Here is a 72,089-nt window from a genome sequence, read left to right as displayed (position 1 = left end):
TTGTTTTGGAGAGGAGACGACCTCTAAGGTAATTTGGCTCCCGGTAGGACTCTGTCAGGGCTCTGAAGTGAACCCAGAACAACTCTCATCAGCCGTTAGCTGTAAACACTAGCAGGACTAAAGTTACGGTGCGGCTGTGTTAAAACTATAACTTAGCACAACATCACTGTGCTGTAATAACATTATGCTTTATAAAATGTCACATAATTAACAAAATAGCTATATATTGTCAGTACAGTGATTGTTACCTGACAGCTGACCTGCCTCTCATTCTCCGGCGCTGGCAGTAACTCAGCCTTCCGAATGAATGAAAGACTGAGGAGGAGCCATGTGAGCGGTGAACGAGTTGTTCATTCCTGCTCCACAGTAGGAGCTGTCACGTGACAAATGAACGACTCAGACCTAGAGACCCACAGTTGAGAGTCGTGAACTAATCAGTTCTGTTTCCTGTGCTGACGAAGCCCATGCAGCTGCCGTGTGACGAGTTAACGTAAGAGTCCAAGATCCTTCACGCATGCGTGAAAATGAACGAATCACTGAGACTACCGGTTCCTCCCGAGTAATACACACGATTAGGTCTTATGAACGAAACGTTCTTTGAACAACACAACACTACTCTCTCCGCCGACAGAGATTAGCAGGCAGGCCAGAACGGGAACAGGTAAGCGTGAGATAGTGCCCAGAGAACCTGAGGAAGCTTGTGAGACGCATGCAAGAAAATGCCCCGGTACGCCAAAGAATAAAATGTCGAGGTGCCGGTAGTGCGTACCGGTTCGTCAAGCACTACTGGCACTCAAGAAATTCATTTTTTATATTTACATTAGGACTCATTTGAATATCTTCAGTGACTAGGAATGTTTATGCATACATGCTGTGGCATTAAAGGCAATGGGACACACAACAAGGCCAATTTTAAGAGGGCTAAAGCAACCCAAAAATGGTACTAAGCCTCTCCAAATAATAATAAATTTTTTTACAATGCAGACATGTACTCAACAAAGAGAAGCAAGAATATTGATGAAAATGATAGAATTATACAAACATAATTTGTATTTATTGGCTTAAAATAATTCTTCTGGTTGTTTCCACTGCTTCACCATTTAAAACCCTTCTGTTGTCGGGCACTAGGACCCTGAAGGAGGCTGCTTTTGATTGCTTCTCTGCTGAGCTGTTGAGCAACTTTACTACACACTCACACACACACACACACACACACACACACACACACAGATGAATGGTGTAGTTAGATTGATTCAACGGAGGGAAATTGTAAGTTGTCAATGAAAGTTACTTGCTTAACTTTAGCTACGTTTGCTTGAGGTAAAGGTTGGCTATGGAAAACACTAGTCTAGCTTGCGTGAACGCCATTAATATACCCTATAGTATTTTAAAACATATTTTCTTCAATTCATTGACCAGATGGATATTGATATTTTAGGAGAGAGAGAGAGAAGCAGGAGATTGGCTGGGGAGCTGGTTCTGAGGTCAGTAGTGGTAAAGGTAAGGTAAGGTAAAGGTTATTTATTGTCACATACAGATACATGTTGCGAAATTCATTCTCTGCATTTAACCCATCCCTTAAGGGAGCAACAATGGTCTACAGGTCGGTAATGTGGTGTACAGTTCAGTAGTGGTGTACAGGTCAGTAGCGGTCTACAGGTCAGTAGTGGTCTACAGGTCAGTAGTGGTCTACAGGTCTAAGGAAATGTGGGCTGTTTTGTTTTCTTCTAAGAACAGGCAATTGTTGGCAGGTCCAGGCACCAAGGGATAGCCTAAACTAAATTATTATTTCATCATATTATATATATTTATTATATATGCTATATTTTGACCAGCTAAACTTTATGCATATTGGCTGTAATAAATTAAATAAATATGTTGATGTTGCCTAAATGTGGGCTTGGCTATACATGAGCATGTATACACAGATATAAACACATAATAAAATGAAAGCAATCATACATACAAACATGCATGCACATGCTGTCACTCCATTCCTCCATCAGGTTATTAAATTCAGACAGTAGCCACTTTAAAGAGGATCCTTATCACCAGCTTACATGATAAAGTATTATTTGTATGGATGTCAAACTACAGTGCAAATATTTTGCAAGCGCAAGTTACGCATACCCTGGGGTCTTTGAATCTTAGTGATGTCCCTGACACACAATCAGTCCTGACACGATATTTGCATATGTTGATCTACCCAAGTGTATAGTGTGTTTTAACCAGGGCCGTATTAACCTACAATGCCTTTGGGTATCCTGGGGCAAAAATCTGCCTAATTATTATTTTTTTTTGGTAACTAGATTAAGCTCCATGCAAGAACAATATTTATTAACATAATAAAGGTCCAAGTGAAGACACATTTTCATCAAGAGACCATGAACCTTTATTGACTGAATAACAAGACAATGAAGAAGAGAATGATTGCTGTCAGTAGGCTGGTCAATCCCACCAGGGTGTTTGACAAAATTACATAATCATTATTTTTACTTTTTTTATTTTTATAAACTTAATGACTATACCCCATAGTTTTATTTAAGGGCAGTAAGTGATTTTTAAGTTAGCAAAGGTTTTAAATCACTGACCCTATAGTCATAGGAACTATGTACAGTTACTTAAGTAGCCTATTATACTCGCAATTTGTAGGAAGCGTACTTGTACTTTAGTTGAGTACTTCCATTTTATGCAACCTCCCACTGATCTTCATTAACAAAGTAATATTGTTCTTTGTATTCCTCTAGCTACATATATTTGACAGCTGTAGTTTGTTACTTTGAAGACCTTTTACAGTATAAACATTTAAGTTTATATGATGCCCTTATTTTGACCAGCTACAACATTAAAGTGCTGCTTACATGGTAGTACGTCATCAATCCAATAAAACACTTTGGTAGGGATCTTTCAGAGACATAATGAGTACTTACTTTTATTTATTTTTGATTTAGGTACATTTAGCTGCAAATACAATTGTACTTCTACCTAAAGTAAATTATAAATTTGGGACTTTTACTTGTAATGGAAGTACTTCCATCATTGGGCAGTGAGCTGTTTGTCCACTATACCTGTATGTTTATGGTGGTATTTCTGTAATTTATATTTATTAGCTAGGTCCAAGTTGCTTTTGTTATGTCACAGCCCACTGTTATTATAATCCCACACAGCACCCACATTTAGCCTACACTCTGTGGGTCAGTATGAAGCTGGAATTGTTTTCCAGCTGTCTAGCGGTAACAAGATAGCAACTATAAAGTTCATTAATACGTTATATCTAACGCCGAAACTAAATTGAGCTAATTTGCGGTGAGCCTTGATCTTTGATGCTGGCAAATAATCTTCCCCCTTCCACCTCCACCCCACCACCCTAATTCGTACGGCGGACTTTCCACGTCACTTTTTCCGTACAAAAGTTCACTTTACTCAGGTGATGTCATCTGACACTGATCCTTCCTGATCCACAGAAGGCTTTATGTATCTTGTGTCACATTTTTAGCTCTACCAAGATCAGAAAACAGACATTGATTTGTAAAATTGGCAAACCTCCTGTTTGAGAATATTTGCTGGGATTGGAGTTGACACAACATGAGATTCTCTCAAGGTGTTTTCTGTTCATGTTCAATTTCATCTTTGGTCACAAGGTCCTACTTATAGATACTGTCCTAAAGTTTTAGTTGTAATTAAGCAATCAACATTCATTAATTCAACAACAAGCTGTGTCTAAAGCACAAGCACATGCCTGTGCTAATATAAGTGAAATTGCTGAAGGAGATATTTCATTCTATTTATTCTATTTCACACGTCCAAATTAGTGCATTCTTGTTGCATTGTACCTCTGTCTCTGTCACGAACCACAGGTTTCATTGTGAGTTAGCAGAGTGTATACTTCCGCAGTAGTCAGCCTCTGGGGTTTTGTCTTTGTTTTTTCTGTCTGTTTTAATAAGCTGTACCTCTACTTAACTTTATACCTATAATGAATGAGCGGTAACCAAAGAGAAAAATTAAATAAATAATATATATATATAGTGTAATTTTGAGATACTTGCACTTTACTTTAGGTACTGCATTTTATGCTACCATTTACTTATTCTCCACTACATTTTGGAGGCAATTATTGTTCTTTTTACTTCACCACAGATTTAGGTTATTAATGCAAAATATAAATCAACTAATAAGTTATGGTATATTATAGGTTAAGCTGCGCTGCAGTAGGTATATAAAGAAAATAATCCAACATTAAAATTGACACATTACACATTATTGCATCACTAATAATTAATTCAGTAATTCTGGATCATTAGTACTTTTACTTTTGGTACTTTAAGTATATTGACGTTAATACTTTTTTACTTTCAAGATTTTGAATGCTGAACTTTTGTGTGACAAAGTAAAATATGTGAATACTTCTTCCACCACTCATCGGAGGACACAATAACAAATGCAGGATATTACACACCTCAGACACAGATAAATCAGGCCTTAGTCTCAACTAAGGTGGACGTATAATCACTCAACATTTAGATGAGAATTTATTAGCGTATTGAAGTGATCTGTCAGGAAGGCGTTTCTTTTACAAATTAACAGTCTTTATGATCTTTTATCGTGTGAAAATTATTTCACCTGTAATGTGGTAAATTATGTGCGTTGACCTATGTGGTTGAGAAATTAACCTATTTTTATTAGAGTATATCTGATTTTGAAGTGTGTGCGCCTCACTGTGGCTTACAGGTTAAGGTGTTGACCGTGGACTTCCCCATGTCAAGTCCCTGGTTGGAACCAGCCCTCATTTGCTTTCCTCTCACACATACGTGATATATATAGTGAATGCAGCTGTTTCAGATCACAAACATATACTTCTCACTCTTTATTCTGCATCCCTAAGCTTTACCCCCAAATCCTCACATGGTTAAATTCAAGATAAAAAAAAAGGTATTAGGTATTAATAGTGTCAATATAGTTGAAAATTCCCTTAAATTGTCATAAATTTCCTTTGAGATTCATGCATAAATGCAGCTTTGTTGTCCACCACATGCTAACGCCACAAAAAGTGCTGTGGAAATATATAAATACATACAGTAATTAATCAACCATTGTCATTACATTAACTCCCAAGTCACAGAGCAGAACAGAGATGTGTTGTGGCCATGCAGTCTTTCATATGGCCCATTGAGTTTCAACCTTAACCTGCTCCATGCACAAGGTACTTTCAAGTTTGAGACTGACAGATTTAACCAGGCTTTGTAACTACTTATAGGCCTTATTTTGCCAACATTTTTACACACATTATTTACATTAAAGATAATTTCATTTATCCTGTTTCATCATTTTAAACCATATCCGTTAGAAAACCACTTCGACCAGCAGCAAGTAGAGGAGCTTAAAACCACAGTGCATCTGCACACTGCACAAACACACACACACATACATAAAGTGACTTATGTATAGATTTTATCTACTTTCAATTTCAGAGAATCAGCCTTCCCCCTACAACATCCTCTGTTACCTACCCCTTACTCTTCTTTCCACAATCAGTCTTTTTGCTGAGAAGTGTTGACCACATAACCGCAGTTAGTTTGCACGCTGCAGTTTCAGGTTAGGTCTTCTTTTTGTCATGGAACCTTCTACCTGTGCTCATAGCCACCCACGCCCCCACGCCCCCCACACGTACCACTACCAGCATAATAAAAGTGAGGGACTGTTACTGAAGTGGACAGAAAGAAGACGAACACCTTAAAGACAACAAGACTGACAAGCAGGCAAGAAAGACAACAGAAGCAATCAAGATGATGACGATGATGAAGAACCCCATCATTCTGGTGACCTGTGTCTTGCTTTTGTCATCTCTCGCTGTCCTGGCATCTCAAAGTAAGCTGTCTGCATTCTACTTTTTGTCTACATGAAGAGAAAATCTATCTATCCATAGGTTTCTGTAGTCATTTCATAATATCCCTCTTGGGGACTAATACGTATTATCTGATCTGAAGGTCTAAATAATTAATGATACGTGTCCATAATTTCAAAATAGATAGGGTTGAATACAAATACCACTAAAAAAATACAACTCATTAAAGGCTGAGTCAGCGTAATACGCTTAATACTGTCTCATATACATACTTATACTCAGTGTTGGGAGGGTAAAGTCTCAGAAATAAAATTATTATTAACAGTCACTGATGAAAATATGAAACATTTGCAGTAGAATTATTTATATATATATATATATATATATATATATATATATATATATATATAAATAATTATATATATAGTTATGTAGCAAAATATTGAATCATGACAGAGTCAAACCCAACTGCAACCTTAATAATAAGGAAATAAATGTGAAAATACAAAGAGGAATAAATAAAAGAATAAAGAAGTAAATAAGAAATGTGCAACTACAAAGATAAATAACAAAATATAAAATGATTATTTTAAGCATTTTCGTTTATTTTCACATTTATTTGGTCATTTATTTCTGTCTTTTCTTTCTTTATCACTTTATTTTTCCTTATTATTTTCCCTTTTGCTTTCCCTATACCCTGGATTCATTGCGTCTACTTTCAAAGGTGACAAAGTGACGCGACAACAGACATTTTTATGTTGATGTTATGGTTTTGTGTTGAATTCCACTTATTTATTTTTATGTCTGAAACATTTCTGTTTCTTTCTGGGATTCCCAGGCAGCTTTGGTCCAGATGACTGCTGCTTTCAGTTCTTCTCCACAAGGTTGCCTAAGAACAGGGTGATGACCTACCAATATACAGACGAGAGGTGCACAAATAAAGCTGTGCTGTGAGTGTCTTTTCACCTGTTATTATACTTTAACCGTTCAGAATTAACTTTGTTACACAAAACAAAATGATTATTCATACACACTGCCAAGAACAAATACACAGGATGATTGAGGTATACACATGCTGCTAAACTGACAAACCTAGATTAAGTTAAGCATACCTAAACATAATGTACTGTTATTATGTTCGTTATGTAGGCCTGTACGTAAGAATGTAGATTTATATACACAACATATGGTAATTCATTCATATTCATTAATTCATTAACTAGAGATGTTAATATATATGTATTGTAAACAGACTTTTAATGTTTATATTTTATTGAAAAACATTAGAAAATTTACACTGAAAACAGCATCAAAAATCTTTGTCTCTGTTTTAGTTTTACAATGAGGAATCGTGCCAAAATTTGTGTCAACCCATCTGAGCAGTGGGTCAAGAGCATCATCGAAACCAAACAGTGGATCCACATCAAAACTGGGAACAGCTCTGCGTCCGAACCATCCGAGTGATCCAGCGTATGTTTCATCACTACATCCTAAAGCTCACTGAGCCAAGCAGCAGTGGTGGTGTAGTGGTAACCTACTGTACCTCTGAGAAAGAATATTTTTCAATTAGCTCAAAATATAAATGCAAAACAATGCCTCAAATTACTTCTTTTTTATTATCTGTCTTTTTGTTTTGTTTGATATTATCTTCCTCTTTTGTTTTAATGTGGTTTCAAGCTCGTTTCAAGTGATGCCCTGAAAGATTAGATAAGCTATTTTACAGTAAATCATGTGCTTAAAATGTTTTCTGATATATTATTAAAAAAATCATACATGATATTTTGTTTTTGTTGTGATTTACCATGAAAGCCAGACTTTGATCAGAAAGAATTAAATTCCACATTGCTGTCCTCATTCAATTCATACCCATCAGATATTTGTCAAACAGTGTTGATGTGGTTTCTGGCAGAGAAAGCCACAGGAAATTCAGATCTGCACCACAAAGACTTGATAGTTCAGCACCAACAATCAAATTTAACTCTTTAGACAAACGTGAATAAATCAGGCTCTTTTTCTCAATTTGCTAAAAAATAAACACTTTCTTTTAATTTTGTGTAAATTAGCAAAGCTGTCAACTGCCCTTAATTTGCCTCTCACAGTGGTTTCCAAGGCCAGGTTTTTATTGCTCTTGGTCATGTACTGCAGCAAAAGGAGGAATTGTTTAATCTCATTTGTGATTGCACTCCTGAGAACAGTGGCTTAGTGAGATAGTGTCTGAAGTGCTTCAATTCTATCAAAACCACAGTGTAGTCAGTTATGGAGTTTTCCGGGAAAAAGGGCAGAGACTGGCACGGAGGCAGCGCACAGCGCCGCAGGAAGCACTCATCTAGCTTACTGGCAGCCTGTGTGTCTGGCACAGCCTGCGGCCAATCAAGCTGGAGCATGCCCACTGCCCGTGTCACCACCTCCAAGAGCTCGTCATAGCTTGGCGCTGACAGCTCCCGGAAGTCTTCCTCCTCCATAATGCTGAGCACATCCAGCTCTGACAACTGAAAACCCTCTCAGATGGCTGCTGTCTGGGGTCAATGCTGAAATGAGACACACTTGAGGGAAAATATATAACGAACAAGACCAGACTGTAGGTGGCAAGTTTAACTCCCAGTGCTCTTACTTTGTTAGATGTCCTGGAGATTTGTAGATAAACCGACACGAAAACAAACAGGCGGGAGATGGGGCTGTGCCAAGAGGTCACAGCGAAAAGGCCGAAAAGACTTTACTATATTACTATGCTATATTAATAGTGAACGTGTTTCGCCTATGGCCGTAATGCATTGTAAAAGTCATTTCAGTGTGCAGTGGCTTGTTTTCAGTGTTGGGAAGGTTACTTTGGAAATGTAATATGTTACCGATTACAAGTTACCCTATTTAAAATGTAGTATTACCATTTGAATTACTTTATCACAGTAATGATACATACCACATTTAATTTTGATTACTTTTTGTTTATTGTTATGTTTATTGTTTTCATAAGTTAACCATTTTCAAAAGACAGCTTGAGAAGCAACTTAACAGGCAAATGAGTGGCGCTGCAAATTTAACAATCAACCAAGAACCAGTCAAAATCATCAGAATAGCATTAAACTTTACTAAACAGCTGTGGCAGGAAATGGCAAAGGTAGACACTGTGCAAAAAAAAAACAAACAAACAACAAAATTAATATAACAAAATATGTATCCTAGCTTTTTACAGAAAATATTCTGATGTAACCCCTAATGTAGTCATTAACAATTTCATAAGTAACTGTAATTTAACTATACATTTTTTCCCAGTAACTGTAACAGATTACAGCCACATATATAATCTAATTAAACTGTAATTAGTTACTCCCCAACACTTTTTGTTTTTTCATTGCTAAATCTTGCAACCTACCAGCATCTGACTGTTGTACATGAGGAATTTCTTGTTTTATGGGAGAATAAAATAGTTTTGAACCATTAGCCTAGCCATTGTGTTGTGAATGTGTTCACTTTTTAAGGTCTGGTAGGACCCCTCTAATCACAGCCTGCAGCCATTTTTTTAATCAGATATTTCTGGCTTTACAGGGGAGTGAAAATTATCAATGTAATGGAAGTTTGTAGAGATTCAGAGCTCATAGTTATCCCGGTAGTTTGGAATGATAGAAAAGTTACTCACACATTTTCATATATTAATGATGAAGTCATCCAGGTCTTCGTTATCCAACAAAGGTTGAGGTCAAGGGCAACTGGACTTGGTATAAGATACTAGAAGACGTTTTTGTTTTGTCCCTCATCCAAGAGACTTCTTCAAGAAGACTTCTTGAAGAAGTCTCTTGGCCCTTGACCTCAACCTTCGTTGGATGAATAAAGTCAATAATTATTTTAATAACTAATATAAGAACTTGTGTATTTTTTGTAATATATATTACAGTAGCATATATATAGTCTTCATATAGTTCTAATTAGATTTCTAATAATATATAGTTTTCATATTATATGAGCTATGATTTGGCAAGGGACTTCTGAAAGAAAAACATCCTCCGACCAGCAGGGGGCAGTAAAACCCGCATGAGAGGGGCCTTAGGAAATTGATCTTGAAAGGTGCTGCAGTTAAACTCTATTGGATCTCTGAGGAGCCTTGAGTTAGGTTACACTTTCACGGCTGACATCTATTCATGTAAGTTATTAATTGGATGCTGCAGCTGATTGGACTAATCTGATATATCACTACAAGTTTCACGGCAGAGTAAAGACAGAATACATTCAAGTGCATACCTCCCGAGTTTTATGTTTCATTTAGTTTGTGATTCACAGTCTAGTTAAAAAGCTGTGTTCATTGTAGGTTTGTGTAACACAAGGAACACAAATAACTTTCTTTATTAATTAGAGATATTTTTCTTTTTTATGATCTTATTCCCCCCGTTAACATTTGTTATGGATACAATTAAAGTCAGTGAGATTCGAAGAGTCTTTCCGTCAGCAAGAAACCCTTTTTACATAATTTATCTTTATTTCCATTCGGTCACATGTGAGGCTGATCATTCCTGATCATCAGGTTTGATAGGAGTTACATCATTTCGAATTGCCCTGAAATATTTAGCCTAATGAATAATTTACAATGTTCATAAGACACCATGATCATATTCTGGGTTATTCTAATGAATTCACAGATCATATTATCGATTGGCCAAAATACAGGTGCAAATAATGAGTAAATAATACAAGAATTCTGGCAGTGATCCTACAATGTACATTTACCTTTTTTTGTGTAATATGTAGTAGTAAATAGTAGCTAAACTATCATGAATGGACTGATTGGAGTTCAGTTTTTTATGAGCAAAAGAATACATAAAAAGGATGGTAATTTATTCTAATGCTGCTGACATGCTGCAACAATGGATTAATGCTAAAAAATATAAATCATTTAAAAAACTTAAACACTACCCAAATTCAGCACTATAAATAGCATCTAATTTGGTTAAAGCAGGAAAGTCAGTAAATCAGTCTGCACTGATCTATGAATGAATGTGAGTAATTCTACTGCTGTCAACAACTGCTTTATAGCTTCTCCTTCAGTTCATGAAATCCTTGCAGCATCTGAAGGGAGCAGGACTGATATGTTGATAAATGTAATCTGAGAAGTGAAAACTTCTACATATTACACAAAATATAAGCAATATATTCTTGCATAATGACACGGGCTGCAGAATGAACTTTTAATCTCCTTCTCTCTGTCTGGAGAAAACACCTTGGAAGTGTTAGGTGTTGCGCAGGTGTGTGACATCAGCTTCACTGAATCCTGCACTGACACGACACACTAGATGCGACAGCATCACACTTGTAAACTCACATCTTATATTGACACCGTATACAAACTGCTGATTGTGAGTTTGTCACAGTAGGTATTTACAGAAGTAAGTTAGTTAAACCCTTTACTCCGTGGTGTCTCCATCTCCCACTTGATGTCATTCACATTCAATCACAATTCAAAAACAAGAAACACTTTACATACAAACACATTATTGACACATTACTCACAGTAGGCTATGTTACATCTAAATGAAGTTTATGCACTGCTGTATTGAAAAAGCCATACAGAAGAGTATGCTAGCTAGTGAAGATACAGCAGAAATGAATACATGGAGTGTAAACAGCGGGTTTCAGAATCGGTTCTGTTCGGTCTCTGACCGGTTATAGAGATTGAGTGTTCTGTTCTTTTTGGAAAAGCTAGGATTAATCAGTTCTGTGTTGGATTCTCATTTGTTTGGACTTTGCTTGCACTAGATTTTGTGAGTCTGATTATCCTGCTTTTGTTAATTAAACTGCACGAACTGAATCTTTGGGTCCAAAACCTGTCTGTCACTCGGCCAATCCTGACAACTGGATAACAGCAAGCATGAGCTGTGAGCAAGAAATGCCTTAAGGGACACCTGCTGCTAGCACCAGCAGCACGCCATCCACCGCTCTCGAGGGGGCTGCTTGCGGCCATTGCGAGGCCCTGCCCCTGAGGGTGCTGAGGTCCCGTGCGGCTCTCTTTTCCGGAGACGGCCGGATGCGTTCTTCCCGTGGCTCGGGCCCGGCAGTTGCTGAGGCGGCTCGGCAGCTTCGGTCATGGGGCTCCCAGCGCGACATTTCCGAAGGCATCGGGACTGCCGAGGCTTTTTCCTGTTCCTCGTCTGCTGGCTCCGACTCCCCTCTTCAGGAGCCCGCTTTTCGGCTTCTCCCGCTCGAGGTGTGAGCCCAGAGGGGCTGCAGCTGTCCGGCTCTGAGGAGCTGGATGTGCTCAGCATTATGGAGGAGGAAGACTTCCGGGAGCTGTCAGCGCCAAGCTATGACGAGCTCTTGGAGGTGGTGACACGGGCAGTGGGCATGCTCCAGCTTGATTGGCCGCAGGCTGTGCCAGACACACAGGCTGCCAGTAAGCTAGATGAGTGCTTCCTGCGGCGCTGTGCGCTGCCTCCGTGCCACTCTCTGCCCTTTTTCCCGGATTTGCACGACGAGTTGTGCAAATCCTGGGGCAAGCCCTTCTCAGTGGTGTGAGTCTGGGGCATTTGGGGCCACTACATTCCTAGGGGTGGTGTGGGACTCAACGACGATGCGGGCCCACCTATTGCCTGCACGCGTCGGGTCCATTTTGTCCTCAGTGACCAGAGTGAAGCTAGGCCGCACCATCACTGTGAAACACTTTCAGAGGGTGTTGGGTCTCATGGCGGCAGCGTCCAGCGTAATCCCGTCTGGCCTGCTGCACATGAGAGCCCTGCAGTGGCAGTTAAAATCCAAGGGATTCTCCCAGAGGGGAAATCCGCTCCGTCTGATACGGGTTACGAGCAGGTGCCTTTGTTCCCTGTCAGTATAGAGGAAGCCTTGGTTCCTGTCTCAGGGTCCCATGTTGGGAGCGTCATGTCACCGGACAATTATTTCGACAGACGCCTCACTCGCGGGGTGGGGCGCGGTCATGGACGGCCGCTTTGCGAGAGGCTCCTGGCAGGAGCATCATTTCTCTTGGCACATAAATTGCCTGGAAATGTTGGCGGTTTTCAGAGCTCTGAGGAGTTTTCTGCCCGCTCTCCGCGGTCGCCACGTCCTTGTCAGGACCGACAACACGGCGGTGGTGGCCTATTTGAATCACCAGGGGGGTCTGCGCTCGCGCCCGTTATGCAAACTGGCACATCAGATCCTCCTGTGGTCCCAGCAGAGACTGCTGTCCCTCAGAGCGATGTACGTCCCTGGGACCCAGAATCAGGGAGCAGACTTGCTGTCGAGACAGGGGCTGATGCCCGGGGAATGGAGACTCCACCCCGGAGTTATTATGCGAAAGGTTCGGCACCATAGACGTGGACTTGTTTGCGTCTCGAGAGACTACGTACTGTCCCCTGTGGTTCTCCCTCTCGCCCCCAGCCCCGCTAGGGCTGGATGCCATGGTGCAGACGTGGCCAAGGCCGCGTCCGTATGCCTTTCCCCCAATTGCTCTGCTCCCGGGGGTTCTGGAGCGGGTCCGTCAGGACGGTGTCAGCCTACTGCTAGTAGCCCCGAGTGTGGTTCTCGGACATAATATCGCTCCTCGAGGGCCCGTCATGGCAGGTCCCCCTGAGGAGGGACCTGCTGTCTCAGGCGGAGGGCCACGTCTTTCACCCTTACCCCGCCCTGTGGAGACTGTGGGTCTGGCCCCTGAAGGGGCCCAGTTCCTTGAGGTGGGCCTGACAGCCGGAACAGTCGAGACGCTGCTCAGCTCCAGAGTCCCGTCCACGAGAAGGACGTACGGCCTGAAGTGGAATGTGTTTGCCACCTGGTGTAGAGAACGGGCGGTGGACCCAGTTACTTGCCCGGTGACTATGGTACTGGAGTTCCTCCAGGACCATTTCTCTGCTGGCCTTTCCCCATCCACACTCAAGGTGTATGTGGCTGCCATGTATATCCACGCCCCTCTGAGGGATGGGCCCCTGGGGAGGCTTTCACTGGTCGTGCGCTACCTCCGTGGAGCCCGGAGGATGAGACCCGTGACTCGTTCCAGGGTTCCCACTTGGGACCTGGCAGTGGTTCTCGAAGCGCTGGCTGAGGCCCCCTTCATAGTGGGTATTCTCGTTCCCATAGTGTCATCACTCCCTCGAAGGGGAACGTCTCGGGTTACGTATGTAACCCTTGTTCCCCGAAAAGGGGAATGAGACACTGCGTTGGTCCGCCACACCTCACCCCGCCTGGAGTGCCTTGCTTCATAGCAAAGAGCTAATGTGTCTGGTGTGCCAGCGTGCTTATATACGCCTCCAGTTACGCCGTCACACGCTACCGTTCTAGCAACGCCAATAGGATTGGAGTAGTTTCATTCATGATTTCAGCCTTGCCACGCCCAGAGGCGTTCCCATAGTCTTGTTCCCCTTCTCGGGGAACAAGATTTACATACGTAACCCGAGACGTTCTTCTTACTAGCCCAATGATAACAAAATAAGTTTTCTTATCTTAGTCAACCAGTTAAATTTTGCAAAATTCAGATGTCTAGTGGATGATAGCTAGCTGCTTTTTAAAAAAAGCCGCACTTTGACAGGAAGTGCTTTTTAATTAAAATTTGCCTGATTACATTAATTTGAATTCACTCAATATTCTCTCTATTTGGGATTAGATAAATATAATGCTTGTGTTTTATTTAACTACAATGGGTGGATTTTATTACAAACGTTTTTTATTTGAAATTTAATTAAATATTTGCCTCAAAATCAAAAACACAATCATATTGAATATATTTGAACTAATACATTAATTCAAATCAACATGACCACAGAATCATTTTTTACAGTGTATATTTATGTATACAATTTAATATTTATTAGACAAATGATCTACACACTCGTGTTTTGTGTTTAAAATGTCTATGTGCATACATGAAACAATTTGTCAACAATGTCAATGTGTCAATTGCTGAGAAGTGTTGACCACATAACCGACCGCAGTTAGATTGCATGCTGCAGTTTCAGGTTATGGTCTTTATTTTGTCATGGAACCTGCTACCCATGCTCAAAGCCACCCCCTCCCCCATTCCCCCCCCCACATGCATGACAAGCAGCATAATAAAAGTGAGGGACTGTTAGTGAAGTGGGCAGAAAGAAGACGAACACCTTTAAGACAACAAGATAGACAAGCAGGCCAGAAAGACAACAGACGCAATCAAGATGATGATGATGATGATGAAGAACCCCATCATTCTGGTGACCTGTGTCTTGCTTTCCTCATCGCTCGCTGTCCCGGAAATTCTTTGTAAGCAGGCTGCTTTCTGCTTCTTTTTTTTCAGAAAGGACCAATCTATCCATAGATTTCCGTAATAATTTCTTAATATCCCTCTTGAGGACAGAAGAGTTATCTAAAAGGTTAAAATTATCAAAAATACAGTTCCAAAATTTTAAAAGAGATGGGATTGAAAATGCCTGCGATGGATTGACGACCTGTCCAGGGTGTACCCTGCCTTTCCCCGATGTCAGCTGGGATTGGCTCCAGCCCCCTGCAACCCTGTACGCAGGATAAGCAGTTGACGATGGATGAATGGGATTGAAAATAACATTGTTAAAAAAAAAAAAGTCATTAAAGTGTTGGGGTGGAAGAGTCTAAAAGCTTATGCACACTGATTTCAAAATGATGAAAATATGAAACATTTGCATTTCTGTATTTAAATACTGGTAAGTTAAGAGCATTTAAATCATTTGATTTATTTGTTATTTAGCAAAATTTTGAATGAGATCTGAGTCAAAACGCAGCTGTCTTCAACAGGTTATTTGTATGTTCTCTAAAGGTGCAAAGGAAATCTGAAAATGTACCCCAAAAAAGTATGTTGATGTAACAGTTTTGTTTTGAATGCCACTTAGCCTTTCTTTTTGTCCATAAAGTCCCTGTTTTTTTCTTGGATTCCCATGTACCCTTGGTCCAGATGACTGCTGTTTACGGTTCTTCTCCACAAGGTTGCCTAAGAACAGTGTGGTGAGCTACAAATATACAGAGAAGGGGTGTCTACATAAAGCCGTGCTGTAAGTGTCTTTTCTGTGACGTTAAACTTCTGCCAAAGTTCAGAATTAACTTTATTTCACAAAACAAAATAATTATTCATACACACTGCCTTGAACAAATACACAGTAAGATTCACGTATACACATGCTGCTAAACTGACATAACAAACCTACACAAGGCAAATCTAAACATACTGTATAGTTATTATGTACAGGCCTGTACGTAAGAATGTAGATTTATATACACAATTATCATAATGTATAGTATCTAAGATGATAATATAAATGTATTGGAATGTTTATATTTTAATGAAAAACATTAGAAAATTGACACTGAAAACAGAATCAACCGTCTTTGTCTCTGTTTTAGTTTTACGATGAGGAATGGTGCCAAAATCTGTGTCAACCCATCTGAGAAGTGGGTCAAGAACATCATCAAGACCAAACACTGGATCCAAAAAGTGAACAGCTCTGGATCCAAACAGTCCGACCTACCCAATGTATGTTTTATCACTACACTCTGAAGCTCACTTAGCCAGGCAGAAGTGGAAGTGTAGTGGTTACCTGCTGTACCATTTTTTATGTTTTTCAGTTAGCTTAAAAATAAATGCAAAATAATGCCTCAAATTGTTTCTTTTTCCTGCTCTTTTGTCTGTTTTAATGTGGTTTCAAGCTGGTTTCAAGTGATGTCCTGGAAGATTAGATATAAGCAGTTTTACAGTAAATCATGTACTTAAAATGTTTTCTGATCCAAAACTTTGATCAGAAAGAATTAAATTCCACATGCCACATTCCTCATTCAATTCATACACATCATATATTTGTCAAACGGTCTTGATGTGGTTTCTGGCAGAGATAGCCACAGGAAATTCAGATCTGCACAACAAAGACTTGAAAGTTCAGCACCAACAATCAACTTTAACTCTTTAGTCAAGCGTGAGTAAGGTTGGGAATTTGCTAAAAAAAAAAAATATTTTAATTCTGTATAAATTAGTGATGACCCCAACTTCCACTGCCCTTAATTTGCCTCTATGACCAGCAGATGTCGCTCCAAAGATGTTTTTCACAGTGGTTTCCAAAGCCAGGTTTATATTGCTCTTGGTCGTGTACTGCAGCAAAAAAGAGGAATTGTTTAATCTCATTTGTGATTGCACTCCTGAGAACAGTGGCTCAGTGAGATAGTGTCTGAAGTGCTTCAAAACCACTCAGTTATGGAGTTATACCCAGTCAAATCTGACAACTGAAAACCCTCTCAGATGGCTGTTGTCTGGGGTCAGTGCTGAAATGAGACACACTTGAGGGAAAATATATGACGAAAACGACCAGACTGTAGGTGGCAAGTTTAACTCCTAGTGCTCTTACTTTGTTAGATGTCCTGGAGATTTCTAGATAAACCGACCCGAAAATCTCCTCCTGTCCCAGAAGGATGTCTCAAATGACGTCAATGGGGTGACATCATCATCCAGCTTTTCTTTAAATAGTTTCAGACCCAGATTTGTATTTTGATGTCCTGCCACCCTCCACATGCTACTTTGTGTGTGTGTGTGTGTGTGTGTGTGTGTGTGTTCGTACATAAACAGTCTTGTGAGCACAATTACTCAATGAAAGCTCATGACAAAGGCTTTATACTTACACCACAGATGACCCATTAGAGGAGATAGTCTGATTAGATTTTGGAGGCCCTTGCTCCATAGATTTGCAAATTAATGAGGAAAATCAATCAGGCGGGAGATGGGGCAGCTCGTGATGATCATCAACAATCATGTTAATGAATAAAAATGATTAAAAGCCACCATGTCTTACTCTCATCACATTTCCAACACTTTGGATTTGCTGTTGGTTCAGTGAAAATACTCAATCATGAGACCACGAAGCGAGTCTTGGGGGTGTCCTATTAAATTTGCATATAAGTCTGTCAGTGTGACCTACCTGTAGCAGAAAGAACAAGAACAAGCAGCCTGCGGTTTTAAAGTCACCAAGAAGTATTCAGATTCTTTACTTAGGTAAGAGTAGCAAAACATTTGTGTAAAAATACTTGATTACAAGTGCAACTCCTTCATTAAAATATTGCTTACGTAAAAGTAAAAGTAAAAGTACAGAAGTATTATCAGCATTTTAATGTTGTAGTCGGTTAATGTGAAGATACTACTTTAGAAACAGTGAGGTAGTTTAGTCCAGTGGCTTCCAACCTAGCGGTCAGGCCCCAACCAAGAGTCACAAGATAAATCTGAGGGGTCATGACATAATTAACGAGGAAGAAAAAGAAGAAAAGAAAAAGTTTTTGCTAATCTTTTCTTTTTTTGTGAAACAATGGGTAATTTTACCTGTTTTGAGCCTCAAACAATAATTTTGAGGTAATGATCTGATTTAATGTAAATGAAATGATTTATTCTAAATGCACACAATGCATTTTCTTCAGGTTTATCATATGTTTTTAATTATAAATTAATCTTAATTTGCAAAGTCTCCTAACAGCTGTTAGATCTAATCGAGTGTGTGTGGGATGTCCATGGAGGCCAAAGCTCACAACTTACAGAACTGAAAGGATCTACTGCTAACGTCTTGGTGCCAGATAACACAGCACACCTTCAGAGATCTAGTGGAGTTCATAACTCAGCGGGTCATGGCTGTTTCGGCGGAAAAAGGGGGACCTACACAAAATTAGGCAGGTGGTGATAATGCTATGGCTGATTAATGTATATAAACACATGTAATGATGAATCAATAAAATAGCAAGTCAGTGATCTTGCACAAATCAAGCTCCACTGTTGGTGAGCATGAAGAACATTTCTGTCTTTACTGCATGTTCCTGCTGCTTTAACCTAATTACTGTATGAAAGAATGTTTGTTCATAAAAAGCGGAACAAAAACACAGTCCGCTGTGATACACCGGTGTTGGGACGTCATGTGGTGTTACAGAAGACTGAGAGAAATGAAGAAAAGGGAGAACAGCAAAAAAGAAAAAGGTCTGTGAGCAGTACACTGGGATGTCATCAGGAACATACACAAACACATGACCACACATATGTATATAAATAACCGGTGTGTGGTGTCAGCTTTTCCTGACAGATGGGATCAACATAAATTACACCCTGAGAGAACGAGAGTGTGAGTGAGTGAGTGTGTGTGTATGTGTGTGTGTGTGTATGTGTGTGTGTGTGTGTGTGTGTGTTTGTGTATGTGTGGGCAGGTATTACTAATGTTGTTGAGACATAAATCCGTTTGCACAGTCACATTATGGGACTCACATACCTTATGGGGACAAAATGCAGGTCCCTGTAATGTAAATCATTACATTTTAAGGTAACTTGGTTTAAAGTGGTCATATTATGCTCGTTTTCAGGTTCATAATTTTATTTAAGTGTTGGACCAGAATACGTTTTACAGGTAGAATTAATTTTCATAAAAACACCATATTTTTGTCATACTGCACATTACTACAGCACCTCTTTTCACCCTGCGTTTTGACTGCTCCATTTAACTGCTGAGTGAAGCATCTCACCTCTATTTGTCCTCTAATTAAGGACTACTAGACAATCAGAAGGAGTAGGGCGGGTCCTGACAAGACCCCCAGCTTCACAACCTACTGGTTGTACTGGAGCAAAAGTTTCAGAGTGGTAAGTCAATTATTTGTTACTAACTGATCTTTCATAAGTAAAGTTTTAACGGTGCACTGTCTCTACATCACATTCACAACTTCATGTCCATTGACTGCCTGGAGAGAATCTAATGTTCAGTAGGGAGGGTGGGGGAGAGGGGAGACAGCGGGTGGACATCTTGTCACTGTGTGTGACAATTTGTGCTTTTTCACTTTGCAAACCTATTATGTGCACACAAAAAGATAGATAGATCAAACAACAAAGGAAAGGGGAAAAGCCAAAAAGCATAATATGAGCTCTTTAAGGTTTAGTTAAGAGTCCATTTCCAGGGAATGAATGTAAGTCAATGTAATGTCCCGGAAAGCGATGGAAACATGACTGTGTGTGCATGTAATCTGACTTAAGCTACATTTGGGGACACATATCAGACTAAAGACCAGCTGATTGGAAAAGGTTTGTCCAATTGACCCTTCGCTAAGCCACACCCTGAATACACAGCTGGCCAAACACAGCGTAGTATAGGATTTTACAGTAAATCATGTACTTAAAATGTTTTCTGATCCAAAACTTTGATCAGAAAGAATTAAATTCAACATTCCACATTCCTCATTCAATTCATACACATCATATATTTGTCAAACGGTCTTGATGTGGTGAGATGAGATAGCCACAGGAAATTCAGATCTGCACAACAAAGACTTGAAAGTTCAGCACCAACAATCAACTTTAACTCTTTAGTCAAGCGTGAGTAAGGCAGTAAGACAACTGAAAACCCTCTCAGATGGCTGTTGTCTGGGGTCAATGCTGAAATGAGACACACTTGAGGGAAAATACCCTGAATACGCAGCTGGCCAAACACAGCGCAGTATAGGACTCGTTCTAACTGAGGTCAGACACTTTCATAGCTGCGACATTGACTCGTATGCAAAAGGCGTAGTTTTCAAGCTTTTTTTGCCGTATTTTTCCAATATATGGTCAAATGCTGTTCCAGGGGCACTTGTAATAGTTACAGTCTCTACCCAGAGAGGTTGAAAGCACGAATTATTCTCTTTCTAAAACCTAAAATAAATCCAGAAAAATACAGGCTGTGGATTGTTCCTAATGTAATGTTGGGTAGCTAACGCTAGCTAACTTACTGCTGAATCCTACTGTTCTGCTTTTTAATGATTGCAATAATGAATAGAGACCTACCCAGCTGTACAGGAACAGTATTGATTCTTAATGTCGTTCCTCTTTCTCAATAGTGAGGTAATACGGTGGTTCACTTGTACTCTGGGATCGGTAGGCTTTAGCTTCTGTCTTTTTTTTCATGTCAGTTTGAGTCAGTTTGACAGCCTGAATACAACCTTCAAATGCCCAATGCAACTGCAAAACTGTCTGTTTCTTTTTGTGATCGCTTTTTCCAAAAATTAGACAATATTTTTCCAGGGAGTGAAGTAAAAGATTATGGCAGCACCATCCGACAGGTCCAACAGTTTGTCAGGGCGTGGCTTAGCATAGGGTAAATTAGGAAAAAGCAGATTTCTGGGCCAGTGTGTAAGGGTAGGGTTAGCAAGTAGTGGTTATAGATAAAAGTAGTCTCCAGGAAATTAATATAATTTTGTTTTACTACAGTGGGGGAAAAAATTATTTGATTCCCTTCTGATTTTGTACGTTTGCCCACTGACAAAGAAATTATCAGTCTATAATTTTAGTGCTAGGTTTATTTGAACAGTGAGAGACAGAATAACAACAAAAAAAATCCAGATAAATGCCTGTTAAAAATGTTATAAATTGATTTGCATTTTAATGAGATACTGCGCTCTGGCTGGCTTTGTTTTCCCGGCTTTGACACCGCAGATAGTCTGCCTTGGTAACGTAATCCCAAAGGGGACTGTAATACTGTTTGCCCCGATCATAACACTCCCTCACATGGAACCAACAAGCCAACCAGCTAATGTTAGCTTACCATAGAGAAACACCATAGCACAATCCCGCAGTAAAATCCTTGTTGAAACTTGCATTAAAATGCAAATATCCAAAGATAGTAAGGAGGATAGTAAAATGTAAACATTTAACATTAGCAAGGCAAATGACAGCTTTATAATCAGTTAAGGTTAGCTAACTAAGTTGGCTAGCCAGCCACATGCAAATCAGGCAAACGTTGTGCTCCCTTAAGGCATTTATTCTGACAGCGTGATTTATAATCGCGTTGATGTTTTTTGTTTCGGACATCTCTTCACATTTCAAGCAGCTATTCCAATTGTTGTGACTGAGGTTACTCCTTCAAAAGTTAGCTGGCTCCGGTAAAGTTATGTTGGGCCAGTTATAGTTAGCTAAAGTTAGCTGTGCCTCCTCAGAAAAGTGGATCAGCGCACCCGGCATTCACACACACACACACACACACACACACACACACACACACACACACACACTACTTCTTCCATTTCATATTGTTTGAATTGTGTTAATTTTTAACTACTGTTTTAAAAATAACCTTGGTTTGTTATCAATTAATTTTTAATTGAAATTAAAATTCTAATGCAAACTAAGACATCAACTATTTATTGTGTAAAACGCTGATGATGGTTGGGGAAATGAAGACAATGAAGATGACATTATCTTCAAAGTAAATTTCTTAAGAGCAAAACACTGTGGTAAAGGGCCATTGCGATAAAAGACATCTTAATTTTGAGGCTTACTAATTTCAACATTAGTAACTTTCAAACATGAATAAAACTTTTAAAGCTATTAAAACAATCAACATGTAGTAAGAAACACAACAAGAAAGTTGAATGAACACATTTAGTTTGTAGATACTGCACTTTGCCTTTGCAATACTGTTTTAGCTAGTTAAGGTCATCCAAAGGCAGAGTGCAGTATCTGCTTTTTGAGGGTCAAAGTGCACATCAGTGGTCCTGGTTTTTATCTATAAAAAAGGTCTTTCTAATGCATTGAATGCGTTACCACTGACCTAACCACAACATGTTTGACTGGCTAGTCTCAAAACTTTAAAGGCATTTTTCTCAGTTTCAGCGTAGTTACTGCACTTAGCTTTTGTAGGGCAGAATAAGACAAGCAGGAAGAAGAAGGAGAACAAGCAAAAGAGTTTCACACAGTCAAATGTGCAAAAATATTTTTAGCAACAAAAGTGTCACATGTGGCAAGACCTGACTCACACATGCATGTTTGTATTTCTATACTTGTGAGGACCCTCATTGACTCCCAAGGTCTAAAACTCAAATTGGTTCTCACAAAGCCACAAGCGCACAAACACACGCACACAAACACACGCACACAAACACACGCACACATGCACACGTGCACACATGCACACGCACACATGCACACACTTCTGTCTCTGCTGCAGATATACAAAACAAAACACAGGCAATGCCAGCCAACAGACAACAATCAAACACAAACAACTGGCAGACTCCAGAGCAACAGTTACATTTCATATCACACCCTGTTGAATATTGGCTGATGACTGGCACACACACACACATTAGAAGATTATTATGATGTCATTATGTGCAGACGGGGAAATTAGACCTAAATTGCCTGTCTAACACAGACTTCTGAATCACTGGTGTAACTCTCAAAACCAAAATGTCACTTTAAGGCAGCTGCCATCTAACTTTTCCTGTCACGTTGTCATGGTAATAAGCGCGTTGCACTGCATGCCTTTGGCTGAACAATCTAATGATGACTGAGTTCAGCGGCCCAGATTTCTCAGAGCCGTGTGCTTTCAGACACATGATAATGCCGCTTTGCATGACAAAAAAAGTAAAGCCCCCTTCTAGAGCGGCTGTCTTGTGTGTTTCAAAGAAGATTAAAAGGAAATTAAAAAGTGGGAATTGAACAGAAATTAAGAGAGAGAGGAGGACGGGAGCGATGAGAAAGAGAAGGGACCAAAAACCTAGAGATCAATATCTTCCATATAATTACCTACAGCTTCCTGGGTTGCTAGGAGACCAAACATGGATGAGAGAGACACACACGCACATAAAGACTGAGAATAATCTCAAGGTTGCACTGATTTTCACTGTGTTTTTGCCACTTGTTTTTAAATAGAGGTCCGGTCAACAGGGACAAGGTGAGGAAGAAGAGGAGGTGAAAATGTTAGATAGGGGGGATTTAATGAAAGGCAGAGATGGAGTTAGGGGAGGAAGGAGGAGGTTTGTGAGGAGACAGAAAGATATTATGGATAATCTTTAGGGGATTGGGTTGCATGAATAACTACTGAGATATTTACACTGTCTCCTCTGTCTGTCGCCCATCGTCCTGACCACCCTGCAGTCCTTTTTATCCTTTCCAATCCCACGTCCACTTTGTCCTGGCTTCAATCTACGTCTCCCTCCTGCCTGTCCATATAACTGTCTTTCTATCCCCATATTGTTTATTTCCATCTTTTCTCCCTCATTTCCATCCTTTCACATATCTTTCTTTATCCTCCGATATTTGTGTGTTAATAGCTGTAAATCTGGCTATATATTCACAGGGATGAGCAAAAATTAGGTTTGAAAACACGCTTTACACGATTACATTAAAATTAGTATTAGTATTATAATGACCTATTATTACAGACATTTCCAAATGCTTATTTTCCCTAGGCCACCTTCTCTCTCTGCTCACTTAAATCTCTTGTGACTGTATGAATTAATTAAACACTACTGCTATTAGCGTTAAGCTATAGCAAACGTTTTCAATGGTCCTCTTTATGTTCATCCTATTCAAAAATCATTTAAATGAGAGTTGGACACATTTAGAGAATAAAGGCTTGTTGAGAGTGATCTCATCGGTGCACTGTTCCTTTAAATGGAGGGAGACGATGGAGAGTGGTGGGAGGGAGATGCAAGGAGAGAGAGAAGAGAGAAAGGGAGAGAGAGAGAAGGAGATGTAGTAGAAAAAGGGGGGGGTTGTTGTGTGCACTTAGTCTCCGAGAGGTGTGTGGGTTGAGCATGATTTGACTGAAAGAAAGAAAAGAAAGACAGAAATAAAGACTTGAGAGGAAATTACTGAAAAGAGCTGCACATCTTACGAGGATTTTTTTCCTGAAGATATTCAAACAATTTGAAGGAGAAACTGCCATTGATTCAACCCTCCTTGTTGGACATGGAAACAAATGGCAGATATCATTGACCTCTGATGAGACAATGCGGTCACTTTTGAGGACTTAAAGGGATATTAAATGAGCATAAGTCAACAGTCTTGAAGAGATCTCTCCAAGAAAAATTCACTTTACTTCACACTTGTTGGGACTTTTTAAGGCATTTCAGAATCTATCAGAGAAATTTTTACATGATACATGATAACTGCCCTCCAGGGAAGACTGAATACTGCTGAAAGGCTTTTAGGCAACAGGATATTCCTCAGATAAGCCTTTTAACGTTTACTTTGGGAAAATATTACAAGACATTTCATTGCATTCCTCTGGAATAGAATTAAACATTTCAGGTTATTCAATGCGGAATTATTATTTTACTAATTTACCATATATTCACACTACTTTTAGACAAGTTGTTGATCTTGTTATTTATTTGCTAGTGAATGTGATTTGTGAGCCAACTGTTGAGACGTACTGCTGAATATTCGATCTAATTCTCAAAGCACACAATCAATCAACATAGATTTATTTTACCTGCTTATCACCAACAATTTTCAGTCTCAAGACTTAAACCAGACAGAAGAGAAAAAAGAAAGAGAGATGGCACAGAAAGAGGGAGGAACAGAGCAGGGGTGTGACAAGACCAGGGACAATCTTGGGTCCAAAGCCGTGGCTGGTGCCCCTATTGCAGGTGGAGGTGTGGTGGTGGAGGTCAGGGAGAAGAAGGGACCTCTGCGGGCTGCGATACCCACAATGCCTTTCCCTCTGGCTGTCATCTGTCTGTTTCTGAACACCTTCATACCCGGACTCGGTAAGTCTGCAATCACACTTTGTTCCTCTCTCCATCTGTAATTCCTTCTGAACTTGATTGTTTCTGCGTTTCACTGTGTAAAAGTTAGAGCGGCTCACAGAAACCCAAATAAACAAAGTTAAGAACCTAAGAGAGCGAACGTGAGATGCATGCTGAGATGCATGCAGGATTGAAAATAGTGAAACAAGAGACCGATCCCCAGAGACATGGACAATTATAGCCGTGATGCAAGCAGAGGGGAATGTAGAGTGAGCATAAAAGTTGCATGGGAAGTTTGCAGGCATTAACTACCCAAAATTGGTTTGGAAAATAAACTTAAACTGTGTCTAGTTTACTTATTGAATCTTTCTATTGCTCTTCCATTTCCACACATAACAATCACACACACAACCCCGGCCCCTCTAATTTTAATGAACCTATAAGTATTTATCACACTGATTGGGGGACTTATTTTCACTTATCTTAAAAACAAAAAAAAACTCTGTCTGTGTGTGTATATCTGTTTATTTTTCTGTGTGTATACACATGTGGGTGGGGAAAAGACAGAAAGTGAGAGACCCCATGCACACCTTCAGTTATAATAAGAGCATCAGCAGGTAAATACACAGCCTGCAGTGTACCAGGTGCTCATGCGTTCAGTAAATGTGGTGTCTAGATTGCTACTGTGAGTATGAAAATCCATCGCAGATGTCCTGATTATGGGCAGCAACATCATAAGATGACTAGGTAGACTCAACATTTGTATTAATATTACGGAAAGAAGAAGTAGTTTTAAGATGATACTTAGTCGCTTAAAGGTTAAGTGTGTAAGTTCTAGTGAGTGTGTAAGTCCCACCCAAGCCAGCAGTATAGCTACGGTGCCTGAGACAGGACAAAGATGAGATGAGATAAAAGATATTGCCAGTCAAGAAATGAGGTTTCTTAGATGTGTTAAGAAATTATATAAATGATGTAAAACCAAATTTTTTGCTTGTGGCAAAATGGTGCAACGTTTTTAATGGGCATTTAGCATGTGAAAGTACAAATTACACATTTTTGTGCACAGTGGCTAAGCAATATCCAATAACAGGTTTTTTAATGCAAATTCTGAAAGTACTCTTTATTGGTCACTTGATAGGCACATGGTCTTGTTATATATCAGCATTAGCAGTAAAAAGAAATACATGTTTTCCACCAGGGCAGTAAAATGTGAAGTTTAGCTGCTGATCTGAGCTTCCCTGCTGTTACCATTTTATTACCAATAACCTTCTGTCTCAGGAAGGTAAAGGCACTTTTCTGTCCACATAACAAAGCCAAGCTAAAGCTATCAAACAACAGTTTTCATTTGCATCGCTAAAGTCTGACAAACAAAGTTAATTACCTGTCCAGCAGAAAACAGACAACTTCAGCACCGATTTGAAAACATCTGTCCCACAATATAGCCTTCCATCTGGGAAAATCCACAAAATCCCTGATTTCTGCTGTCAGCTGTCTGCATCTGTCCCGACTCCGTCTGGCTTCATGGTATAAAGATCCACAGGCTGTCAGCTCTCGTGCTAAATAACACGTTCGTGCTCGTTCATTTGTCCAAATATCACTTCTCTTCTTACTTCTAATAAACCAAAAGACTACTGTGGTATATTTCCTCTTCTTCTTCTTTGTACATATTCAATGTAGTGACGGGCGTCTACACTACCGGAATTACACAAGCAGAAGAAGAACGCCATGATGACGAAACGCGCTCTGTAGCGCTGTTTATTTGTTGTGGGCTACGGTAGAAACATGATACAAAATACAGCGACCTCCACAGCAGGGGGTGCCGGCGGTTATGTAGATATAAATGTGTCATTCTAAGGTTAAAAAACCGGTTCATTATGTAAGGTCTTTATACACCATTGAAAACATAGTTATGGATATTATATTGCATTTCTGTCAATAAATCCTCAGAAATATTACACACTGAACCTTTAACTATTTTACATTTACATTTACTCATTTGGCAGACGCTTTTATCCAAAGCAACTTACATTTGAGGAACAACATACAAGCATCAACAGAGCATCAAATACAGATCTACAACTTATCAATAGCAAACTATTATCATCAAGTCTGACCTTTCAGCCATCACGGTTTTCCATTATTTTGGCTGCGAAATGATACGTGAGATTCTGCTTGTAACTCAAAGCTGAACCAAGCCATTCCATCGAATTGTTTCTATTAGCAAGGTCACAGGAAGAAGTAAAATAGGCTGATAAAGAGCAGATATATGTCTTATATACCATATAATATGGACACTTAGGGTATTTTGGTGACCCTGAAAAGAAAATCTTGTTGCCAATTGAAATAAATTACAATTGCAACCAAATTGCAAAGCAACATAATGAATTCAAAAGCATTTACCTCAGTAAGTCTGACTCACTTGGCAAAATTTACCCACGTATAAAGCCCTAATAATCTCAAGATTTAGGTATTCTAAGAAAATTTGTCCTTTCACTATGTGTATTTTGATCATTCCTGATGCCTCTGCCTTCTGTCCTACCCATTCCATCTAATTTCCAGTGCTTCATCCTCCACTTATTTGGATGTATGCACATGCGTGTCTGTGTATAGTAAGATTATGAAACAACATCTGGTAGCTAAAAACACAAAAAGCATGCAGCATCAGCCTCATCGATTTGTTGATCCTCACTTTGTACATGACAAAGCCTGTGGAGCCAGACGCACACACACGTTCATTCCACTATTAGGGAAATCTCATTGACGATTACCCTAACCCTAACCTTAACCTAATTGTAACCTGAACCCTAAAACCAAGTCTAAACCCTTAAAAAAACTTTAAAAACAGTCCCTACCCATGGAGACCTACATTTTTGCGACGCAAGTTCCCATTGGTTAGTGTGCATTCAGTCTACACCGGGATGCAGAAACATGAAACACACACACACACTCACACACACACACACACACACACACACTGTATACTTTATTGTATGTCCACTGTCACTAAAACATGTTGGTATATAAAATCTCTATATATCTCTGGTAACACTTTCTATGAAGGTCATCGCTATAATGACTTATGCATATATTTATAACACGATATAATGCGTCCATAAGACATTATAACAGTTGTTATAATCACTTACAAACATGCATTAGGCACTATAGCAAATTTCATAATGTATTATGAACTTTTGATTTAATGTTTTATAACTAATAGTAATACCAGTTTATATCAATGTGCGGCAAGAATCTCCGACCATGTTCCATAACACATTATAACCATCAACTCTGCCTCGTTATGAATACACTTTAGTCACCATTTAGAATTAGTGATATAAAATGGAATAATAGCTTATACTAATGTTTAAAGTTATATAGCATGTCTTTGTTTGCTTTAAGTAAAGTGTTAAAATATCTATCCCTGTATAATATATTACAGGTGGACATAATACCATATGAACTAATTTTAAGACCTTATAACATGTAATTGTTTGCTTTAAGTAAAGTGACACATTTTGCAGTTTAGCAAAAAAACACAACATAATTACATCAAGAAAACTCATTGTCAGGGTGGTGAAAGATCACTCAAGAGAAGGCCTGTTGCCGACCATATAACATCATGTAAGAAGAGGCTCAGATGTTGTCACAGATGAATGGTGAGCCTATGGACAGGCCTTAACAGATGCAGTGGATAATTTAAGACAACCACTTCAGAAAACGTAGCCTATTAAAAGACGTAATTGAAATGGGAAAAGTGACTTTTCCAGCAGTTGCGGAAACAACCGACTTAACGGACAAACTCTGACCTACACTGCACATGTTCTGCCTGACTGACAACTTACGAAGTAACTTAAAGATTTTCCTCCTCTAACTTCCACCGTCACGTTCTGCTGCTCGCCCTCTCTCATTCATAATCAATTCATAATCTTCCACGTCCGCATCGCAAAGAAGTATACTATACTGTACTATACCATAATGTTCACGGAACACAAATGACGGAACCTTCAGAACTGCGGAAGTGCAGCGCTCGGACAGTCGGAGGTGTGCACATAACAGAGACCCGTGATCTCTGTTACTGGTCTGAGACCAGTGTTGTATTCAACGCATTTCACTGCTGCTGAATGAATGACCACGCTACTAAAATTTCACACAACACATGGTGAAATATGTTCTCTATGCATTTAACCCATCCTAAGTAGTAGGACCAGTGGGCAGCCACTATGCAGCGCCTGGACACTAACTCTAGTTCTAAGCTTGTGCCTTGGTAAAGGTCACTGACAGAAGAATTAGCATAAATATTTTTTATTTTTTTGTATGTAAGTAACACACTGAGATCAGGCTCAATTAACTATCATTCAATAATCTGAGTTAGTTCAGTGGTTCAGTTCAAAAGCAACAGAACTTGATAATAAAGAGTAATTTATTTTAGGAATGCCATACAAATGTGAAACAGTTAATGAAGTGAAAATCACACTGTGTGAACACGGTGTGAAGAGAAAACAGAGAAGAGGAACAAAACAAATACAAAGACCACCACTCAAAGGAGAGAGATGGATCCTTCTCTGAAGGAATTATGGGACAGATGTCGCCATAACAATCACTAAGAGCTGAGTCCATCACCAAATAACCTATGATGTGGCCTCTCGCCTCAGATCTATTGGTCATAGCTCTCTGGAGACTTATTATATGTGTGTTTGCCCTCTCCTCTTCATCTCTTCTTCTCCCACTCTATGAGCTTTCTCTTCTTTAGATACCAAATTCTAACTCTTTTCTCTTCATTCATCCTTTGTCTCACACTTTTACACACATTCAGCAGTCTCAACATTTGTTGCTACCTTTCTACAGTAAATGCCGAATCACTGACTGTTTTAAAATGTCACAAACAGCCGTGTAAGAAAACAAGGTCTGCAAAATGACTGAAAAATCACTAGCCCCTCCCCTCCCTGCCCTCATGTGTTGCCTTAAAAATTCAAATTACAACATGTATGAACAGGTGTGTGTACTCAGAGTGTGTATGTAGGTTGGTCTGAATGCCTTGACATTTCATTGAATAGCTGGGGCTTGTTGCCATGACAACACTGACTGAAATGAACACAATGCACGTGTGTTTGTCAATGCTGTTTGGATCTAATTGACTGATAACAGCGGCTTATTCTATTCATCCAGCCAAAATAACATTTTGAGTGTAGTGAAAAACTGAAAAAGGACATTTTACTGGATCACTGAAAATGAAAAACTCACCGGAACTGGAACTACTAAAGTCACATTTTCTGACACACATGTGGTGTGTTTGTAATATAATGCACTCATTCATGTTACAGATTGCTCAACATTTGTCCACTATCATACTTCTTTGTGTCTGCTGTGCTGGAGATACTGTATCTAATGGCCAACAAGTCCTCCAAATGAAATGTCAAAGGATGACACATCAGAAGCCTTTTCTGATTTGACAGCACTGTAACATAAATAAAACCTTTACTGATCTTACAATGCTATGGTTAACGTTTAGTTTGATTGAGTCACAAAAATTATTTTGTTAGGGTTAGGGTAAGGGTAAGGGTTGTGTTAAAATAACCGTTTAAGATTAGGGGATGAGGGGACCTTCATCATAATTAAAGGAACAGGGTTACACAGCTGACCTGGCTCTTTCCAAAATCTGCCTAATAGCACTTACGGTTCACTAATTAACAAGTTATTTGTTAAATCAGTGCAGAAGCCAAAGTGTAAAAGCCAGACGATGTGGTTTTGCAGGGAGACACACTAGCAGTTTCCCTCCTTTTTCAGTCTTTATGCTAAGCTAGTCTAACCGGCTGCTGGCTGTAGCTTCAGGAAGCAGCCAGCTTGCTATGTCCACAGTTAAAAAATATTCTTTCCAAGACCTCCAAAATCCAGTACCCACATATCCTGTTTGTTTAATCCATACACAAACAAAATGACAAGTTGAGGTTGTGGGAGTTATATGTTATATGTAACTATTCCTTCGGTGATCAACAGCCTGAAGCAGCCTGAAGCAGCCAGGCTACCAGCAGAGAGGTAGAGTGCAGAATTACTGCACAGAGGTGTATGGGCGAACAGATAACTGTTGTTTGTCTAAAAGTAGTTGCTGGTAAGCATATTTTTGAATTTTAGAGAGAACCAGGCTCACTGTTTGCCGTTTCCAGTATCAATGCTAAGCTAAATCATCACCTTGCTCAAGCTCCATACTCAACTCACAGACATGAGTGTGGTTTCGATCAGCTCATCTAACTCTCGACGAGAGGCCAAATGAGAATATTCCCTAAAATGGCGAATTATTATCAGACTACATTTCACGTGTTAAAGAATGAATTTCTTTAACTCTATAAAATACAGGTCCATAAATTTAATATATACAATCAACAGGTTTGACTTTTCTTAAATGTGCCTGCCTCAAATGTGAAAACATGTGGGTATTACTACACCATGTATGTAGAGTCGTTATACACCCAGACCTCTACTGCAGGTTGGATGACTGAATCTGACCACATCCTTCTCTCGGGTCCTCTTGTTTTAACTTTACATCAATCCTGTCTGACGTTAGGTTGCCTGAACCTTAGATTGTCCCCGCAGTGTAATGAAGACAGAGTAAAAATCTATTGGTGAACGTCACAGAAGCAGTTAGTCAGCGCAGTGTAAACTGACTAAAGAGCTGTCGGCTGGTAAATAATTACTCATACTTATTGCAAAGGAAACTTACAGCTCACCGCTCTGGTTTAGTTATATCTTTGCCATAAGAGGAATGGAAAGTGTGAGACACGAGTGTTAATGTAAAATCTTGCCTCTTGATGTTTGTGAATGTGTCTGTGTGTGTGCGTGCTTCAAGACATCTTTATGAGGACCAACTAGTCTAACCACGAAAGTTAGATGGGGAAAAAGCTCTGAAGTGAGGACATTTTTGTTTATTAGTCTCATGGACATGTGGAAAAGGTTCTAAGGTTAAATTTAGAGGTTGGGGTTTGGGGTAAAGGATTTCACTCTTGTCATTCCTGCTTTATGACAATGGGGAAATCACCACCCACATCATGTATTCTGACACTGATGACATTTTGTAATTTGTTGTCAGTTCCCAAAGTCTGAACTGGCTTTTAGGTTTTTGGCACTTTACTGCATGGACCCATCTACCGACATATCTTAAACTTCAAAACATCTGTAAGCCTGAGTCATTTTAAAGTTAATAAAAGGCTAAATAAAAACAATCCAATGCAAAAAACAATTGCTGCTGCTGAGAGGTGTTACCAAGAGATGCAACCATGTACAAACATTTCCATGTGATGCCAAAGATGGTTTAATGTCTCATGTCCTGTAACGCTCGAAGAGATAAAGCACCAGTCCCTGGTTGCAAATATCAGCGAGCCAAGGATAAGAATGTAGATTAGTGAAATTGATATTTGGCAGGCTTACAAAAACTAAACTGCAGGTGAAGTTCTGCTGCATCTCTAACAGGTAGCTGTGTGCTGCAGATGATGATTTCTTTACCCATCAGTGTCCAAGAATGTAGAAGACCAGAATATTACAATATATTACATAATAATATATATACAATATATTACAATCATAATGTAATTGGTGGATCCAAATAAAACTTTTAAAATATGTATGCATTCTAGAAAGTATATGTTTGCTTACAGCATGGCTAAAATTAGCAATGATCCTCTTTTTTACCTTGTCTACAGCAGTGAAGGGTTGTAACACTTTTGTAATTTTGGGGAGGATAAAAATTTGAAATTTAGTAATTGTGTTACAGTTACTCATCCCTATAATACTAGAAATAATTCATAAACATAATATAATATGAGGGTTGATTTAAATTTAGTTTCTGTGCGTTCATTCGAGACATGTGACATGTTAGCTTAGCACAGGGGTCGAAGAGGAGACCCACCAAAAGTGGAGAAATGTGCTGGTAATTTGAAACAAGTGTAGTTTACATGTTTTGTGTTCTTAGCCGGCTGGCTTATGTTAACCACTGGTAAATTGGAGGGTGTGTGAAGCATGTTGCGTCATGGTGAGGATTGGACTTCCTGGGAGCTACGTGCGGTCACAGAGGCTTAGCTAGCGGTTGCTGTTGGTGGTCAGTAGTTTCCTCTAAACTGAAGATTTGCTGCTTGTTAAACCAGAAAGTCTCGTTTTCCATTTCTACATGAGTTAAATGCAGAATATTTGTGGTTGTAGAGCAAGCACCAGGATCAGTGCTGGGCTGGAGGCAATATTGGCGTAGTGGTCGTTATTGCAGGACATGCGACCAAAAGATGATTTCAGTACACAGTAATTACAATGGCTAATGCCTACGGTTTGTCATGTACTTTGGCGTCTGGTCAACGCACATGGCAACCTTTAGCATCATAGTTCACTAAAGTAGGTCCAGTATAAATGACCGAAAAGTCATAGTAAGGAGGTGGTTGGGGTGGACAGGTGGGTCAGAAACAGGACTTTCACCCAGGTGACAGGTGTTTCTTTCCTGTGTGAAACTAAAAGTCAACACTGATTCTTTTTAATTATGTTAACATAAGTCACGAAAGTAACGTAATTATTTGAACCAAAACCATGATCTTTTCCTAAACATAACCAAGTAGTTTTGTTGTCTAAACCTAACCAAGTTGTGCTGTTTAACAATGTTAACCTCTAGTTTTATTTTGAAATTCTAACTGGATATTGCATATTTATTCTTGCTAACTTGACCGTGGAGCCTTTCTCATGCAAAAATAATGCTAAAAGATACGCAGGGCATTAAAAAGTGACGCCAAGTGACCCAAACCATTGTGTTCCTAAGGTCCCCATCCTCACACCAAAGGTGGGAGTGAGAACAGGTTTCAATAATATGCTAAATATTTTTTTCTGAGCACCACAAAAGCCCCAAAATGACTGTATACCAGAATTGGATGTTTATTTGAAGTAATGCAATTACTTTTTCAATCAGCAATATCTAATTTATCATATGTTGTATAGATAGTTTTCTAAGTAACTTGCCCAACACTGCTTCACAGTACACCATCTTTCTCCTTTAATTTCTCCTTTTCTTTCCCTTCACCCCTCTTTTTTCTGTCTCCTTTATGTCTCCTTCTCTTTCTTTTTGTCTTTCACACTCTTTCACTCCATCATTAACCTCCCACACTACCAGTGGGTGCTTTGTAGAGTTCTCTGTGTGATTATAGTCATTAGTCTGGGTAATATCTAAGCACACACACATAAACACACGCATGCACACACATGCAGTCTCCTACATGTGACATACAGAGGATCCAAGAGCTTTGTACCCATAGAGAATTCTTAGAGTTGATCTCTCAAACTGAGATGATTAAAGATTTTTCAACATTTATTACTGCAGTGCAGAGGATTGTTGAGCAAATATACTTTATCTGTTAAATCCTTTATTCAACTACACATATTGCCATTTCCTTGATGGTTTGATTTGTTCGGATCAATCAATTTAAAAGGCACATAAGAGATCAGCAGCTTTGATTTTGCCTGTGGCGTAGAATTAATCTTACATCAATAGAATATTTACTTCAAACGATTCTGGATATGTCCGACAGCTGGCATGTTTAAAGCCATACATTATTTTGTTTCATTAACTTCTGATCATAAAACAAAGACACACGGAGGATAATGAGAAAGCACAGACATCTGATGCTAATCTCTTTGCTGCTGCTAAATGGAACAATTTCAGCAGACAAGCTCTAACTCACTGATCAGAAACATATAAGGTGAATTATCCCTGTTCAGTAAGCTGCTTATGGAGTGAATGGACATTAGTGCTGAAATGGTTAGTTGATTTATCAATCAGTAAATGAAAACTGCTCTAATCGATATGTTTGCATTAACAATGGATCAAATGACTACATGCAATGTGAAAGGTGTCACTCATACTGACAAAACCACAGAGACTTATCACCAGACTTTGCAATTCCCCCCAGCTCTTTGGAGCACTTTAGCATCTTTTAGCTCATTGTTTTGTTTTGTAGTTGTTTCACATGTGTTATCAGTGTTTTTGGCCACAGCAGGCAGCTATTTGAAGCTAAAATTTTTAAAAAATAAAATTAAAAAATCTGTAGCTATCTGCCCAGCAAACGAAAAACATTTTTTCCACAAGACAGAGGAAGTCGTGCCAAGCAATCACTGAACGGTCGGGAGCAGTGGAGCTACTTTGGCATAGTATGTTTTTCCACTGCACTAATGACGTGTTGGAGGTGTGCTAGTCACAAACCACTCTAAAAACTGGTCGCTTGCTGCCCTATATTGTCAACTCTGGCTGTTTCTGTTTGTATCATTCTTCCCAGGAATATTTAAAATTGATCCGCTGACCAAACAGGACAGAATACGACAATATTTGGTTCATTCGACCTGTTTTTATTGAGGAATAGCATGCTAATAAAGCCTTGCTAACTTGGTTATTTACAATAAAAGCATCCGGGAGCTTTCTCTCCTGTCTCCAGCACAGACACACAGGTTAATCTGCTGACCATACAGCTAAATGGAGGTTGTGGTTGGCTCTGCTACCAAGCATGACCACATCCATATGCATTGTTATTGTCAACTGCACCTGTGCGACTTGGATAGGCTTTCATAGTTAGCCTCCATATCTCTTCCAAGTTAACATACTGGAACAGTGTTAGCAGTGTGTTAGCTGTATGCCATAAGAAACATTAAAGCACTGTGGCTCAGAATTATTTCAGTTTCTGTCTTCTCTCACACACTCTGTATCTTACAAGCAGCTTGGCTCGCCATGGCTATCCCCTGCTGTGAGCCTAAAACTTGCAGAATTAGCAACTAGCTAGTTAACCTACTCAAGCAGCTAAATTAGGATATTCCCCTAAAGATTTGGGAGGAGCTAAAAGTAGAGTGAATATTGAACATCAGGTGGCCAGAAACATGACTCTAAATAACTGCTAGTGTTCACTATTGCCTGACATTTTATAGACCAAAGAATAAATTGGGTAATCGCGAAAATAATCTGCATAATCAAGTAATCCAGATGATCATTAGCTGTAGATCTAATGGATGTACATGTTAACAGTACAGGAAATACCAATTTCTTCTAACACCAATGAAAGAAATTACTGATACTGTTCAGTGAATGCAACACACACAACTGGTGCCTGAAAAACTGAAAGTAGCCAGACCAAGTCCTGTTTTACATGCCAAAGATGGAAGTGATGTATAACCACTGAGCCACCAGCTTGCTATCAATCATGGCTCATATCTGGAGGTGGGCAGCTCCATCAGCAGCCAGAGCATCTGCTGGTGGGCGTGGCCTCTGCGACCTGAACAATTTTCTGTTTGATCAGACCATATCGGCCTTGGGTGGAATTTCATTTTAGCCCACTGTTGCTCTTTCTGTGAGATTCTTAGAAATGAGCATCAACAAAAAGGTTGAAAGGAAAAGGAAATATATAATTCATTCATTCATTTCTCCATTTCCACTTTTTTGTCCTTTTTTTTTTTTTACATTTCCGGGGCTACTTCCTATTCTGGGATCGTTCTTGTACCAGAGTTTGTCTTTGTGGAAACCATTCCAGATAAGGCCAGTGTAGGCCATGTGAAAGTAAATATTATGTCTTGCATTCAGATATGTCAGAGATAGTGGGACAATTTTAATATATCTGTTATGTCTTTGTTTCTATAGAAAGACTCATTATCACACCTCTCAGTTTTTAGTTTGCCTGCTAATTTATGGTTAATCAGAAAGAGAGACATGTAAACAGAGAAGCAGACAGAGAGAAAAAGTGATAAGAGACTAACTTCTGTATGAGTCGACTTTGGCCTTTCCTTGCTCTGAGAAACAAGATGCAGCTGACAGCCCGAGCCCTTCTTGCTCCTCCCTCCCCCCACCTGCTTGGCTTGCTCTGTTATTTGAATTCCTCCAATGTGACAAGAAATGGAGCTATCAAAAAGAGAAGGGCCAAGGCCATGATGCACACAACGCCCACTAGGCATTTCTTGTGTCACATTCAGTATTCACAGCATTCACTTCAGTATTTGCAAAAGGGTGCTAAATCCCTGCAGAGCGAAAGTCTAAACATAAGCTTATTCTGTGAATAATTTATGATTTTGTACTAAATGAAAACATTTCTTTTACTTAATGACTCAATCACTAAGAAAACATTCATTCATCACATTCAGTTTTGCATGATATTTTATACTCATTGAAACTACAGAACCAAAGACTAATGTCTTATTTCATTCAACTAATCTTAACCGGCCAGTTTAGTCACACTTTTTCAACAGTAACTGCTGTGATTTATACAGTCTGACTTCTAGAGAGAGTTGAATATAAACTGGCATGCCTCACACATGCTTAGCATTAAAAATATGCAATTATGTAAGCATAGTCAATAGATGAGTAATGTAAAATTTGGGGGACAGGAAATTAAGGACGTGAAGTAACATAGACTAAATATTACAGAATGCTGTAGGAGTACGAGTTGAATTAAACTGCTGCAGCCCTTGTGTGTGTTTGGGAACGCGATTTGGGTGCATCATTTGATGAATATGATAAATGGAACGAAATCTAAAAACATTCTGTAGCCCAAGGGGAGCTCATTAGTACATGTAATGTGGACATGCCCCAAAAACCATTAATTCTGGATGATGATTCACTGTTATATTTGTGAACATCACAAGTGTGCAGTTTGTATTCTATCCAGAACAGAGACAATTAAAGCACAATTAAAAAGCCAGCAGCCATTAATCCAGAAAAATACTTTGGGCTTACATACAGTAGTTGTCCCCTTCACAAAAATTAATAAATGGATGTCAGCTGAAATACTGAGACAATGTGAAATAATGCCAAAAAAACCCACTTCAGGCTGGTACAATGACGGCCAGGTACAAATCTTAACATGTCATTGAAAACATGAGGTAGACCTACGATACACAGAGTAAGAAATCATATTTTATATATTCTATTACTGAGGACATGTTGTCATGGAAACATCCTGTAATTAAATAATCTGATTTGTGAGAGATGTTTATTGTACAATGAACGAGGCCTGGGAAGGTCCAGGTCTCCGGATAACCAGATAGTGATATTGGATTTCATTCAGGCTGACGAAGATTGTCCGCAGGGATAATGCTGTTTTCAGCTCCGTGGATGTGGGCATCCATATGTCTGCATCTTTCTGTGCTCTTTTCCAAGGCATCGATCCACTGCTGCCGTGGACAGATACTCACCAACTGTGGCCAAAATACTGACTCACTCAAGGACACTGAGTGGACAGTGTGAGATATCACTGTGTCAGGCAGCTTCAGTCTACAATCTGCCTCACTGTGCTGAACCTGTTATTTCTTCAAGGCAGAGGAGAGTTTTATTCTGTTAACCATGTTTTTATTTTAACTAATGGATGTCTGCATCCTCTATTGTAACTGGCTATGATTTACCATGATTATTTTACTACATACATAGATATCACTTCGTCCAGCTACTCCTGCTTTCATCCACAACACTATCTACTGTATATGATACCATCTAGGGCTAGGCAACAAAGCAGACAACATTTCATGAGGTTGGTGTTTGGTTTTTAGTGAAATATATATTCTTGACAACGTTTACTGAGATTGTCATGACATTTGGTACAGATAGCTGATCCAATACTTTGGGTTATGAATAATTACCTGCAAGATTAATGGCATTCCAATGAATCATTTTGTTTAGTGCTAATTAGCAAACACTAACACGCTAAAACAAAATGGTAAACGTGTCAAACATCAGCATGTTAGCGTACGGTCATTTTGAGCATATCAGCATACTGATGTTAGCATTTAGCTCAAAGCAATGCGGTGACTCACACTGTAATTGTTCAGTGTGAATTGTTTTGAGTAGAGTATCTTCTGGTTTATTTCATTGGAAAGTCTGGAGTCTGGCATGCTTCATTAGAAATAAACTGGATTGGAAAACTGATGGTCATGGAAAACTGATTGTGATGTTGGGCTAAACTCGTCACGGAGCCAAAGACACTGTTGCAATAGCAAAGTACCACATTAAAATTCAAATCTTTTTAATTTGTCGTAATTATTCGTAATTAGTCGTTTCTGTTTTTGGTAACAGGATGCTTTGCTATTTTTGTCCCACAGGTACCTTCATCTCAGCGTTCACGGTGCTGTGTGGAGCTCGCAGTGAGTTGATCTCCGAGCGAGGTGTTTGTTGTGTGTTCTGGCTCAACGTGGCAGCAGCCCTCATCCAGATACTGACAGCTGTTATCATGGTTGGATGGATCATGAGTATCTTCTGGGGAATGGACATGGTCATCCTGGCAAGTCAGTACTTGTCTAGCTGTGTTTATCTTTCTGTCTGACAGTGTTCTCTTCGGTTCTCTTCACTTCTCTTTCTTTTATTGTAGTCTTTGTCTCCTTTTCTTTTGTTTGTCTGTGTCACGCGTGACATCCTGAGTTCACAGTCCATCCAAACAACTAGACAACTTCCACAACATAAAAATCAACTTAAAATAGCCTACTTTAGTAAAAACTCAGTGCCTACAGGGTCTGTAGAGATGTGGGAAATATTGTAGGTCAATGAAACTTCACTCTCATATGATAGTTAAATATGTAAAGTTCAGTTTTTAGTTAGATATTTAAAAGATAATTTTTAATAATAATTTTCCCCCACTTCAGGGCGGTTGTGGTCGTGGACCTAAAGTTGCATTAAAAGGATTCATGTGGTGACATAAACATAAGTGTTTGATGCTAGCAAATCTATTATGCAAACCTAAATATTGTTTATATCAATCACCTGCATTCTTAATGATTGATAAAATTAAATCCAGTTTTGCTGGGGTGGGTAGGCGTGAACTTTTGTTGGCTTCTGAAGGGGGGCGAGACAAAACATTTTTGACAACCCACTGCTTTATTACAATATACATACAATAAACATAGCTTATTTTGACTCAGTCCTACACACACTGTCCTGCTGCTGTCAATACTCACTATGCACCAAATGTGTATTAATACCATGCTGATTATCCTTAACAAATGCACTATTTATTCGTAACATTTACAGTAAACTACTGTGTCGGTTCATAAGACGTGTTATCCGACAACATTGAAAATCAAAAGTGTTGGTTAGGCCTAATTATTTTTCCGAATGGCCTCACTGGAAGGTGTCATAGACGCAACATCATTTAAATACAAGGATAATGTTGCACATTTTCACACAGTCTCTCTTGGAAGACATTCATAGTTTTGCACTTGGTTGTTTTCATAAAAACTAGGAGAAATAGAGAAATAGAGAAATAGAGAGCTGGAGTGACTCACCCCTGCACAGCTGGCCAATCATGACGGGAAGTAGGTGTGAATGTCGGATTGTCCTTTCTTTTCATGGGATTATCCTAGCAGCTCTGCACAATACTTGTTTGTTTAAAGGCTTTTATATTTTTCTTGCACAAACATCAGCTTTAAGAAAGAATGAAAAAAGAAAGAAAAACAAGCAAAGGTAGATGCAGATAACATTGATTGAAAGGTTGGGTAATTTTACCGCCCTCTCTGTCAGAAAGTAGTGTCCTTTCCTCAGGCACTGATGCATGATAAGTGCGAACAAACACACACATACTATCTTCCATCACACATAATGCATCCCCTAGCCCCTTTACCTACCTTAACTGTTACAAAGAAGTGCCTAAACCTAACCCAATTCTAACCCTAAAACCAAGTCGAAACCTAAAAAAGCACTTTAAACATGTGGGGTTTAGCATTTTCGTCTGCACAAAGCTGTTCCCGGTTTTTGAACCCCAGGAATATAGTAAAACAAGCCCATGTACGCACACAAAGAGTCACCGGTCTATCATTGCACAAGGCAGCCTTTGAATTACCACAGCACTGACTCCTTTTTTGTGTCTGAGTGTGCCTATGTGAGGTAATTGCTGCCTGCATGTGCACCAAATGTGCGCCTGCAAGAATGTGTGTGTGGTACAGTAATTGTGTGTGTGGGAGTAAGCAGCACCCCTGGTGTGTTTTTGTTCACTTCTCCCCACTGTTTCAGGCCTCTGGGCGCACGTCTTATTCAACTGTTGCTGCTATAATCTACATTCTTGTTGCCGCTCACAGACAGCAGCGTACTGAATATTTATATTGAACAGGAGAACCATTTTCCCTTGTAGCGCTGAAGGCCTGATTCTCAGGCTGAAATCATGTATGCTGTTTGCTTCTAAGATCAATTATTATTCAACTATTCATCACCACTATGCACGTCTTTGTAGCTTTGGGAGTTATCTTCTTATTTAGCTACTCCCTTCTTTCTTCCGCCATGCAATGAATCACTCTGATAATGTGGCATGTTTATCAGTTCCCTCTTTAATGAGCCTGCGTTGCATACGATCAATGCCTCTTTCTCTATCTAATGATTGTTCCCATTTGATCTTGCCATATCCTAGCTCCCTCTTCTTCTCTCTCTCTCACTTTATTCCTCCCACTCTCTGCCCGCCCCACGCACGCTCAGTTTTTTCTTAAGTTTTTACTCGTTCCAGTCTCCCTCTTTTCCCGTCTCTGCATTTCTTCTTATTGATCTGGCAAACTGGGGTTCTGTTACTGCGTTTGAGTTCATTTGATCACGTAATGTATCTGAATTAAAGTGAGGCTTGAAAGTTACTGATCTGGGGAAATTTCTCTTTTGAAATTTTGCCTGTTTAGTGTTACTTTTAATACTTTCAACTTCACAGATATTCCGTGACAATACTTGAAAATGATTTAACAATAAAACTTGTGGTTTTCATCACTAACTGCCTCTCTTGTCTCTTCTCTCCTCCCTCTGCTCTCCTTCTCCATGAACCAGTTTCTGATGGTAAGTGTTTCTCTTTAACTCACCCACTAACAGTCCCACAGCGAGATGATAAAGTTGTGGTGATGTAGAAGCATGTCACAGGAATTGTGTCACAGAAGAGTCAGCATGACTAAATTTAACAGATAGAGTAAGCCAAAACAAACAACATCAAATTCCCATGCTTAGGCAATACTTACAAAAAAATTAATTTAGAACTTTCTCATGATCTTTTGTCAGGGCCGTACAGTAATCACATATTGTGTTTTGTATCTTCACAGAGTGAGCCTGAATCTCATGAACTCAAGTATTAAAAGTAAATTCTTGACCGTGGAAATAGTAGACCACTTATTACATCCTTTCAACATGTATCCCATGCTCTTTGTCAATGGATGGAGTTTGCTGAACTCGTGTCATGGAGACAGCTTTGTTTACACACCTCGTACATGTTGGCTTTAAAGTTATGAAAAAAAAGATGTATTCTTGATCTTGACAAAAAGAAATAAACTGGTCCGATTACTAGCTTTTTCCAGAGCGTGTATCGCAGGTTGCTCAGGAGTTCCATGTGGTGATGAAGACCATGTAATAGGGTTGAAAATTGCATGACAACTGAGCAACCTCTGTCCGCTGATTAAGGTGGATGGTGTGTGTGCGGTTCAAAAGTTCCAGAAAAGCTAAATGGTTTAGATGAAGATTTGACTCACCTACATATTGAACTTTTAGCAACAGCGTTGCCCCACAATGCTTGAAGTTGTCAAAAACTTCACAGGGTATCTTTACAGGTAAGGATTAACGGTAGGGTTCCTCAGTGTTTCTGTAACAAAAGGACTTGTTCATCATCTATTTGAAATGACACTCGTCCTAGCTAAAGGCCTGCTGATCCTTACCCACAATGAGTGAAGCATAAACTGTGCGCTTTGTGATAAAAGAAGTTTCTTATTCGTCACTGACAGAGTTAAAATTTCCAATTCATTTGAAACCATAATATGAACCAGACTAGTATTGTTTGCCTCTTTGCCATAATTTCCAAACCTTGTCAGCCAATACTTGATACTGCATTAGCTCTTAATGCTGCAGCCTAGCTTCCTTTTGGTTGTTGCCAACGTCTTTGCTTTAAATTCTCTCAATTAAATGAAATGGAGAAAGGAATTACTGTCAAACGTCCAAAATAAATGTTTAGTAATTGCATGTAGCTCTTTAAAAACCTCTTAACTGGGGCCATAAAAGCCTGAAGCCAGATAATAGATGTTACAATTGTTATTTTTTCAAGCTTTCAAAAGGCTCTCTCTTTTTTTCTTCACACTTCCTCAGGCTATAGAGACCAGGGTCTTCCTCAGGATGTGTGAGAGAGGCTGCTCTCATGTTTGCTGATTCATTACACCTGATGGGGACCTTTACCTTTGTCGTGACCTGTAGCTGTCTGTCTTTCAAATGACAAGAGACCTGAAAATAAATTAGCTACATGGAGAAAGGAAGAATCAGCTGACTGCTCTGTGAGAAAAGGCTGCTGATCGTTTGAGACCTGGCCACATAAATCTGTACAGTCACAAGAAATACAATGGAAAAGGAAAACAATGTGTTTGTCTTTTGTTGAGTGATCATAACAGTGCTTCATGAATTCTTTCAATATTTTTTATTTGATATATTTGACAAAAAACATAAATCTGTAAAAACGTGTGGACCAGACTACATGTTTCCTGCATGACAGCATGGACTAAATGAAGAAGGAAGGACAATGTACTGACATGAGAAAATTAGGATGTTGATTGGCAAACTTTACTTCTGAATTTTTGGCTTGTGAATTTTGCCAGATGAAAACAAACAACAAAACAAACTTCAGCAGTCGCTGTATATAAAATTGTTGCTGTATGAGGTGTAATTAACTGAATGATGCATTACATGTTCTTGCTCTCATAACAGTCTTTCCAGAATCAGGGTAACCAGAGTTTCCACTGGGCGTGAATTGGCTGCCTGGTGCAGCTGCAGTTTAATTCAGAGTTTTTAGATTTATTGTCACATGGTCTGTAAATATCCCAACTTTAGCGTTAGCCTGCTTTAGTGGCCTTTCTATTGTGATACAAACACCACATTGCTGCTCTAAAAAGGTAAAATAGGTTTAACTTTTAGTGACTATAAAACATCCTCCATCTAAATTTTTAGGAAAAAATGTATCATCTCATTAAATAGCCAGTACTGCATGGCTGCTAAATTTAACAATCACTGAGTACAGAATCAGCAGCTATTCAAACAACGGCTGTGGAGCAAACATGTCTTCCACCGGAGCGTGTGATCAAACTATAAATGGCTCTGATTCTTCAGATGTTCAATAGGTTTAGATTCAGGTATAGTATTTTTCTTTTCTGGCAATGTTTTACTGCAACAGCAAACACATCTTTAACACACTATATCTTACTGCTGCTGCTGATGTGTTTCACCTTAAAATTACAGGGCTGTGTTGAAAATGACTCATGCCTCCTGACAAATTGATTTGATTTGAATTTCACACCTCTTAAATGTGTAAATCAGTGTCAAAAGGATATTACATATTAGTATAACACTGTGTCTAATTAACAGCTCTCAAAATATCCACTCTCAGTATTGGCCACCCTGGGGAACCATAGTCACCCCACCGTCTGTAACATACAGATACATACAAACAAAGATACAGCTACAATGAAGCCACATCCTTTTGTGACTCAGGTCCTTTGTTTGACTATTTTTAACTTGTTCAATAAGTGTCACATCCATGGTAAGTCAAACATTCCCATAAGACAATTTTTAGGTTGATGAATCCACTGTTTTGTGTGTACATTGTGTAGATAATATATATATTATATATATGTGTGTGGGTGATAGTATGCAATATTGGAAATGTACATTGTCGAATATGTGGTAAAACTACACAGGGGGTGGTCTGCAGGTCATAGGTAAAGATGGACAATTCTATAAAATATTTAACAACTGAACAACAAAAACAACTGCCTTGGAACTGCTGACCATAACAAAGCCTTCCCCGTGATCCCACATCACCTTCCTCACGCACTGAATCATTGGCTCACTTCCCTGAAACATATCCAAGAGTATCAGAAGTCAAAGAGCCTTAAACAAGCTGAAAATGAATGAGCCATTTAACAAAATGTTACTTACTGTACATCTGAAAAACAGAAATGCAGATTACCTCTATTGTAATGTGGAACAGATTCAGAAAATGGCATGCAGCATTGCTGGGAAAAAAGTTGAGATGGATTTATTCATGGTGAAATCCCACTATTGATTGTGCCTCTACAGAAATTCATGTGCATAATTCAAGATGTGATTTTACCCTCTTCTTTATTAGATTTTCTACCGGTGATGTATCTCTTTGTTTTTTTTTTATAATCCCTGTAGTTTTTGATTATCTTCATTATCTTAGCCAAATGCCTTTTTAAAGAGTACTACATAATATAAAGAGTAATGTTTAGACCTGCTCTATATGAAAAGTGCTCCAAGATAACTTCTGTTATGACTTGGCGCTATGTCAATAAATTTGAATCAAATACTGTATTTTGGATGACAACAGCACTGTTTTTGTGTTTTAGTATATAATAGTGTTTGTGTGTGAGACAGATGATGATGACGGTGATGATGATATTTTATGCCTTACATAAGTATTTTTGTAGCAGTGATACTAGAGTTTCTTTGCTTTGTTTGGGTTCAGTTTATAGATCTGAAATAATTGTTATTTGGATATTTGACTATAATCTACCTTTCAGCCCTAAACACTGATTCTACTTGTGTTTCAGGGGGAATATTGACTAACTGAAATGTTTTTTTTTAAATGATGGTGGTGTTGTGCTAGCTTTTCAGTTGTAGAATGAACATACTGCCATATACAGTTTTCTGCATGCATAGCTTTGGTGTGAAGTCACTGTATAAAGTAACACACACACACAAACACATACACACACTAACGTAACTATTTTGAGATTGTAGCGTAGTTCTGTGACTTAGCAACACTGTTTTTAAGCTGTTTGAGATGACTGATGACAAAACATTGCTATTAAAAAATGTTTGGGTTCTAATAACTGAATAATTGTGACTGAATTGTGCATGTTTTTGATTGGACGTGAGACTTTATCATTACATACAATACATTTTAAACTTGAGCAGCAGATTTAGTGCTCTGCTCAAGGACTCCTCAGAAGTCAACATGACAGTGTTGTGTGTATTTCCAGCTAGTTGAGGGATTCATCCTCTAAGCCACACAGACATAAGCAGATTGTTTACCCTGTCGCACTTAACAACTCCCTGTTTTTCATAGCAAAATCAGATTAGCGATAATCCTTGCAGGATCCAGCGCACCATAGGACTCGCTCTAACTGAGGTCCTACCATAGACTGTATGTAAGAAGTGGACGTAGTCATCGTGACGTCACCCGTTGGTTTGTGGACTGCCGTTTTGAAGCCTCGAGTTTGGCTGATTTGGCTGGTTTTAGACGAGACAGTGGAGCTAACGGTCGTGTGTGGAGCAAGCTAGCTTGGTTAGCTAGGTGCATCTGTAATTCAACTTAACTGTCAAAACTGACAATTTTGTCTAGTGAACAACCGTCTTAAAACTAAATGTAGTCACCAGAGAAAGTGGCCAACTCCTAATAGGCTTTTTCAACGGCGTTGGTTAAATTTACACAGTGCCGTGGGTACAAGTCTCTCTAGCCTGATTGACAGGTCACCATGGTAATGACTTGTCAATCATAGATTATCCCTCCCTTAAGCATACTCTGCTTTATGGTCTATTTTCCTCTAAATGGGACCATAATTTACTAAAAGAATATCGTGTTGTAAGACATGAAACTAGTGATTGAGACCAAAAACTCATTAGGAAAGTGTTTACTGAGATAATTATTCAGCTGAGAAGTAGGGTCATTTTACCATTATTTCTAATGGAGCCGGACTTCTTTTTGCAACCCGAAAAAGAAGCTTCCCACTTGGGTCCGACATTCTCATGGCTGCGCTGCATTGACCCATATGGAAAACGTTTTCTAGCTACAGTTTGTCGGACTTAGCAACAGTAACTAAGGGGGGCGTAGCTAAGCAAAGGGTCAATTGTCAACTGTCCCTACAGAGATAAGACTTTTTTTTAAAGAGAAAGATCCTTTTTGTTTAACCAGAGACAGTCAATATATCGTTTTTGACAAAGCCACCAGACTCCATTGACAAAAACAGTAATTTTTAGGTAAGAACCAGGTTGAAAAAATTAAATTAAATTAAAGTTACCGTTTAATTGCTTGAGCAGCATTGATGCATGCATCTGTTTAAACACAATTTTTAGTCATGGTAGCGGTGAGGCTCCGGTGATGGCAATATCCATCGGTCAGTCCACCAATTTGGCCAAGACTGAAATACTTCAACAATTACAGTGGTCCCCAGAGGAAACATCCGAATGACTGTGGCAATTCCTTGACATGTCATCTAGTGTCATGAAGTTGACATTTGCTACAGTAAGATGGTAAACATTGTTGTAGTGGTTTTCTAATAAGTGCTGCAATGTCTGCAAACTTAACTGACTGTGTAACAGACAAACCAATTCCTATATCCAGACATTTTACCTTTGCTTTTGCTGCTTCATTTATTGCTTAAAGATAGTTACACATTTTCTTGAATCCAGGTAGAACAAAATCAGTCACACTGCTGTGTAGCTTTACCAAATTTGAGCCACTGCAGACACCATGGGCAAAGGTAAAAAAACTGTATGGTTCATCTGGCATGCAACACTGCCTTCCTGCATAAATGCAGTCCCATTATAACTACCACCCAGTGTACAAAACCATATTACACCTAAATCAACACAAAGGCAAGCTAATGGCTCTTAAAATTATACTAAACATAAGCATGTTATCATTGTCATTGTGATGTTAGCATGCCAACATTTCCAACATTTAGCGTGCGGCTGTAGCCTTGTTAAATGAGGTCAATGGTCCATGTGGTTTCTGTGGGAACTATATTTTTTATTGCCTTATACACTTTCTGTCTTTATTCAACAGCAGGTAATACCTAAAATGGGATGTAATTTACTAACTTTTCATGTGGTAGAAATGGCTTCTCACTAAAAAACATATAGTAAGATCATTCCCAAGAGATTATTCCCAAATTAGACACAATTTCCTGCAATTTCCAAAAAACAAAGAGCATGGGAAGCCTCAATGACCAATATTCCAAATACAACCAGAGGAATGTGTGAATCTCTGGTTAGACATGAAGTGCCGAATACAATGCACTTGGTGAGACTCTCAATTAAAACAATCCTGCAGCTCAGCTGAGAACCACCTTGATCAGGTTTCTTAGGTTAGGAAGTGAGCTTATCTAAATTAGCTTAAAGGCTCAGAAGTGCGCTTCTTGAGTACTCCACACTAAAAATGAATAAAATCAGTTTCTATGGCAATAATAAAAACAGTCTCATTAACCATCTGCACGGGGATGCTGGTGATGAGGACAGAAAAGATGCACACTGACAAAAACTGGTAAGTGTTGTGAGAGTGTTTGCCTTTAAGAATTGTGCCCATACTTGCTGAATGTCCTCTCTCACCAAATAAGGATTTCTCACTGCTTGCTCTTTCTGACCGGACAACTAGGTGCACAACATCCCCCCTAACACTCCCACTACTCCCTCCGTAGTGTAAACACAACCAGAGTTGTTTCCATCTCAGCTCAGTATCAAAACACATTCAGGTCATTGAGATGTAACGCAGTGACAACACCAGTTGGAAAACCCCAACTGGATTAAAACCAGCCATCTGCCTTTAAACTATCTTGGGTCCTGACCTCTTGGTCAAGATATTAAATCTGGGATTAAATGTGGTTTCCAGAAAAAAAGTTCGGGAAAATGTATTATGAGAAAACAGCAGATGGTTTTTGACTGGAATTAATGAAATTGCAAATCTCTTGGCAAGCTCATGCTTCCAGAAGAATATTAAATCCTTGCAGTACAAATATATACTTAATAAATGCTGTAGATTATTAGGTTGGCAGACACAAAATGACGGCACTTTGTTTAACAAGCTTATTCAATATACTTTTTGTATTATATATTTATTACTCAAATATATTGTTTGCTGAAGCATTTCAGTGGTGAAGGCTCTGTTGGCCTCGACACATACTATTCCACAGTACTATCACTATCATATTTGAGTCTACATGCAACTGACCATTTTTGCTTTGTGTAATCATTTCTCACTATAATTTCTCTTACAAACTGCTCACAGGATATTGTCCAGTAAAGCAGAAATGACATATTAGACATCTTACACTAAATGCAGCCAGTTTAGAGATTATCAGATTATCCGCCTGGCTTCAGGCTGGTTGGGGTTTGTTCTTTTGTTGGGATGGTGTCAGTATTTCAGGAACTGCTGGAGCCTTTTTCTGGGCAACCTATTATAGTCACTGTGTGTAAAAACAGCGCCTTGTGCTGGACACTGAGGTAAATTACAACCAGTGGTGTCCCCAGAAATCTTTCATAAAGTTTAACAATATGGGAAATCAGCTTAAAATCTTGGGGTAAATTAATAGTACTTAATGTAAAATATCAGATAGCATATTATGCAAACAGTACTCAATTCTCTTTAAAAAGTCTTTAGTTTCTTGCCTTTGAAAGTTACTTTAAGGTCGCAAGTCAACCATGGGCCTCTTTAAAATACCAGTACTCAGTTTTGAACCCAACAAAAAAACAACTAAGATCTCCACAAAAAGCAAATAAAAGTGGATCCTCCTTAGTTAAGTTTCCTTTGATTTTGTTCCTAAACAAAATTCAGCCCGCACACAAGTGTACAGAACAGTTCTCACATGGTCCGATTTTTTCTAACCCTAACTGTCTACTGCAAATAAATCTTAATGCTATCTAGCTAACTTTAGGTAGCTAACTTACCAGTATAATCAACTTAATTGGGAAGAAACACCAGAGGAGTTCGTCCTGACGATATCCTCTCTCTCAACAGCTATTCTCCAGCATAGCAGGTTTCTGTCTGTGGCAATACTGCCAGCTCCACTGTTTCACATCTTGGAAATCTTAGTTTAGAAATGTCTTAATTCACTCTTGTCAACCTAACTTAGCTTCTGTCTCACTAGCCAGGCTGACCAAGCAAACAAGAAAAAGCCTGCACCCTTTCTAATGACCAGCAGGGGGCAACTCCACTGGTTGCAAACAAAGTCCAAATGTATACAAGTCCATGACAAAACAGCCCTACTTTTCACTTGATCCACTGCTTCAGCAAACACTTTCCTAATGAGTATGTTGTCTGAATCACTGGTTTCAAGTTTTCTTCAATACAGCATGATGTTTGTTGTGAGAGATGATAAAGCAGGGTATGTGTTAGGGCATGACTACTTTTAGGGAGCATCTGTAAATTGAGGCTGCAGAAAAATAACCTCGGTTACACACAGTGCTCAGAAACATATAATGCATATTTGACTCGTGAGAGAGACCAATGGGAGGGCCAGCCACCCCCTCGCCCCATCCTTGGGGGCGCCCCTTATTATAGCAGGCTGTGAGCTTAATGCTGAGTTTAACGCACAGTCAAGAGTGTGACTCAAGAGGAAAAATGGAGAGGAACGTGTCTATCTACATGCACTCAGCCAAAGCCACTCACTTTCCTGCGCATGTGTACTGGCATGAGTCATTTGGCAGGATATTTGAGTGCACACACGTATATTTTGTGAATATGTGTTGTCATTTCCCCAGGCTCTCGCCAGTTCATCCACTGCTGGGCAAGACATTGCTGAATAAGGAAGCAAAACCTCTCTCTCCGTACTGTATTTTCTATTCTAACACACACATCACAACCTCTTAACCAGCAGCCCAGTATACATGGACAATATCAGTAAATATATATAGAGAGAGATCTATGTTTTTTCAGGGGCACTGACACACTACTTTATGTTTCTCTGAAGAGCTACAGTCCTTTGAAATGGATTGAAAGCATCAAGACCACACACACAAAACCACAGAGCCATATGACAAGTATAATCAAACATTTACTCGTTTCATACATGTCTTTATCACAACATTCAGTAAAGAACGCATTTCAATTACATTAATTGAAACCATCTTTTTTGCCAAGTCTTGATATGAAATATAAAGTTGAGATTTCTAGCAAAATAAAACTCCCACTGGAAACTACAGGCACCTTGTTTTTTAGTCCCCTCACCCATTTTTTAGCTTCACGCCAGAGAACGTCATAACAGTATTCACACAGCAGAGCGGTGAGAACTTTCAGTTACTCAACAGCCAGGTGAGGGAGGATCCGAGAAGCACTTGGAGAGATAACCTAACTCGAGGAAGCAAGGTGAGCCCGTGGGCCGACCTTGTGCGGTATCAGGATGAGCTTCTTCAATCCAGGTAATTCATTAACATTCATAACTGAGCACAAGCCCTGTGTTGATGTGGTATGTGCTCAGTCTTTCTGTCAGACCTCATCCTTTGACAGTGAGCAACGTGGATCCATAGGCTTTCATTTCTGAACGTTTTGACAACCTCCTACTAACAGTTGAATAGAGAAAAATCATGCTTTGGTACTACAAATGCACAAATTCACAATGCCAACATTTGTTAGTAATCACCTGGAATTCGTGAGCTAAATCTCACCCATATGGATAGTTTGAAAATCACAAACTAAAATCATGTAAAATCATGCTTCAACCCAAGGTTCATTAACACATATTGATGCTGAATGCCATGTTAATTGTCACTTGAAAAAGGTAGTTTGAAAGCTATAGCCATTGAAATCTGGGTGGCTACACTGATACAGAAAGCACACTACACATACATGAGTTTAAAGTCCGACATGACAAATTCCAGTTTGTCACATTTTCTACAAATGGCTAGATTAATATAAACTTGATCACTTGGCAAAATTGTGACTTTAACACTGAATCTGTCTCTAACAAATGTTCTTATCAAAACTTGAACATTTATTTTGCTGTCTACATTTTGACCAATACTTATAACTCATATCTAGACAATCTAATCAAAAGCAATAGAAACAGCAATATTTGTGACCCAGACATTGGTCCTGGTCAATACTGTGACTGCCAATATACTGTATTAACCCCATTTTTTTCTGACTGTTGGTTTACATTTCCAACTAGAGTTCAGTCCTCTTTGTTAATTCAATCAATGTTTCATGTTTTCATCCATTATGTTTCTGGCAGATGGAAAACTGGACAGCTGGTATGATATTTTACCAAAGTTCAACAAAACACAGCAATGCAAAAACACACAAGAATGCAAGAATCATCTTGGAAACATCAGAGAAAAAATTTCAAACTTTTTACATTCATTTTACCCCGGAACTACTGTACGCAAGGCTGTTTGTTTCCCTCCTTCCATCCACCCCCCACCTCTTCACAGTCTGTCCTCTCAGGGCCATATATAGACTTCGGCCTTAAAGCACTCCAGATGCCATGTTGCTGCCTCCTCTCAAACTAAGAAATGACAGCTGCAAGTATGTGTTAGTGCTTTTCAAAAAACTCATCAGTGGTTTGCCCAAAATGGGAAAGATAAGCTGGTGCTCGATGATCAGTTGAGGGCGGGTAACATGGCATCAGCTCAGCAGTTCCGCATCTTCACCGCAACCTCACCATTGACTTGCACTTTGCCTTTGGCCCCAGGAACTGTCCATCAAATTGCCTGACACTTGGGACTGGCTTAGGCTGAGTGGGAGGGCGGTGTGCGGCCTTCCCAGTACTTCTGATAGGCTGTATGGAACATGTCCTTACACAGGAGCTTCGCATTCAGCCGGGAGCAGATAAGAAACGAGCCGCCCATCTTACGGTGGAGCGAATACGTCTCCTCGGGAGGTGGGGTGAGCCGGTGTTTGAGCATCACAGGGATGAGGTTGTGGATTCTCTCGGTGGTGGACTGGGATCCAAACTCGAAGGTGTCTGTGGAGGCGAAGGCCTCACCAAGGATCATCACTGCATCCACATGGGCATTTATCATTGTCTGAGACACAGAGAGGAAACACCACATTGCATATTTAGTCTCCGCTAAAGACAACATTTGCCGTAGAAACACATTTTGGTACTGATATATTTGCATATTTGTCATTGCAGAATAGAGAGAAAGAAAGACAGAGATTTACCTTTGACTCATACCCAGTCAGGAACTTCATCTCAATAGATTTCTTCAGAACTCCCTCTCTGTCGCCCACAGCAGCTGAACGGATTACCTAATAATCACAAACAGGTTATGAATGTTACCACCATCACTTCAGTGTCTTTCTCTCCATCTCTGACACGTGTTGTGCATGGCAAAAATAATATGTATAACTGGGGTATTTTCACAAGTTCTGACTTGACATGATACTTCCAACACAATCCTCTATGATTATAAAGTAATAAAAACTAAGATTGAGGCTGACGAGTCTTACCTCTATGTAGACATCTGTGAAACTCTGATCAAATCCTCTGGTGGCTCCAAAGTCCAACAGTGCCACCTAGAGAGATACAATGCCCAAATCTCACTCTCAATGCTGCACTAATAAATTGTACTTGAAGTCAACTCTGGTAACAGTAGCATTTTGCCTGCAGACAGACTCACCCTGTGTGTCTGTGGATCATAGAAGAAGTTGGACCAGTTTGGGTCAGTCTGCATGTACCTGAACTCAAACAGCTCTCTGAGGCACAATACCAGGATGTTCTCACAGATCTGAAACAGAAACAAACATACACATATAAACATATACATTCTATCGTTGTTTACTGGTATAATGAATGTCATATTATGTGTATTAATTTCAGCATATATTAATGCTTGGTGTGGAAAGCAGGGAAAAGACAGGGACCTCTATGTATTTACTGACCAGACTAGTTCTCCGTCTCCCACAACTCCCATCCCCCCCGCCCCGAATATGTTAATTAATGCTTTCCTCCTCAGATGAATGCACAACAGTCTGTTTTGAAAGCTGTACCTCGTTCTTCAGGTCCTGCGTGAGGCTCTCAGCCTGGTCCAGGGGAAACCCAGGGACAAGCTCTGTGGTCAGGACATGGCTACTGCTCAGCTCGTCTATCACCTCTGGTACATAGAAGAACGGGTGGTCCTTCAACAGCTCCCTGGGTCAGACAGATGAACAGACACATGAGTGCACGGGCAGAGTGCGTGTAGGTAAGCAGGTATACAGGGAGGCAGTCCAGCAAAGCATTTCATTTAGTCCAAATAAAATGATTGGCCGTACTTACTACAATCCTGCGACAGTCGCAGATTGTTTTCATTTTTGTGTGAGTGCACTTGACTGATGATTTTCTTTTTTCTTTCTTTAATATATATATCTCTCTCTCTCTCTCTCTAGTAGTTGTAGCTGTTCTAACCTTGAACCAAAATAACTGAGGAAATGGAATGAGCTAACAATAGATTTTTGGATATGAACCTATCTTTGTGTATATAATTTGAGTGTAACACGAGTCACAGTACTGCCATGTGTGAGGGACAGCACATTGCAATCACTGCAGCAATAGTGCTAGAGTCAAGCCGTGGTTTTAACAAGGACATAAAAGTTCAAATACTTGTTAACATTTCGGAATTCGTGGAGTAGATGGCTTCAGTAGCTACTACGGGTTTCTGGGGGCAGTTGGGACCGTCAAAATTACATCCACAAAAAGGTTCTTTTTGCCACTGACAGGCTCAAACTTTTATACGAGGTGTAGGACAACATCATGGAAAGGATGAGTGACTCCCAGTGGCACCCTTTGTTTTTAACATGAAACAGAAGTCTCACTCAAGTACATTTCTTTCTCTGAAATCTTGTGAGGCGAGTTGTTGCAGGACACGCTGGGTGAAACGATGGAGAGGAGTTTGTTGTGTACAGAGAGGAGCTGCTAGCAAGACTATTTCCCAACAACAACAACAATCTTCTCTCTCCAACTCTCTTTTCCACCGTCATCTTCCTGCATCATCCTGCCTCTCACGAGATTTCAGAGAGAGAATTAGCCATGGCCGAGACTTCTGTTTCTTGTTACAAATAAAGGGTGTCACTGGGAGTTGTAGAAAGGGATCCCTTCTATGATGTTGTTAGACACCTTGTATAACAGGCTGAGCCAGTCAGTGGCAAAAAGAAGCACTTTTTGTGGAGGGGCGTAATTGCCCCGCAGGAGCAAGTTGCGGCTGCAGGCTGAATCCATCTACTGCATGGATTCCAAAACATATGTGAAAATGGGAACTAGGTTAAAAATATCAAAATAATCTTTTAAGGTTGTGTTCGAAATGGAAGGCAGTTGCCACGCTACCGTAATATACAGCTGCCTCAGCAGGCATCACTTTCGAGTGAAGGCAGCTCTGTTAAAATTGGTTTTGAACAGCCTTCCAGGGCACACATACTGAACAAACTTGGTAGGTTACAGTCACGGGCTAATATGATAGTTCAGTGTTTAGTTCTCGCTAACCTTTCAATAATCGAAACGAGGAAACTACTTGCAATTACTTGATGCCTCGCTGTCTTGTTAGACACCTTCTGAGACAGCAGTTAAGGGCCTGTGTCCACCAAAGCGTTTACCAGCTGAAAACACCAGCTGCTGCTCTGAAAACGCCTAGCTGGGAATGCTAGGGGGCACTATGGAGGCACAGCGGGGTTTTTTTGAGATGCTGTGGTTGCTATCATACATAATTTCTATGGAGGTGATGTGCTGAAAGTAGGCTACCTAATTTTATTGAATGTAAAAATGTCACCACAAAGTACGTAGGCCTACTTGCTCTGGTTCTTGCGCTGGATGAAGAGAAGGCTGAAACATGTAGAGCAAGGGGACAGACTCGCCGTTCGTGGGTTAATGAGATTTTGTGGACGAGGAAATAACTCAGTGAGGAGGCACATTGTTTTGTTCACGAGCTGAGATGGCTGTTGTGGTGTTTGCCCCGCCCCTCCTGCACTGTGATTGGACGGCTGGGTAAAAACTGAAAGTGACGAGCGCAGCGTTTTTCCCCACTCTCAGCGACCGAAAAAAAACGTTCAGCACCCAGTGTGGAAAAGACGCTCAGCGCCTCGTCATGCTGCTGTCGTCAGAAAAAAGGCTTTGGTGGACACTAAGTGTTTCAGGTAGTCAGACTTCTAGAATACAGTTTGCCCTGGAATTAAGCTAGTTCTAGAACATAAGCCCTGCAGATACACTTATGCAGTTCTAGAATGAAGTTGCCCTGGATACAGTTATAAAGTTCCTGGTTTTGTAGTCTGCTAGTATTTAGCAGAACCGTAGGAGCACAAGTGTTGGATCAACTACACGTTACTATGTTACTGTATGTACTGTTTGCGACTAATAAACCTTGGAATCCTTGCCTGAGCTTGCATTTTTCTAGGAATTGTATTGTAAACATAATAAACTGTAAGTAATCACTTATTCAGTTATAACTGAATATTTGTAAGCATGTATGAGATGAATCACTGTGATTGAAAGAAAGGTTTTGTGGGGCCTTTCTACACTGTATCAATACGATTAGATCTATTGTATGCTACATATGACTCACCTGAATTTCTTTGCACACTGGGCTTCTCTAATATAATCGCACTCCAGTGCTAGCTCTCTTCTCATCACGTCTATCAGGTGCTCTGGAAACAGACCTAAAGAGAGACAAAGACACCAACACCAAGGAAGACAATGTAAGTTGGGAAGTAAAGAGTAAAGACACGTTGTAAAGTTGAGCGCAAACTTGCATGTGTATAGTTTGTGTGTGAATTAGAAGGTGCACATGCTTGCGCTTGCATGCATGCATGACTGAGTTTATTTGTGTGTGTACCTTCAGGCAGGGCATTGCTTATATTCAGCACCGTCATCAAGTTGTTGACATCGCTGTTGATACTCTGAGCCACACCGGGGTACTGGGGTCAGACAGACAGAGAAAGATTTTTTTTATTTTTTTTTTAAGTTGATCATAAAATGAGGGAAAAACAAAGCACCGTCTTTGAAGTACTTAACTTTTCTGTGATGTTTTCATTCACTTTAAAATACTTTAATGCCCTGCTATCATGTTTACGATGAATCCAATGACCATTTTTATGTATCTTTATAGTATAATGCAAGTACAGCTTTCACTGGGGTTGCAATTATTATTTATAATGAGATATGTTTTATTTTTACTGGCAAAGCATTTTTTAAGATGTCAAATAGACTAATAGAATCTCTAAACGCTGTAAAAACATAAAAACAACATTAAGTCAGATGTTTCTTGGTCTCCGACTCAGATCTGACCTGTAAACAAAGTCTGATATCAGATTCTGTGCGATTTCTTTCTGAATGCACATTTGAGAGAAGAAAAGAGGGCAAACAAATGTGAGACACATTTAGTGTTTCTCTTTCCAACATGGGAATGTCCTGTGTACACACACAGGTTCATATCCTACCTGTATTTTCATGGCCACGTCCCTGCCATCCTTCATCTTCGCCAGGTGAACTTGGCCAATGGACGCTGCCGCAAACGGACGCTCCTCAAACGATTCCAGCTTGTCTCTCCAGTTAGGACCCAAGTCACTGTTCAACGCTTTCTACAGACAGACAAATAGTTTATATTTTTAATAAAAAATAATATTAGAATTCTCAATACATTTTTTTCACTGGTGGAGTTAAAAGTGAATTTAAGGTGGGCCTAACATTAATAATGTAATACTACTACCAGAGGTGGTATATGATGTTATACTTATTACACCATCAGTTAAAATGCAAGAGAGCGCTTTATAATTGACAGTCAATGTAAAACAAAAACGAAAAGACTCTTACCGTCATTTGTTTGATCGGCATGAAGTCAGCGCTCTGTCTTACACGATCAAAGATCTTGGCGAGTTGGGGGTTGATGAATGCATCATCTAAAACAAAGAAACATACATGGGTTTGTCTAAAGTTGACAGAATTGCAGGTCTGGAGGCACAGGCTGGCAGATTTCACAACAAACCTTACTCCAGGGTCTGGCCATTAGAGTTAGAAACTCTAGAGATAGTTGCATTTAGATGCCATACATTACATAACGCACACCTTAAATATGGGTTTTATAGCTTTAAAAAAAAACCAATACATTAACAGTACTGTTGCAAGAATCAAATCATTTAAGAGCTCATGCATCAACAATGCACAGTTAAGTTAATCTGACTGATCACACTGCTTGAGTGCAATAAACCACTGAGCACAAATCAATGACAACTTGAACATCACTACTCAACTGAGATGAGGTGAGATGAAAGTGAAATCACAAAGACCCTTGGTTTCAATTACTATCAGTAAGACTTTAGAACAATTAAAGCCAATTATTTGGCAGCTACAGAGATGACATTGGCTGGCATTGCTGGTGATGATTTGACGATATGATGAAGCAGTATTAAGACATGTATTATCAGTTTTTAAATAGTTTCAGACCCCTAAAAGGTTAACACTATTTTCGGACTGGCGCTAAAGGGTACAATGGTTGGACGCACAATCAACTGCATTACTGCACTGACAGAAAAATGTCAGTAGTGGGCAAGAACCACTGTTTTTATCTTCCAGATTTACTTGACTCCAGTCATGTTTGGGTTGTCTCAGTTGACTATCATCGTGTAACATGAAATCTTTTCCAACCTTTTTCCATTCTCCCTGGGAACAGCAGTCCATGATTTCAGAATCATCTTGTCAACACCTTAGAAAAAAGAGTAACTAGCTGTGCCACTTCTGCAAATAACCACACACATGAACACACTGTCAATCCACTGATGAAAGCCTTTCTTTTCTCTCCTACTACTGTTTTTATAGCTTATTACGAACTACACTGTACCGTCTGTGTAAAGTTTTTCCAAACATGTTATGAACTCAGCATATGAATGCCAAAATACAAAAAGGTCACCAGCCAAGGTCAGGCGGTGGGGGCAACAGAGATAAACAAAATTAATGATGTGTTTAGTGCTGCTACCAGACCCTGCTGCACTCACTCTGTGCCGGGATGATTCCCGCCGCTGGCCATCCAGTCTTGGCGTATGTGTTCAAAACCCAAACCAGCAGTGACTTAAATTATAACTTATGTTCAGTTGCTACTACTTGTATGTTTGTGTCTGTGCGGAACCGTGTCAATGTAACATCACAACTGTGACAGAGCTTGCAGAAAACCATCAACAACTCACCAAAAAACCCTATAATCAATCCACCAGTCGTACATGACTGCAGCATGCTGGCAGAGAAAAGTTGACATAAACTAGGGCTCTTGGTAGTCACAATTCAACAACTATCGGATTTCTGTGCCAATTTTCGATGCTGAAAATTGTCTAAGCCTGTGATGCAAGGTTTCTTTACTGTATAATTAATACAGAATATAATTCTTAAGAATAGTACATCCTAAACATGGATGGCCATCTGCGGGCTCACTGGCTGGTGGAGAAAAAAAAAAAATAATCAATGTGTGTGTTTTTTCCCTCATCAAATAGTTTGCATTTTAACACTGCTGCTGCACAATTTCCAAGGGAACAGAACGTGTCTGTTTGTCACACACCTTGAATGCTGAGCATCTGACCCAGTTTCAATGCAGCACCTCTGACTTTACACAGAGTACTGACGATGCGTTCAGCATTGGCCTCGGACAGGAAGGGGCTGGAGTCCAGAACGCCTTTCTTATTTTCCCCTGTAGAAACACAAAACAGAAAGGATTTTGGTTCCATTTAATAGTTTATCAATGATCAATAACAATTGTTGCAAGGTTCAGGTTTATATACAATGTGCACATATCCCAGCAGATGTATTCAGTAGCTTTAGTGTGTCAGAAGCTGTCTTGAGAGGCTTTAACAGAGCTTTACCACACTTACAAGTGTGTTCGGAGTGTCACTGCTGGAATTAACGCACACACACCCACAAACTGACGCACAAATGGCACAGATTTACGCACGTACGCTGTTACAGCTTAGCTCTGTTTTAGGATTAGCAGGCTCATGGTGGTGCAGAGCAGGAAGGTTTGTTTAGGTAGCAGGTTGGTGAGGGAGGCGGCCTAATTGCGCTTGCCTAATTTGGCATACCACAAAGTGCGTGACATGTAACAACACGCATGAAGAATGGGTACTGAAAAGATGTGTTCTCTGTGTGCTTTTACAGCAGTTGCAAAATCACTCTGTTCTTATCTTGAGCCAAAGATAGAAACAGACGTAACTGTCCTTATAGGTACAAAAGTCTCAGACATGGCCTTATTACTTTTAGAGCATTTATACTCTACACATTTCTGTATACATAAACCCAAAGTGCAATGCATTCAGAAAGAAGCAGCTGATTGTGCATGATTCAGCATTGCAGACAGTAATGACATACCTGCTGTCAGACTTAAATATTTCATCATTTCAACGCAAAAGGTAAGTATCACAAAAAATGCTTGAATAACAATGCAAAAGCAAACATAGCCATTCACATGTACTACTTGTACAAGCTGAGGATATTAAGCAGAGCAAGCGTGGGTGTGTTAGTTTGCATTACCTGCCGCACCATTGTGTCTGATGGTCTTCTTGGCAACTTCTGCCAGCGCTCCAATACCCAACCCAACAGCCAGACCTGTCGGAAACACAAGGACACAAACAGACATGTAAACAGACAGAATAATAGAGCAGAGTGAACTTTATTGTCCCCGAGGGGACATTTGTTTTTGGCACAGTGCTACAGTCCGTTGCTTCACATTAACGTCACAAAAACATCAGTGTTTGACACAGACAGTCGGTTCACATGAAAACACAACACATAAAAGAAAAATTTGACTATTTATTTGACACTGACAACACAGGGGCTTAAAAGAAAATACAAATTAAAGTCCTTGTGTATAATATTTCACCAGTGTTCACTGATGTATCTGCGTCTACAAATAAACTGATTATATGAAGCTTGTTATTACCTTCAAAACAGCAATAATAGAAGAGAACATTTGAGACAAATAAACACGGGCAGTCATGCACTTTGATTAACTCGGCAGTGTGCAATGAAAAAACTGCAACAGTTGCACTTCTGCCACCCCAACAGAGGGCATGGAAATTATATCAATCTATTCATATGCTGAGCTGCTGAAAAAATTTTAAATAATTTTTTAGAAAAGAAAAACAAGCCTGCACGAGTTAGGGATGGTTTGTGATAAGAGTTCCTCCCAGGCCTGGTCTCTACCTTACATAACTAAGCATTGTGTAATCAGTTAGTCGGCAGTCTCTGAAGCGGCAAATCCTACATCCAACGGTAGATAGTCAAATCAGGGCACAGTGTGCTTCGCTGTCTTGTATACAAGATGAGTGAGCATTTCTTCATTGGTCACAAACCTGTCATCACCTTTGATTGTTGGAGACAGGTTGTACTAGAGGGAATGAGAATGTGCACCAAGCTGTCTGACTAAATGTGTTGAGGTTTGCTGCATATGTGTATTTGTGTTACCGAGTGTAACCTGATGCAGTATTACCTTCTTCTTCCCCCACCTAAGTACTGACTACGTCACCTCACTGTTTTTGTCTTCCTGCTTCAGTGGGGATTTTAAAATATGAACACAAATACAGACGAGCAGACACCAGATTAGCCGGTATCATGCCACTGCACTGTATCTATCTGTATCTGTATGAACTCAGCGTGTGCAACTGCAAGCCAAACAGAGATCAACACTTCCTGCATCATCTCTGAGTGACAACATGTTTTAAAGACACATACACACAAAAGTGTCTGCCAATCATTTGAGTTTACACACTTTCACAGCTGTACACTACTTACAAGCTTTAAAAGATGATTCCTGTTCCTTCGTTTAGCAATTAGAACCAGTGAAACTCAAACATACAGTGCTGTTTCCTCACAAACCTCAGCAAAAGGAGTGATATGCATGCCACAAAACATGCAGATATATTTATGAAACTATAAAATCTCTACACTGCTTGTTCTCAACCTAAAGTGCCTAAAACCTGCCTTCTTTGTCTCCAGTGGCAGCATTAAGTAAAACATGACGAGTTAAAAAAACAAAGAAAAACTTGTATAACTCTGTTATGTTGTTGCAGAGTGAAGGACAGACCGAGGCCATTCCTCCACCCCCCTCCCCTCTCCGACACCTTCTAAATGTTTCCACCGTCAACATGCCGAATCTATTCGGCTCTGCCTTTCTCGTCTCACTGTAGCCTGTATAAGTCCGATGTGTTTGGAATGAGCTGCGGCTAAATTCTGCTGCACATATATTTATGTTGGCAGTCTGGTCTGACTCATCTGGGATTCTGTCCTGGCTTCACTTTTGTACACACTTTAAGTGCTCTGTACTTCTAGCTTCTCTGTCCAGCTTTTTGCCACCTGTTAACTTATCAGTCATCCTGAATAGAAGCTACATCATCATGTTAAACTACATCTGAGGCTAGTTGTGCAATTTTCACTATCCTCGCGTGAAGGTTTTAGCCTATCGCTGAATAAACATCCTGTCTAGATATGACTTTGGGAATAAAAGAGCCACATTTCTTTACCTGACTTTATCTTCTATGTCAATTACATTCAATGTGTTTTAGTACTGGTTGACAGGACTAAAAATAAACATTTGGAGTTTTGCTGTATATTTAAATTATTTAATTCTTCTCACTCCTTTTTAGATTTACCTTTACAATCAGATTGGCAGTAAATCTTGTGATTAAATGTGTTACAGCTAATAGGCTGAGAGAACAGGCAAACATAGCCAAACAGATTAACTAACAACAATCTGCAGTGCAGACTCTCTCAGATTTTATCACAAACTACAGCTGAAGTTCTGCTGTACTCTCTCAATCTTCAAGCTGATTGTTTTTATCTGAACAGGAACACGGGTCCATTAATAAGGGCTAGACACGCTCAACTTCATTTCTAGACCTGTTTGTTTAAGTGCAAGTCCAGGGTCAGGCACTTGACAAATGCTAGTTACATTCCTGTATGTTTTGTTTCTCTCTCTCTTTTTACCACTTTGTTTTCTTCATGTACATCTGTACATCCTGCATATACATTCAGTGGTGGTGTTTTGACATTGACCACTGCATAGAACCTAGTTACCCCAGCTTATTTAGGATTGGTACATTAAAGTTTCCAGAACTTCAGCAACTTAATTTCAGGTCACATTACTAGAAAAAACTAACACTGTAACTAACCAAAGAGATGATTTTCTCTTATGTTCTCTATTCACAAATATTAATTTAGGGGTAGGTTAAATTAAAACTCAATTTTTGCTTTTATTTTAATGACTTCTGCTGAGAAGCTGCACAGACTAATCTGTATCTATCCACAGAAAAAGACAGAAAAGTGTACTTGCAGACTTGCACGCAGACACACATACCTACAGATACAGTCAGTGAAACTGCCAATGAATCAGCCAAGATTCAGACAGAGTAACAAAGAGCTGTATTACTGTACCTCCAAAGTTAGCCAATCTGCCAAGCCGAGTCACTGGCACTTTCCTCTCTCTGGCTCTCTCACTCAACTAGAAGAAGACAGACAGACCAGTAAAGACACATTTCTATTAAAAAGTGTGAATGGAAAGGTATATGCTTACATCAATGCCAATGTGTGTTTGTGTTTAAGAACAGGGACTGAGGAGCAGGCATTACCATCTGTTTGTGTGGTTTGATCTCAGCCCTCTTGCTTTGTCTTGCTTTCTCAAGGTCTTCGGCTGTCAGCCCTCCAACTGTGGACGGGTCCTGATGGTAGCTCCTCAGCTGACTGACCTGATCTTGACAGTATAGTTGTCTCCACAGATGCCTGTTCAGACTGTGGTTGTAAAGACGATGATGTCCAATGAAATGTCTGCAACACCCAAAGCAGAAGTGATTACCTTTATCCTCCAAACAGCAGCAAAAGCCTGTATACTGTAGTTTGCAACTGAGTAAGAGACTATTTATACCTGGCATGTTGGTGGTAAGACCTAGTGTGTCCACTAAACTGTTTGCTGGGATCTTTGTATCCCTCAAACAACGACTGTTTCCCACCGACATGGCTCGCTCCTGCTGCTGCGCTGTGATGGGCTCCTGCATCATCGCTACTTCCTGTGTGATCAGAACCTTCCTCCCTGAACTCTGAAGCTGTGAATGCACCGTCATCCTGAGGGAAGTCAAATTCTGACTCTGATGAAGAGGTCTGCTGCTGGCCAGACAGCTCCTGAACAGACACATACAAAAAGCATACTCACAGTATTCTTTTGACATTAAATGTATACAGTTCTTTTTCTAATGCTAAAACTATGCTGCCAATTTGCACAGCAGCATTTACACATACACCTACACACCTGCATTTTCATTATAGCGGTAGAGAGGCCTTGCTCAGCAGCCGACTGGACACTTTGGACTGCAGCGCCAACTCCTGGGACTCCTGGGTTATAAATAACAAAAAATATTATTATTAGCTTTATTGCTTTAGTCTTTAGTACACTACGCATTAACTATACAATAAACTTATCGATGTTACTGGTCTTAGGTGCCTGGTAGTAAAAATGCATGACAAGTAAGAACTTGTTAAACATGCTAAACGCTATATACCGGGAAATCACAATAATGTGGAAGTAAATGTTGATTTACCATTTCTTTATACACAGCTATGGCTCACTAGCTCACTCTACAATTCCCTTTCAAAACTCAAGTGTATAATGTGACATGTTTTGAGTTATCAAGTCTTATAGCTAAAAAACAGCTTGCTAGTATTTTTGTTAGCATTATCTTTCTACTAATGGGTAACGCTAGCCTAAGTTAGTGTATTGTATTGGAGTTAGTGGCGTACATAATGGTTTTAATGCAGTCACAACTTCTTTTCAAAAATGAATACTTTAATGGGACACAAACCTTTATTAATTAAAGCATTGTATTTGTATAACAGGCTACAATGTAGAAAGAAATGCTGTATTATTATATTATTGCGCTTGTTAGCATTTTTGCCAACATTACTTTCAAATCAATGTTTAAAGCTAATGACAAGCTAGCCTTTCATCATGTGAGCTACTGACAAGTTATCTCAATATTTGAATGCAGAGCGCTAAGACAAATGCTGAATCTTTTACTTCTATCATATGACATGTGTCAGAAATTAACTACCGGGGAGAGACAGTTGTTTTCAAAATTTAGGAACTAAACTGGTAGCTATGTTGAACTTACCTGTTCCACTGCGCAAGGTGCTGCTCTGAGTCTCTACAACCGCCTGGCTCAGCTTAGCCAAGCCTCGCATTAGTAACATCATATCGCCTGCCATGATGGACTACGACAGAGACAAAGGAAAGGAAAAGAAACTTAGCGTTAATATCACTGTTAGCTGTGCTATATTCCATAAAGAGTTGGACGGTAGCATGAAGAGGCACATACTGGACACTGACAATAAAGAGACGCACAAAACGAGAGCTCAGATATCTGTTACATCAACTTGTCAGTAAAGATGAGGATCAGAGCAAAGACAAAGTTGGACAAGGATGCAAATGGAAAAAGAGATAAAACTTGTCGTCAACACACATTCTGCTGCTAAACAGAAACACACACACACACACACACACACACACACACACTGTCATCTTGAAATGACTAATACTTTGTCTAAAAATACTCATGACCTGCAATCCCTGTCTAAGCACTACAAACACACACACACACACACACACAAGAAAGGAGCGGGGAATGCTATGCACGCATGTAAGCTGGGCTGTGAAGATATGTGTATGTGGTCCAGAAGTGGATCTGAAAATGTCACTGGAAACTAGGAGGGAGGAGTTGGAGAGCTGCTGGCTGTGGCATCTTCCAGTTATATCTGCATGAGAGAATGAGGGAGCAGGGGATCACACGTTTGGTTCATGTACAAAATTTGCAGCTGTACTTTACCTCTCCCCACTTCACTTTTGACTAATATCGTTTTCTATCATGGCCAAAATATTACACCACTTCTTTCTAAGAATCAAACTGGTGTATCTTTTACAAATAGTTATGACAGGCTGAAACAGCACATTACCGCACATGCTAGTGGCTAATATAATGTGATAGTTCACTTCAACCCTCTTATCTCTCTGACTTACCTAAACAACGGAGCTACCGCTGCATTCCTCTCTGTATGTATTAGCAAGTGTGTTTGTTATTGTGTTACAGGTACGGTTTTGTGGGTGTGACAACGCGCTGTAATACTGCTCCGCTGGGATTCGGGCCAATGGAAAAAAAACTGTTGCTGAAAGAGGCGAACCAATATGTGAGCTCTGCTGCTACCCAAATACACAAATGCACACACTGAGTCAGTAACTGGGTCATCCGACCTCCTTTAGGGCTGCTTGTGTGTGCTGGCCTAAAGACACACTTTGTGACACAGAACAAAGTGTTTTTTTAATTATCACTATTTTTGCCTAGGATTATATTCATTACCAAATAAACAGAAACCCATCTCAGACTTTCTCTGCAGCTTTGTACAATAAGTTTGCCTTGTGACTTAGCAAGCCGCCTCCCTCACACAATGCTGGGGATCAACAGCAGCCCCAAAGCGAGAAACTATTGGCCATAAAGCAGAGATCATTACAAAGCAATATTCACTGAAATCATCGAACTCTGTTAAAATCTGCTTCTTTTGAATATGTTGCTCTTCAGTTGAACTCCTCATGTCGAGCTGTATCTACAGGCCACCTACATAGTGTGCAGAGCTTCCCCCTAATAGTCGACTAAACCGTTAGTCAATGAGTCAACAAACTTTTAATTATTTGGGTAGTCGCAGAACCCCCCCAAAACCTCAAACTCTATTCGGGAGCTGTTCCTTATCACTGGGACAAAAGTATCAAGAAATTCTGACAACACGGATCTTTTGTCTTGCAACACAGAAGCCACTTAATGGTGCACACTGCCCTGCTGCAAACTCTAGCTAGTTAGCGGTCCTATTCGCCGATTCTACCTGGACTGGGAGCTCTGAGCACCGGGGGAGTGCTGGTGTTTGTTTACACCGGTAGCACAGGAGCTTTGGACCGCCCCGAAAAGGAGATCTGAAAATGTCACTGGAAAATAAGAGGGAGGAGTTGGAGAGCTGCTGGCCGTTGCCTCTTCCAGCTATATCTGTGCATGAGAGAATGAAGGGGCACATGTTTGGTTCATGTACAAAGTTTGCCGACGCACTTTACCTCTCCCCACTTCACTCTGCAACTGATACGACTGTGAGATTGTTTTCTATCAGGGCCAAAATATTACACCACTTCTTTCCAAGAATCAATCTGGTTTATCTCACAAATAGTTAAGCTGAAAAAGCACACTACCACACATTTAGTTTAACTGCGATGTGATAGCGATTGTTAACATAACTCTAAAAAGGTCTAAAAGTTCAATTCCCACCTCTCTGACTAATCTAAACAACGGAGCTCCCACTGAATTCCTCTCTGTATGTATTACCGAGTGTGTTTGTTAGTATGTTACAGGTGCGGTTTTGTGTTTTCAGACCAGGGGCGAGAGACCAGGCAAGGAATGCTGCCGGGGAGTGGCTCCAGAATGAGCACCAGATTCGGAGTATGGCAAGCGGGCAATGGAACTGGGCTCAGAAGCCTCCCAGTGAACATAGATCAGGACGGAACAAAGCCTCTGAGACAAAAGAAGGCCAGTTTGATGCCAGGGAATATAGTACAGGAAGTGATTTACAGTTCCTACCGGGACTCTGACTCCGGGGACAACGGCGGGTTCAGGAGAGGAGAGAGTTAATTTGTTAAGTTGTAAGTAACGTACATCATTTTGTTAAGTCTGCGAATATTTCTTCTTGTAATGTTGAAAGTTTTTTATTCTGGTTTTGAACAAGACTTGTGTGACGGTATACTGTGTTGAAATAAATTAAGAAAATGTTCAGTCTCCTTGCTGGTCGTTCCAACACACACATAATCATTGTCGTTAACAGGCGGCTCGTGTCCCTTATAAAATGTATATTTTAAAATATCATTATTACGGTTTTGTATTTCTCTAATTTACCACAATGTTCACAATGTCACTTCCAACATTTTTCTAAGCCCTGGAACTCAATCCATTTTCTGATGCCCCAAAAATCTATATTTAAATGAATAAATTAATATTATAAAGATGCAATGACTTGTCGACTAATAGCTTGAACTAACTACAAGTCAACAAGGAAAATATTCAGTCGGTGGCAGCCCTAAAAATTTTTGAAGACATTGCTGAGCTGCTGTTGGTGACTTCAACACTGAGGTTGACCACCCCCGGGATAGCAGCACTTAAGAACTGTGTTGTATTGTGGATTACTACAGACTGACTCAGCATGTGATGGAGTCCACAAACAACAAAAAGGGTACAAGACAAGGGTCTTTTTAGGATTTCTAAGGTTGTGGGGAGTGATGTTGCTCTTTCTAATTCTTACTGTGTTTTCTTTGAAATCTCTGAAAACACCTGGGAATTATTCAGTAAATGATCTTCCAGATAATTCTAAAATTATGAATGTTATTGATGCCACTGCTCCCACTAAGGTGAAGGGTGTCTCTGGAAAGGGGGAAAAAAAAAAAAAAAAAGAAGAAAAAAAACCACTATGGGGAATGCCAGACATTTTATAAATAGTGTTGAAAAGCTGAACGCAGGTGGTGACAAACAAATCTCCAGGTTCATTATAACAAATAAAGTGAGACTGCCTGTATAAACAAGAAAAAGCTGAAAACAATAATAGTGCACATGCCTTTTGTGGTAATGTTGACCGGCTGACAAAACCTCCCGTGTCTGTAGCCACCTAAATTTTATCCACTAAATCATGCAATGAAGTTGCCTCCTTCTTCACTCGCAAAATTCTGAAAATCAGAGAAGCAGTCGGTTCCTCCATATCAGGTATAGGCTCTCGCAAATTCCAATCAGCATGTCACATTATATTACTTTGGAGGAAATCATGCTACATCTGAAATCCTGCTGCCTTGCTATTCGCCCTACAGTCATTTAAACAATGTTTTTAAATGCATTGCATCACGCATTATGCAAAGCAGTAATTTTTTTATTTATTTTTTTTTTTTTACACACACCACATATCTGGAACAAACTATCAGAACAGTAGAGGTCGACACCAACTCTCAGTTCTTTTAAATCAGGGCTCAGGAGTTCTACTTACCAGTGTTTTATTATGTTAAATTTGGGACTACATATTTTAGAATCTTGAACGGCACCGTAGCTGCACTATAAGTTTTATTCTACTGTTCAGTCTGTCTTATTCTAAGTTAGCTTATTTGAACTCTTTGTTTTGATCCTTTTCAATCCCATTTGTGTATTTTCTAATTTCCTGGTGTTATTTTACATATTGTATTGATGCCTTTATGTCTCACACAAGCACTCTGAATTGCCTTGCTGTTGAAACTGAATTTGTCTTGTCTTGCCTTTTGTAAGTGTAAAATTCAAACTGACCTGTTTGTATAAAGGTTTGCAAACATGCAAGACTACAGTGTAAGGACTGCAGGTATTGGTATGCTTCAAATATCAGTAAAAGATAATTAAATATTGTTCTTTTTTTGTCATAACATTTATCACAGTACTGTGCTGAGTCAACTCGGCAAGATCCTGCAAGACCTTCTACTAGGCAGGGAGTTTAGATAAGAAGTTTGCACTGAGGCAAAGGAACCTGCTAACACCAAGTTGCACTTAGAGCTGCAGAAAGCAAATGTTTATGGCAATATTCAATAGGGATGCACCGAATGTTCAGCAACCGAAATTAATCGTCCAGAAATGGCAAAAAAAAAAAAAAAAAAAAAAAAAAGCACTTTCGGTGTTCGGCCTAATAAGTCATAAGTCAAAAGACACAGGAAGCATTTTAAAGTGCCCGAGCAAGACGCAAAAATCGCCGTTTGCAGACTGAATTGTCTCCTTGCACATCCACTCCATCTGTGGCTGATTTCTTAAAAAAGGCAAACAGTCTGAACCGCTTTGAGTGTTTCTGTCACTCTTTTCTGAGAAGGCGATTAAGCTAGCCGCACCTAAATTTGTGCACACGTATTCAAGTCTTTATGGTAAATCCACTGAAACGGTCCAGAGCGAGCCGACAGGCAGGTTAGCGACTTTATCCTGTCATTGTCTCTTTTTACAAAGACAAGTGTTGCAGTATGAGTCCTACCTGAAGAGAGGCCATGAAGTCTTCATGTTACGCGATACGAGAACCACATACAACATTATTTATCAAATTGGGTCGGACTTCATGAATTTAGCGCGAGGATACACATGTGACAACGTCCGGTTTTCAAAATAAGGTGTCTATACAGTGTGGAAATAAGATTAATTTGATTTGTCTATGAAGATTCTCAGTCATCCAGGTCATAGTTATCCAACGAAGGTTAAAGTCAAGGGCAACTGGACTTGGTTGAAGATACCCTTGACTTTAACCTTCGTTGGATGATTAATTGGATTATACAGAAAGTATAAAACACAATACATGCGTACATTAAAAGTAAATGGATACATGTAAATTTACTTTACCGGACCCTCTCGGGCCTCGGACCCCCATAGTTGCTAAGCAGGTAATTTTGACTGAGGCAATGGTAAAAAAAAAATTGGCAAAATAAATGGAAAAAAATACCTTGTTCAGTATCCAAGGAAGTTTTTCATTATATTCGAGGCGTCCCTAATATTCAGTCTTGATGTTGCTGAGTTATGAACACTGGTTGAATTTATTTTACTTGCACAATCTGATACTTTCAGGGAGAAGTTACTGTTTATTGCTAAACATAATCTACTGAGCAACTTCCCATGTGACTTCCTCTACCACAAACAGAGGAGAGGACATTATTTACATATTAAAATAGGCATAAAAATGTAATTAGATGAAGAGAAGAGAGGAAAACTGAAAGGTCAGTTTTGATGCCCAGTGGGCGAGAGGTCACTACAAGGTAGTTGTGTAAATCCACTGGCTGGGATTACATATGCTATTATAAGGTGAACACACGTGCGCGCGCACACGCACACCTCTGTTGTTGTCTGGGCTTTGCTGCTGTCCCTCCACAAGCTGTTGACTCACTGCTATGAAAATAGCCAGGCATCGCAGCCTGAGTGCGCGTCTATATGTGAATGCTTTTCAGTACACCTCACAGCTTACTGACAGCCTCCAGTCACTGCCTGTAACTACCAATCCTGAGGCAAGAGTGGAAAATGTTTCCCTCATTACTGTGCAGTGGTCATCCACCACAGCATCATCATGAACCACCAGCAGCAGCAGAGGCAGGGCAAACGTGATAAAAATCATGTTTCCTGTAAGACTACAGAAAACAAAACAGAGTCTGTGTTTTATTAAAAAAGTTCTTGTGATCAAACCTGTATTAAAAATGCCAACAAAAACTTTATCATATAAAGCAAGGAAGCAGAATACAGTATGTCAGTGACTGTTGTTACAGTTCCAATAATTAAATTTCTGCTGTGTCCGATAACGTGCAGCCATAATAACTATGATACTTCATTGACTATGAATGAACACAGAAAGTATAATACTGTCACAGGCAGATACTGTAGATTACTTTATATTATAGCATTGCTACATGTTTAATAAAGATAAACAAATAAGGATATCACAAAAAAATGGCCTTTCTTGCCCTTCTTTTGTTTACAAAAATGATATTGGCAGTGAGAAAATAAACATCTCAATCTAAAAAGCCTTTGTCCTTGTGCTTTTGCAAGAATAATGTTGTCAGTTATTATATCAGTACTGGCCACAACAGCGTGACAATTAATAGTTTTTAAGGCAAATATTTCAGCCAACACATTCGTTTAACAATCTAATTACATAAACAAACCTTTTTGATAAGGATCCTTTACATCCTGACCAAGGTTTATACTGGGCATGATATTTTACAGCAGCAAAGGAAACACAGATTAGATTAAACATGATTCCTCTTTTGCATATTGGTAATTTCTTATTACTTATTGGCCATCATATACAACCATACTGGTACATCTGATATAATATATCAGCTAATAAAGCAGTCAGGCTCCACTATGATGAAGATGTTTTACTACACCCCAAGTCTTTCATTACTTTATCTATACACACATGCAGGGCAAATGTACACGTGCACGTGTTTCATTATTATATTGTTTTATTTTAGGGATATACAATTAAACAATAATTATCACAATTTTTTCTTTCAATAACAACATGTTCAATAAATATTCAGTACATTTTTGATTTTATTCACTTGAATCATACACAA

At 39.5% G+C, this 72,089-nt stretch overlaps 4 protein-coding genes and 1 long non-coding RNA gene across 7 annotated transcripts in view; 4 read left to right on the top strand and 1 right to left on the bottom strand.

The window, feature by feature from the left end:
- The first annotated feature begins 5,689 nt into the window (after positions 1–5,689).
- Positions 5,690–7,621, top strand: LOC123977269 (C-C motif chemokine 5-like). The gene is made up of 3 exons (XM_046059837.1): positions 5,690–5,865; positions 6,681–6,792; positions 7,177–7,621. The coding sequence occupies exons 1-3, from the start codon at positions 5,784–5,786 to the stop codon at positions 7,304–7,306; spliced, it is 324 nt and encodes a 107-aa protein (XP_045915793.1). The 5' UTR covers positions 5,690–5,783; the 3' UTR covers positions 7,307–7,621.
- A 7,340-nt stretch (positions 7,622–14,961) lies between these two features.
- On the top strand, positions 14,962–16,337 carry LOC123977704 (C-C motif chemokine 4-like). Its single transcript, XM_046060602.1, has 3 exons — positions 14,962–15,055; positions 15,696–15,807; positions 16,157–16,337. Exons 1-3 carry the CDS (start codon positions 14,962–14,964, stop codon positions 16,308–16,310), a joined length of 360 nt encoding a protein of 119 aa, XP_045916558.1. The 3' UTR covers positions 16,311–16,337.
- Positions 16,338–24,322: 7,985 nt separating this feature from the next.
- Positions 24,323–46,087, top strand: stum (stum, mechanosensory transduction mediator homolog). The gene is made up of 4 exons (XM_046061119.1): positions 24,323–25,285; positions 39,353–39,535; positions 42,042–42,050; positions 43,338–46,087. Exons 1-4 carry the CDS (start codon positions 25,075–25,077, stop codon positions 43,370–43,372), a joined length of 438 nt encoding a protein of 145 aa, XP_045917075.1. The 5' UTR covers positions 24,323–25,074; the 3' UTR covers positions 43,373–46,087.
- A 4,923-nt stretch (positions 46,088–51,010) lies between these two features.
- Positions 51,011–72,089, bottom strand: part of LOC123977661 (atypical kinase COQ8A, mitochondrial-like) — a 22,740-nt gene continuing 1,661 nt past the window's right edge. The window contains exons 1-17 of one of the 3 annotated variants that reach the window (XM_046060546.1): positions 70,007–70,026; positions 65,074–65,173; positions 64,215–64,297; positions 63,834–64,087; positions 63,541–63,736; positions 63,347–63,413; positions 60,449–60,523; positions 59,484–59,612; positions 57,752–57,837; positions 57,379–57,519; positions 56,775–56,856; positions 56,505–56,598; positions 53,965–54,106; positions 53,595–53,702; positions 53,425–53,490; positions 53,137–53,223; positions 51,011–52,997 (exon numbers count right to left, since the gene is read on the bottom strand). In XM_046060546.1, the coding sequence (XP_045916502.1) occupies positions 52,701–52,997; positions 53,137–53,223; positions 53,425–53,490; positions 53,595–53,702; positions 53,965–54,106; positions 56,505–56,598; positions 56,775–56,856; positions 57,379–57,519; positions 57,752–57,837; positions 59,484–59,612; positions 60,449–60,523; positions 63,347–63,413; positions 63,541–63,736; positions 63,834–64,087; positions 64,215–64,297; positions 65,074–65,173; positions 70,007–70,021 (2,022 nt within the window). In that variant the 5' untranslated portion in view covers positions 70,022–70,026 and the 3' untranslated portion in view covers positions 51,011–52,700. Of the gene's footprint in view, positions 52,998–53,136; positions 53,224–53,424; positions 53,491–53,594; positions 53,703–53,964; positions 54,107–56,504; positions 56,599–56,774; positions 56,857–57,378; positions 57,520–57,751; positions 57,838–59,483; positions 59,613–60,448; positions 60,524–63,346; positions 63,414–63,540; positions 63,737–63,833; positions 64,088–64,214; positions 64,298–65,073; positions 65,174–70,006; positions 70,027–72,089 lie in introns of those variants that run through there. The other 2 variants (XM_046060547.1, XM_046060548.1) reach the window with 2 other exon arrangements.
- On the top strand, positions 66,835–67,761 carry LOC123977662. Its single transcript, XR_006826733.1, has 2 exons — positions 66,835–67,085; positions 67,364–67,761. It is a non-coding gene; the product is annotated as an uncharacterized LOC123977662 (long non-coding RNA).

Source organism: Micropterus dolomieu, linkage group LG10, assembly GCF_021292245.1.
Source record: "Micropterus dolomieu isolate WLL.071019.BEF.003 ecotype Adirondacks linkage group LG10, ASM2129224v1, whole genome shotgun sequence".
Classification (NCBI taxonomy): Eukaryota; Metazoa; Chordata; class Actinopteri; order Centrarchiformes; family Centrarchidae; genus Micropterus; species Micropterus dolomieu.
Note: the sequence above shows the minus strand (reverse complement) of the source record. Positions and strands in the feature narration are given on the sequence as shown.

Excerpts from the sequence above, each read along its gene's own strand:
- LOC123977269 (XM_046059837.1), top strand. The coding sequence starts at position 5,784 with ATGATGACGATGATGAAGAACCCCATCATTCTGGTGACCTGTGTCTTG. Across the intron at positions 5,866-6,680 it reads CGCTGTCCTGGCATCTCAAA|GCAGCTTTGGTCCAGATGAC; the intron begins GTAAGCTGTCTG and ends TGGGATTCCCAG. Across the intron at positions 6,793-7,176 it reads TGCACAAATAAAGCTGTGCT|TTTTACAATGAGGAATCGTG; the intron begins GTGAGTGTCTTT and ends TCTCTGTTTTAG.
- LOC123977704 (XM_046060602.1), top strand. The coding sequence starts at position 14,962 with ATGATGATGATGATGATGAAGAACCCCATCATTCTGGTGACCTGTGTC. Across the intron at positions 15,056-15,695 it reads GGAAATTCTTTGTAAGCAGG|GTACCCTTGGTCCAGATGAC; the intron begins CTGCTTTCTGCT and ends TTGGATTCCCAT. Across the intron at positions 15,808-16,156 it reads TGTCTACATAAAGCCGTGCT|TTTTACGATGAGGAATGGTG; the intron begins GTAAGTGTCTTT and ends TCTCTGTTTTAG.
- stum (XM_046061119.1), top strand. The coding sequence starts at position 25,075 with ATGGCACAGAAAGAGGGAGGAACAGAGCAGGGGTGTGACAAGACCAGG. Across the intron at positions 25,286-39,352 it reads CACCTTCATACCCGGACTCG|GTACCTTCATCTCAGCGTTC; the intron begins GTAAGTCTGCAA and ends TTTGTCCCACAG.